The sequence below is a fragment of the Pleuronectes platessa genome, chromosome 1 (assembly GCF_947347685.1).
Source record: "Pleuronectes platessa chromosome 1, fPlePla1.1, whole genome shotgun sequence".
NCBI lineage: Eukaryota > Metazoa > Chordata > Actinopteri > Pleuronectiformes > Pleuronectidae > Pleuronectes > Pleuronectes platessa.
The window spans coordinates 28811754-28883842 of record NC_070626.1 but is presented as its reverse complement, the minus strand read 5'-3'; the positions used below and the strand labels follow the sequence as shown (position 1 = coordinate 28883842).

Here is a 72089-nt window from a genome sequence, read left to right as displayed (position 1 = left end):
TGACCTCATCACCTCGTGAAAGGATTACATGCCTTGACCTTTTGACCTTTTGACATTTGTATACATACAAATTAAATCTCCCTTTCTTTCTTAGTGCTTTCGCTTCCTGCCAAGAGGATCCATGTGATCACCTTGAGAAAAACTGGGCCACTGGTTTTTCAAAACTTGATTTGACTATTTTCATTGATATTTTTTAATTTGTCCAATTTAACCGGAATATACAGCTGCAGGGAAAATAGAGGAAGGGAAGCCATTTCATTGAAGTGTTTTAAGTACAGGTATAGGTCATGAACCCCACCTCCTCCGTGTTAATGAATGGGACACGAACCAAACTGAAAAACCCTGCAAATACCTCCATCTGTTATTATATGTAATTTTTTAGCCAATCTATATCTGCTCAAGTGTTTATTTCTCAGGTTATTAAAACGTGATGAAACATCATAAGTGATCTAACGTGTAGTTGAAGTATTTTAATGTTATGTATCATAAAATCCAACCTAATTTCTTTAAATTAAAATGACGCCCTATGTGGCACACACACGTACACACACACACACTTACACAGACACACACACAACGTTAATTGAGCTACAAATGTCTGTAATATTCTATCACTCAAGCAGCCATCTCAAATGAGTGCAGGTGTAATGAAAGACGGAGACTTTAACGGCAGGACGCGGTCATGATGCGGCTCAGAGGGAAGGTGAGAAGGTAAGTGGCCTGCAGAGACCATCTCCTGAGGAGAACTCTGAGAGCCTCCGTTCATCTCCTGCTCTTCCTGTCGAGTCATGAGAAGTAAGTGTGTGTGTGTGTGTGTGTGTGTGCGGGGGGTTAGGGTTAGGGGGGGGGGAGTATAATTGAAAGGCGTGCCTGGTTCAACTCCACTGGTCTGCACACACACACACACACACACACACAGGGATACACAATTGTAATTAATGGGACCTTTGCACTGTGTGTGTGTGTGTGTGTTTGTTGCTCGTTACCTGTTTGATATATGGAGCCGCAGCCATGATGGATGTTCGGTCGTTGGCCGGTTAATTATTTTGGGGGCGATGTGGAACCATAAGATAAACCTGAGAGACGCCATGTGCTCCTCGTTTCTGTGACGGCAGATGGAGCGACATCCGTCAGGATCCAGGATTTATAACGAGACAAGATCAGGTCATTTCAGATTGAAGCAGTTTACACAAACAGGAGACAGGATAATACCTTGATAGTGATTTCTATTGATAATGAAAAGATGATAAGTGTTAATGAAGCTGAACAGATGTGGATTGGACAGGGGGGGGGGGGGGGGGGGGGGACGATGTCGATACTGATATTTGAGAGTAAGACATTTCAGATACCGTTAGATGTAGATTCCCAAGATGTCATTATCGAACCCTAATGACAATGAGTATGAGGGAGGCTGGACATTTTACACTTCACCAAATTCAACATAATATTTAATAAATAGATATTCTACATAAATGCACATCTTTTCTGCATTGTTCATTTATTCTGTTGTATAGAAGTTTAATATCGCCAAACAGTATTAGGTCTGTGAAATGCTCATATGGGCCAATTATTGGTCGGTCGGGTTCTATAATGACTTATTAATTACTTGATGATCTAACATGAGCAGAAAAGGAGGAAATGTAGAGCAACAATGTTAAATAATGAGGGGAAAGAAATGCTGAATCACTTTCTGACAATGCTACGTTGGTTCTTAAGCTCCACTCGGCTGCTGCTGCTGCTGATCTTTGTGAACATTTTCATTTTCTCTCTAGGACGTGCACCAGCGCCTGTGAGAAGCCATTGTGGGTAGCATACAGAACTTTAAAGACAGAATTTAATCTATATATAATCCCTCTGTGGTTGGAGAGGTTGTTTCTAGTCGAAGCTCAAATCCACATCTGTATCAGCACAGACACAAAGCAGACAGAGTTTTTATTATTTTAGTAGTTTCTAGTTTTGCTCATTTTAACCCAAAAAAAGATGGTGGAAATCATTGTTGGATGAGATAATTATCTTTCACCAGTAGCTGAGTGTTTGTCATCGGGTGGTTTTCACTTCAGGGGGCACAAATAGAAACGCATCTAAAACAACCTGACGTGCTGTTTTTACTGCCGAGCGACGGGACGATAAACTGAGACAATAACTGTCCTGTTTGGACTCTTTTATATTTACATTTGCTGACAACGAGACGGGTAATCGTGCATTTACATCATATTTTAGTGCCTTGTTTAGTTTAATATCCATCAAGAAGTAATTACTGTATTCCTTGTCTTTTTCTTTTTTTTTTAAACGTATGCAACCAGTTAGTTTCCCGACACAATGGGGATTATTCATATCTCCTTCTCGTCTCGTGAGTGCATTAAAGTCTTGAAGATCAGGATGTGAGTGATGTCTCCATAGAACTGATTAAAAACCAGCCGGTTTGATCCGGTGAACAAACACTCGACCTGCTAACGAATCCACCGACTGATCCGTAACAGGTGCAACATCTGTGACACGAGGCTCCTCTTCATCAGTCTTCATCACCAACTCTCTGAACGGATCCAGGTCCACGTGGGTGTGTTGGCTCGGTATCATCTTTAGATTAGATTAGATAAGATTAGATAGAACTTTATCGATCCGCACATTGGGGGGGGGGGGGAAACTCACTTGTTACAGCAGCAGGCAGCTCAGAATGAGGAAGGCAAGAGAGTAAGGAAACATTAAAAGGAGACTAGAATAATAATAAAGAATTTTATGTTAAATAAAAATGTAAAATGTTGAGTATTTACATTTTGAACACACAGGATTGTACGCAGCAAGTGAAAATCTGTTTTGTACATGAGAATAAAACGGTTTATTTGACCACACTTTTAGAAAACGCCACTGGACACTAGTAATCGTCACAGATTGCTCAAATAACAACTTGTCCTCTAAGCATGTTGTATATTGTAAAATGCTCAGAAATTGATTATCCATGTTGCATTCTACAATGGTTACCGAGGCTTATGCCAGTTGTCTCCTTCTGGAAAAAGGGCGTCACGTGATAGGAGCCTTGAAGAATCCCCAAAATGTTACATCATGACCCAAAAGATCCAATCAGCAAGCGGTTGGGGGTGTGTACGTAGTTGTTTCCAAACCCTTTCTGTTACAGTTAAAACGCTACCTGGGAGTTTTCAGACTAAAACACAGCCAGCAACCTTTTTCTAATCTTCTCTGTGTTGTGTCTCTAAAATCTACAAATCAGTGTTGATGCCAAGCGTTGATGCATTTTCTAATGAAGACGTAGTTGTTTGGATTCAGCCTGAAAGTCCCATTACTTTCACTTGGAAGTTAAACAACTAACTATTTGTTAGTCTGGAGAGAGAACTTGATTTCAACGTGAAAAAGGTTCCGATAATGTTCCGCATGTGATAATTGAAAGGTTGCTTTTAGGTAGAATACATGCTAACTCTAGCACAGCAGCAATTAAAAGAGAAGAACACGAGGTGATGGTTTTGTACAGTGTGGACACTCCTGTTTGATCACAACCTGAACCACTCAAGTCACAAAACATCACACAGTCACACGTACACTTAGAGCACTTGTTCAGACGCCACATGAGCTGAACTTTAATTTTCTGTAATGCTGACTTTCAGAAGGTAAGATACAGGAAAACAATAAAAACCCTCCTCTGTGAAGAATTTCAGAATAAAGAAACGATTCTTTATCCCTTCCAAAGCTTAAGGAATATTAAAGTCCAGGCTGCTGCCTTGTGAGACAGAGAGGTCGAGTGTGAATGTCTGTTCAGAATCACACTGATCCAGGTCATGGTCCTTCAACAGGAATTAAACGGAGGTCGACAGGACTTTCCTTGAAGACGTTTCACTTCTCATCAAGAAGACTCCTTCAGCTGCGGCCGACCGGCGGTGACGTCCAGAGCTATTTGTCTTCCTCGGCATCGTAATGTAGGCCATCGCTGTCGTTTGTTTTATGAGTGGCACATGAGGCCAAGTGTGAGTGATGGTTAAATCCCCTGTGAAGGGATGAAGGGTCAGCAGAGTAGGTCGGGGAGAAGTCACATTGAAGACCTCTGCTTCTGTTAAGTGATGGTTTCTACACGACTAGAGAGACTCGTCACTCCTCTGTCCAACCACTGGTCCTTGTTATCCAAAGAATCTACCCTGTTGTCCTTGGAGGATACGTCCCCCCCCCATCCTGCAGTTCAATGCCCTTTTTTAAACTTGTTTTTGTTTTCAGCACCTCAACACCAGCGTTCACCCGCATCACTACATGATCCCCAAAGGTTTAGAATTTTTCAAGTTGACATCTTTCTGGGCATCTTCCACATTTACTTATTTTTACTCCCGAGATATTGGTGTTATTTGTGTTTCTTATTAAGTTTTGCATCTGATGCATATTAGAAATATCATTAAAACACCCACTTACTCACTTATTCACATTTCTGAATACTTCCTCTGCAGTAGTCTCACATGATCTGACTCAGGAGCAACTGTGCATATGTGTTGTCACGTACAGCCCCTCCTGAAAACCTCAGGGAAACATCCAGAGATCAGTGCAGGTCTGAGTCTATGCATCAATGCAGCCTGGATGTGCAGGCTTTTAGATGGACCAGTTTTGTCTTAACTGAAGAACACAGCTCCAACGCTACTGAAGACCCTCCTGAGTTTTTCCCAGATACTGCAGACGCACACATGTATGACAATGCTGTTGTGTTTATTCCTGCAGTATCGATGCTCTTCCTGGATCTTGTGGATCTTCTGGTTTCCCCATAAAGGTCCAGTCCGGGGGTTCACACCAGCTTCAAGTGCCTCCCTCTCGTCTCTGTGCTCCTTCTCTTAGGCCTGGGCACTTGCTGGCACGCCATCAACTCGGAGTTGCAGGGTTCTGAAAACTCCAAGCTGATGTTGCAGTGGGTGGTGAAGGTCAAAGAGCAAGCATTCGTCTGTATGTGTGGGCTTCCTCTGTACTCCAATGCGGAGGCTCCTGTCTTTCTGAGTTTGTACAGCACAGTCAAGAAAAACAACTCGATCTTGAAGTCCACTTAGCTGATGTGTTCTGCGAAGGCCTGGGTTTACATTTTGACCCATGTGGCGTCCATACATCTGCAGTTCCTCTGGAGGAGTTCAGGGCTCGGCTTTCAACTGCCTCTATGCAGAAGGTCGGCCATCACGGAAAACATACCGGTGAGTTCATGGCACCGGTTTTATGCTTTTGTTTGTGAAGCACCTCGTTGTACAGGAAATGTTGATGGTTTTGAGAAAAACACATGAAAGAATGTGAGGTCAACACAACAGAGAGGCTGCTTACAAACTGCTGATAGCGGAATTCCAGCAGAGGCTTTTCTGTTTGAGCTGCTCAGTGATGCAGTGTCCCGAGATAACCCAAAGGATAGCTTACTTCAACTTGTACTGTAGAAGATGGTCCAACTTTTACTGTTGTGGGTTTTTGAAGGTTATTTCTAAGCAAGGTTTGTCGTGGTTTCATGCACAAAACTGAAAATAATAGAAAATAATGAATAATATTTCCCAGTTAATGGTAAAATAGTTATTTTTTATTTTTTGCTGCTGCGTCAGTAAAAAATCAAGGCAGGTGTAGCAGTAGATTTCATATTTCTATTGATATTTTTGTTTCATAACAGTTTCACAATCTAACATTAAAAGTAAAAGTGCTACAGCTTCATCTCCATCATTTAATAGTCTCTTTCAAGTCTTTATATCCAGAGAATCAGGTAATGTGGTGAGAATCCTTCAGTCAGATCAAAATCACTTAAGGTCCCGAGGTCCTAATCTTGGGCGACAACTCCTCAAGGCCTTTGTCACCCAGATGAAAAAGTCTCACTCCGGAAATCCCTGTCTTATCTTTGATTCTGGTTTTAAAATTTCATGAACTAAAAATCAACTCGGCTGTCAGCACTGGCTTCTCCTGTCTTGGATCACTTGCAAAATTCAAAGCCGACCCTGTCCGTTAAACATCTGGAGACTGAGGTTCATGCTTGTGTTTCCTCTCAGCTCCACTGGTGCAGATCTCCCAGTGTAAGAACCAGTCAGTCAGACCCATCTCGCCCGCGGCTGGTTCAAAATGCCAGACTCCTCACTGGAACTAAGAGGATAGAAAACATCTCCGCTGCACTGGCCTCTCTTCACTGGTTACCAGTGGAGAACAGAATTGATTTTAAGATGCTTGTATTTGTTTTTTAAAAGCTCTGCATGAACCGGCACCTCATCCCTTATTCCACCTCCAGACTGCCGCTCTACATTCCACTCACGAACCTCAGAATCCACAGGTGACAGAGCAGTTTCTGTTGCTGGCCCGAGATTGTGTGATAATTTGCTGCCAACGATTAGATCTTCCACCTCCTCTGTTTTCTTTACCATGTTGATTGTCATCGCAAAAAACAGGCATCACACTTTTGCTTTCATTTGTTCGACTATGTGATATTTGTGCAGTGTGGTCTCTGCTATGATAGAAGCAAGATCTGTAATTCTTAATCTATGTATATCCCCATATTTATGCCTGTGTGATCAATTAAACAGATTCTACATGTGAATAAATAGAATCTGAAAGGCATCGGACAAGAGGTCTTTAAAACCCTCTGGCTTCTGTTTCCAGTTTGATGGATCACGTCGGCTCTGGCTGCCCGGAGGTAAACAGTCCGTGTGGGGAGCAAATGAGGTGGAACACATTGAACGAGACACATCGACTATCGGCTCTTTAATTCATCTGCTTCCATATGCAGACTTAGATCGTCGTTAAACTCTTAACTTGAACGTGCTAGTTGTACATATCGTCCCAACCCTAACTCCATTCTCACGTCTCACATTGCTAGTCGGACTATAAACTGTGTACAGAAGAGAAGACGGTCTTCTCTAGATAAACACATTTAGACCAGAGTCCCCAAAATATTGACGCTTGCCCCCAGAGACTGATTCCTCATCAGACAACAGCCGATGGGCTCCAAGATTGATGACTGTGTTTACATGTGATCATTTCTGTGTTTTTAATTGATTGTAAGCAGTTAACTCTATAATTCTAATTATTTCATACAATTATTTGTCTTGACCTGAAGTTTTCCGATGATACTGTGTTGATTACATGTCCTTTAAGAAGGAAAGGACAAGTGTAGATAGAAGTCAAAGAAGGTTGAATGGCGTTGTGGTACAACCGCAGAATTTAACCCCTTGTAGATGAATGTTGCGAATTCGCCTCAAACCCCATTCCGCTCTTATTGCCGCCGAGGTGACGATTGTGCCTGATGGTGCAAATACTACACATACCAAGGAAGGTATTGGAAGCACTCTGCCGCCATCTAGTGGTCGGAGAGGAAAATACATACTAGCCCCTTGGGACTGTGCAGCAAAGTTATTTTGAGGTATTAAGCTGTATTTGAAATACTGTGATGATGTAATTTGTTAAATTAAGGTTATGCCCCATTTTGCCTAATGTAGCTAATTTGCATCATACCTAAATTTATATCTATTGTATATGCTATATTGAAATTAACAATCTCCACTTTAGTTTAGTATCTGTCTGACACGGCAAAAACACCAATAATATTTGTTTTATATAATTGGAAATTAATTCAGGCAATAAGGGGTTAAAATGGAGCTTGCTGGAAGAGACTTCCTCCAGTAGTTTACTTCCCCGAGCAGATCAGATCCTGCAGTGGATAAATTGTACATTTCTCCCATTTAGAGGTCCGGCTCTCTTCAGGGATATTTAGGGATCGAGCTCCAGAAGGGATAGAACCCTATTGTTATTGCTGAGGTTTATGATACTGTGATGTAGGTCTACACGGACAATATAATACCATCCATCACCACCTCCGTCATAAGTGCCTGGTTCCCCCGCTGCTTCTGCCAAATCCGAGAGCGTAGTGCAGTGCATCATAATGAGGGCGGAAAACTGTGACTCCTACCTCCACGGGAAAATGTACAATACATCAGAAGATGCAGGGGAAGATCTTCACTGATCACAAGCAAGTAGGAATATGTTAGTATTGTAGTTGTGTTGCCAATATTGTAATGTTTTACGCAAATATTTGGTTGTTCTGTTTTTCTCGTTTTTGTGTGATCACAGGCTGCACCGTGCAAATGCAGATGGCACATGGATTTTTTATGCTTTTGTGTCTTTTACGTTTTTTCCTCTTTCTCCGAAGCAGAGACAGCGGCTGTGGATGTTGACATGTGCGTGGGAGGATGAGAACATTGAGCGTGGATGAGAAAAGTTTGTTGGAATGATTAAGAAGCTGTGAGAAGAAAGAAAATAAGAAAAATGCATGTTCGGAAAAAAAGGTAAGTCAAACAAAAAGGGGGGGGGGGGTGGGATTTTGAAGCAGATTGTTCATTAAAGATTCAAAAGTGCGCGGTGTATCTAATGTATGTTTAATGGGCACCTCGAAGAGAGATGAAAACAATTGGTGATCGGATGTGAACATCGTCCCCCTGAGTGGAGAGAGCGACTGAAGGTGAAGACTGAATCGAGGGCGAAGCTGCGAGTGGATTCACACACGTGTTGCTCTGGAGTGAGACTCTCTCAGCTGCTGTTCACCCCCGAGGGGTAACATGACCTCTGAGGATTTAAAACTAGAGTATCTGCAATTATTTCTCAGTGATATGGCTCAAAGGGTTAGTGAAAAAATACACTCTCAGATGGGTGAGTGTTCTTCTTTGTCCAGGATTTTACAAACTCCATTTTCATGTAAGAAGGTTTTGCACAAACAGAGTAAAAAAATTCAAATTAGTATATGTACACCATACATCAATGGATTAACTACCTAAAATGCAGTATTATACATACTACGTTTAAAGTATAATATAATATTTTACATGTAGTTTTTTTTTTCAGGTCCATGTCCCATACAATGAAATGGAGAAGGTGAGTTTATGAAGGTGAGGTTTATTGGCTTCACTTTTGGGGAAGCTGCAAAGCTGATGATGCAAATCTTGTCTTGTCCTTATCACTTCATATTTCTACTGTATATTATTTATATTTTCTCTCTCATGAAAGTGAAAAGCTGTTGATTATATCTGTGGTTGTTTATAGAGATGCATGTACTGGTCTACTGAATATGCATTTTATAATAATGGATGTTGGCTATTACAAAAAGAAGGTTGTTTGTCACAGGCGAGATGAAGACATACAACATAATGTAAAATCCATTTTTTTTACTAATGAAGGTCTATAAGAAGTCAGAACTAAAAAGACTAAACCAAACGATGGGTTATTCCATCTCTTAAGACCTAAATGACTTCACTGCACTCAGGATTCACTTCACTGTGAAGGGAAAAGTACATTTTTAAAATCTTAAATAATTTGGTTCAACAGCTGGATGCTGTAGCTTTTAGCAAATGTTGCTCAAATAGGAGTAAATACTGCATTTCTGCCGTCTTCTGCTTCCTTGGACTATTTTTAGCCACAGATAAACATACACATGTGGTGCACTTCTTAGTATTTTGGAGCAACAGGAAGGAACATGCAGCGTCGACTCAAAACAAACAACCGTGTTCATATTCATACTCATCATGGAGAACAGGGTCATCCAGTTCCAAGGTGCAGGTTATTTCTGAGTGTTTTTAAACCTTGTGGAAGATGGGAAAAGGTTAGATGAGGATATGGCTACACAGGAAACTCTCTTAAGTAACATTAATATATCGCTAGTTAATTATTATATAATTAATTAGCGATTTGTTGGCAACAAGAACATTTTGAAGTACAGCCCTTCAGACGCATGCCTCAAATCTAATCAGTTAATCTGTGAGCGTTTGTGCCAAATTTGAAAGGATTCTCTTCAAGTGTCCTGAAGAGAAATATCCCTGATGTATCACTTTGACCTTCGACCACCAACATCTTATCAGTCCACCTTTGACAAATTCATCCAAAGTCCTCTAGAGATATCCTGTTCACAACAACCTTCACTCCTCACCACCAAAATCCAATCAGTTCATTTTGTACCAAATTTGAAGAAATCCCCTCAAGACATTTTTGAGATATCATGTTCACAAGAACAGGAAGTGTGGAGAGATAACCCAAACACATATCACCTCCAGCCACTGACTGTCACCGGCACTGGGGCAGAAAAGGTTTATCCACCAGACTCGATCTCAACAGTGGCTAACGAGAAATGCACACTGGCTAAATACTGAAATTGGACCTCTGGAGTTCCCGTTGACAGATGCCTGTAATCGATTCTGTGGTGATGGGTTTGAAACCTCCAAACAGCAGCTTCAGCAGCTTTGCATGTAGTTTTCTCATTGTACAAATTCTGTTTATTAACAAACAGCTCCATACATTACTCCGTGTCTTTGCATTAATGTGCGTCTCAGGTGATCGGTTCACACCCGGCACTAGAATCTGTGGCCACATGCGGCTCCAGTGACCACTTGTGATCAGAGCTCGCCTCCCCGCTCTATATGCAAATGAACCCGGAGCCCACTACATGTAGAGACAGATGTTCATGTATGTATGTATGTATGTATACAGAGCGGCAAGGAGGTGTGCATGCATTTGAAATCATTACAAGAACTGGTGGTTGATTATAAAAGTACAGTGGGTCAAAGGTCGTCCGCTGAGTAGGTGGTTCTGTAATGTTACCCAGGATGCATTTGTGTTCACAAGGATCAGAGATCACACCTGCGCCTGAGACAGATGTTTGTCTGCAGATACAGTCACAGAGCATCATGGAAAAGGGAACATGTTAATCTCTCTGCAGGTCTTCAGTTCAATTTTAATTTGTATTATTCTGTTGTTTCTTATCTATTTATAAAGCACTTTGTAATCAACATGAAACGTGCTCCACAACGCTTATTATCATTTCTGTTATTTTCACCATTACCAACAACAACAATAATATTAAATTAAATTTGTATGTTGTTATTCGCTCCTGATGATGTGACCCACATCTCTTTCTTTATTCACTATAATGTGAATAAAGAGTGAAGGAAGGTTTTATGAATTCTGACAACACGCCTTTTTTAATTGAATTTCATGCTGCACAACAAACAGTAACTAGAACATGAGGACAAAAGACATATACCCTTTAAAATATAGTCCATAAAAACTCTAATAACATGTGCATGTTATCTAATTTCAAAGGTTAGAAGGTTAACGTCCTAATTAATGGCTACAGGAAAATGATTTCAATATTTCAAATGACAGATACGCAGATGTTCTTCAGGGATGAAGCAGATGCTTCCGCCTCTAAAGCAAAACAAATACGAGATATGAATGTGATGCGAAAGCAGAAACTTCCCTTTACACAGACGTCTCCTCGCGGTCGTTTAGTCAAATTCAGTATCTCTGCTCCTCTCATGTACTTCAGGGACACATACTGACACCATATTGGAACAGTTTATTACTGAACTTATAAGAGCTGAGGGAACAAAGCGCTGAAGGGACACGAGGCCCAAATTGGAAAGAAGAAAAAAAAGCATCTTGTATAACACCGCAAAATGAAATAAAATAAAAATGATTCAATAAACTTCGGGGAACGGAGAGATGTCGGAGAAGTTTACATCCGTCTGCTGAGGTCTCCGTGGCCTGGAAAAGCCCGTCTGAGCTTTTCCTGGTGGGCTCCGCTAACAAAGATAAGGATATAATGTTGAAAATGGCTGACTTCCAAGAGATGAGTGGAGTAAGCTCCGAGCAGGAAGATGTGATTTAACGGGTAAGTGTGAAACTCGGGCAGTCAGTCACTCCCGAGGCTGCTCAGAGGACGGCGAGGGGAACTGGACATAATGGCTTCTGTCATGCGACGGGGGTGCAGACGCACTTTGACAATTTTCATGGCATTTAAGGTTTTCGGTGGGAAAAGAGATTCGATTCTTATTCTCTCCATCGTTAAACGTAGCTGATGCTGTGGTGCAAAAGCTTCTCACGTTGCTTTTTCGTCTCCTTTCACTGAGAATCTTTGGCCATTTTTATTAATAGAAATTTACCCATGAGCAGCAGTTTTTCAGAAGAATACAGTTGGGACCCATAGGCGTGTTGCAGAAAGATTTAAAAAAGCCCCCTGGAGACTCACAGAGGGAAACTGCTCTCCGGCTCCAGGTACCAGGCCCCAAACCACAGTAAATGATGTTAAATTAGCTCGTCCTGCTGTGGCCGTGCATGACCGCTCTGTTCTTCATCTGAACCGCGAGTGCATGCCTCAGATCCCCTCCTCACAAAGTGGCTTCTCTGCCACTGCAGGATTTTTCACGTGGGCAGCGAAATGCAAATCAAATTTCCATTATCTACTAATCAAAATGTCTGTTTATTCCATGGTTGGCGTTTTTAGCCTTTGTTTGCAGCGGGCGCCCCTCGGTCTTTTTTCCGGCCCGGTGCTTCGCGGAGGAGTGAAGTGTTTTATCCACCAGGCTTCACAAATACTTCCTGCACTTGATCACAACATGAAAGACTGAGAGGTCTCCGGGCTAAGTGAGGTAAGGGAACTTGAGTGAGGGGGAAAACCTTGTCTTGTCAGCACGGGTAAAAGTCTGCAGCTTTCTGAGAGTGCAGTGTCAGTCACTGGGAGGCACAGCTGACAGGGTCAACTGGTCCGTTATGCAGTATGTGCACTTTTCAGGCAGACCCAAGAGATGTGCCAAGGGTAGCTTAGGAGCAGCCTCCCTGTTCGCAGGACTACCACTGACCTCCAAATCTCATTCGCTGTCCCCATTGAATTCCAGATATACTCTAAATACGTCAGGCTAGGTGGACGTCTTTCACCTGGAGTCAGCGAAACAAGAGGGTTGAGAAAGACCGAATAACAGCAATAATATTATATATTCTTTTTGTCGTGAAACAGCAGAACTTGACATTTGATATTTGTTTAACCTTTACTTCGAATTAATTGAATGGACCTTTGTGGAAATCCAACTTTTGTATTTCAAAACTGCATGGAAATCGTGAGCCCTCAGGATTTTCATGCAGCTTCAGCAGCTCAGGGCACGACTCAGGTGTGAAGACAGAGAGGAGCCAAGATGCTGCTTGTTAACAACGGAAGCATCTTCCAGAGGTGGAGCACAGATTCTGCTGTAGCATCGGTTACATCTGTCACTGGAAGAAGAAGAAGAAGAAGAAGAAGAAGAAGAAGAAGAAGAAGAAGAAGAAGAAGAAGAAGAAGAAGAAGAAGAAGAAGAAGAAGAAGAAGAAGAAGAAGAAGACGACAGAGGGATATTTTCAGTCTTCTCCTGAGAGCGAGGGATGGTTCCGTCCAATCACCTGCCAGCCTTCTCACGCTGTTAAAAAAAACATCTGGATCACAAGGTTATAATAACTCAGCTCCTGCAGCTGGAATCCATCCTTGTTTACAGACAAGAACAAATTCCAGTGGAGAACCGTCCCCTCTACTGTACCGCTCTGGGTTTACAGTCACATTTAAGTGGGTCAGAAAATAAAGTTTGGGAGCTGAAGTTACCAAAGGCTTAAAGCGACACACAGGCAGAGGAGGAGGAAGGCAAACAGCTTACTCCCCTATCTGTCTCCACTCTCTCCCACACTGGATTAAATGGAGATAGGGAAGTTGGGCATGGAAATGGAATGATTTATTTAAGACAGGTCGCTCCACCAGGAGTAAACACAGTCCCTGGGGGGAAACCCTGTTTTCTCCTGCACTGCTCTCTCTCTCTCTCTCCCTCTCTGTCCTTCACTCATTCCACATGCACACACGTTTTACATATTTCAGCAGGAGAGAGGTAATAGAGATGCAACCCAGCGCACCATGTGACGCGTCCTGATGAATGCGTCTCCGCTGCCGTTAGTCATCTCCGTCCGACTTATTTACCGTCACCGTGATTCATTTCCGTGCCGTCGTGTGCCGTTAAGGTTTCATCTCTTTGAGCGCGTGCAGCTTAATGTGCTTCTAATCAAAATGAAGCCTGTATAGATATATAGTGACACCTAATTTGGGCGGATGATTAAAAGACATTCTGCCTGGTCTCTAGGTTTTGCATGGGGAGGTATTTTTTTTACTCCAGCATGTTTATTTTCTTAATTACTGAGGTTTCCTCTGGAATGGAAAGAACCAGGTACCTGGTAACCAGCCTGAGAAGTGCAGGGGGGGGGGGGGGGTCGGCAGGGCAATTTCGACAATTTCCTGAAAACCCTAATTTCTCTGATCTTCTCTGTCCTGAAAACCATACCGTTTCTGAAATGTCCCGAGCAGCCCCATTCCACCAGATTTCTGCAAACAGCTTTTTAACCTTAAGACGTTTGGTAGATGACTAGAACGTGTGTGTAAGGTGTGTTTCTTATTCATGCATACGCACAGGAAACATTTGTTTATGATTTTGATGGTAAAATAATAATTTGAAGATTGGAATGATTCCTGTGGGAGGTTCGGCTGAAACGCTCCTGGAAGAAGTGGACGACTGACTCACGCTGGCAGTATCGTAGCTATATTTATATTTCATATTGAGCAAATGTCAAATTGATGTTTCAGTTTTTCTGGGCGCGCTGCAGTGAACCAAATTTCAGGCTTGGAAGTCCAGAAAACCTGTAATTTCAGTGTCACGCAGTGTTGTTGCATGATACAATGAATTACCCTCAGAAAACTGCTATTATCAAACTATCCAGAGGAGCAGTGTGATTCAAAGAGAAGTGGAAAAACCTCTTTAAAGTCAGATGTTACAAGTTGTTTTGGTCCAGACATCGATATAACAAGCAGGATGGAGACGTCACCTGTTTCTTCAGAGCTCAAAACACAACAAGAGTCATTCTTTAAATATCAAAGTCAGTCTAATTCACCGCCAGGTACCGGCTTTTGATCGTGACAACTTTAAACCTTCAGCCTTCAGCTCAACTTCCCCTCACAGCTCTGAGACTCTCCACCGCTTCACACTCAGGAGACTCCATTCTTCAGCTTTTACCTGTTAGCGGAGGATACTGGTGAGTATCTATCACGGCCCCCCCCCCTCAACAGAAGTGCTGCCTTTAGCGTCCTTATCACCAATTCTTAATTGTATTAGAGATTCGGAAGGAAGTTGCAGAGCGTTAATTGGTTTCGTATCTCGGAGATAGGTCGTCCTCCGTTTCCTCGGCCCTTCTATAATCTCTGTAGGACTGTTTAACTTTTACGTGCAAAGGTCTCATCCTCACATTTAGATCCTTGTCGGAATAATTCATATATAGCAGCGTGTTTACACTTTAACATTGCACTTTTTTTAGGGGCCAACTGGGGAAAGTAAAAACGAAAACACTGACATTGTGCTTATACGGCAAAAATTTTGAGCAAACATTGATTTATTAATGCATCCAGCGGCTGTATTAGCACTCACTCATGTCATGTTCCTCACCATCGACTGAAGCCTGATATCCACACACCTTTCAGCTCTGCAGTTTGGTGCAGGGCTGATAAAGCACAGTGGGTGTATCAGGGAGTTTTCACTGGAAACAGCTGCTGCTGCTGCTGCTGCTGCAGGAGAAGATGCTGATGAAAGCAGTGAGAGGGAACTGAAGCTGCAGCTGGAGGTGGGAGCTGTGGAAACTAAGACGTGAGACGCTGTTGAACTGCAGGGTCAGGTGATCATTATCTGTGTGCTCGTTACTGTGAGTGACCCGCTTCACATTCTACAGTGTTTCCTGATTCGAACAGTGAAAGGTGAAAACACCAGAAGACTGCATACCTCCATCGAAACTGAACAACTCCACATGTTATTGATCGGATCTGAGGTATAAAAATAAGGAAATGGTCTGAAACCCTAAAGATTTAACAGTCACATCCATTTTAACAGTTCTGTTGATTTCTCAGAGAATAATTCATGGATCTCGATGAGAAAGATCAGGCATCTTAAGGGGACTGACATTTACGAGTGTGTCATTTGGGTTCTTATCCAAAAAAATATATCTGGATCGTGTGAATTTAAATGTGCTTTAGTTTCCTCAGGGGACATCTGCAGCAGTTTGTGCTCTACTGAGTTTCACTACATTGCTAAAGAAGCTGAAAGAATAATTCCTGGATCTGCCCCTTGAATAACATCCGCAGCTAAATGTAAAGGTCCTCCATACAATTCAATCAGGTCTTATAGTTAAGTTAGTTAGTTAAGACAACAGAACAATGATCATCTAAATTGCAGAGGAATGATAAACAATGTTTTCATGCAAGGTCCATGAATTATTCCCTTGAAAACTCATCAAACTTAACAATATCCTCCATAATATGAAATAAATCGATAAAAAAATTACACCAAAATCCGATGATTTGTTTCTTGGCCTGCGACTCGTCCTCCTACCAAGTTTCATAGAAATCTGATTTCTAGTTTTTTGCAAAATCCTGACAAACAATCTAACTAACTATATAAACGTGTGAAATACTTGGAATAAATGGGAAGATTGTGCAGCAACCAGTAGTACAAATATTCTTTATAAGTCAAACATATACACATAATGACACATTAGAAGAAATAAACCGCGCTGGACATTTTGAATTATTAACCCTGCAGCAGCTGCTTGTGGCCACAGTCGCATTCCACTGTCTGGATCCAGATCGTTACTATCACTCGAGAGATGAGAGGATTTCCTGGAAGCATAAGCCACTCAACAGTCACACGCCACAACCACTACTGAAGCTGCCAAACTGCAAGACTTGACACAGAGGGATTTACCTCAGCCCTCTCTCCCATGCACAGCACTTCCTCGGTTATGAGGTTAAACCCGGAGCTTTGCAACGAGCAATTACCAAAGCACACGCCGCGTGCAGATGCCTCACGTAGGGTTTGGTAGATAATGTCCTTATGAAAGATGTCAAGGACAGCAGGGAGGTAAGAAACCCAGCAGACCAACAAATAAACTGACTGAGAGACAGAAGGAAGTTGCACTAAATAGAGGGAGAGACGTGGAAGTTAACAAATCAGGGAATAAACTGACAACATGCTGCAGAATGTACACACAAAGAAAACTGAACCTGCGATCATTATAGAGTCGAAAACGTCAGGTTTGATCCTAAACTCAAAAAAAGTGGCCAAACACGAACAGGTTTAAAACCTTGAGCAACTTTGAGTAACATAGAAATACTAAATCAAAAGAAGAGACAGATTTATTCATTAATAAATCGATGCTGTTTCTAATAAATAATCCCTATTTGCTGGTGAAACTCATTTGAAGCAGCTTTTACTCCAGTAAGCTGCTTCACTTCTGCAGTTTGGGAGTAAGAGCTGTTCCCAGAGCCTTTTTTTGTAGTATTGATTCACTTTTGCAACATTTTTCAGCCTCTCTACTTAACAAGCCTGTTTCTTTCTCTGTTCTTTCTTCTCACTGAGCTTTGGTTCTCAGCCTGATTGCAGCCTCACCTGACCCGGCAGGCTCGTGTCGGGTCAGGCTCGGACTTTTCTCAGGATTAATCACATATTATATTGATTGTGGTGTTTTGTTTTTTTCCTTAATCAGATTGTGAAGCTATGGGATGTGCACATTTGTCCTCTAGCTGCAGCTCTGCCTAACAGAACGATGCTCCACAGCTTTCACTTGTGCATCAATACTGGGAACATAAACGCAGATACAGTTGAGATGAAATGAACAACAGGAACGTTTACTTTGTTGATTGTATAAAGATGGACGACACGTCTCCACTCCCTCCCGCTATCCAGAGATTAAGCTCTAAAATATCCTGGGAGAACGCTGCCATCTTGCTAAAAACACGTCAAATTGAGCCAAAGTCTCTGGAGGAGCAGCCCGGGGTTGCATCTGCACCAACCTGCACACATTCACATGATATCTCATCGCTAAACACGTTTTCTTTTCATCAAGATCCATAAATTATTCGCTGAGGATTCCAATAAAATGTTGAAAAACACTCCATCTTTCAATGTTTCAGAATCACACCCTGTTCAAACATGTCATGGAAACCAATGCAGATGGAAACTTTCAAATAAAAACCAAACTTATTGGAAAAATAAACCCTTGAACAAACTTCAGAGTGAGTAACTAATGAGCGAGTCATTTGACTTGTTTTAGTTTAGCCCATGTCTCATCCACTAACATGGAGGAGGAAGGATTTATAACCTATTCTGCGACCTGCCACCAGGGGCTTTGGCTTCACTTTTGAGGAGCCGTCATGTTGACCCTCTTTATACAACGTCTATTTAACCCCTTACTGCCTGAATTAATTTCAAATTATATAAAAAAAAATATTATTGGTGTTTTTGGCCTGTCATACAGATGCTAAATTAAGTGGAGATTGTTAATTTCAATATAGCATATACAGTAGATATACATTTAGCAAATTAGCGACATTAGGCATAATGGGGCCTAACCTTAATTTAACACATTTTGGTATGTAGATTATTATATTGATGCTGATTTTGCTAGAAATTAAAAACAACATATGTTTTCTCTACAAGCATTGGTGTTCCATCATAACAGTATTTCAAATACAGCTTAATACCTCAAAATAACTGCACAGTCCCAAGGGGCTAGTATGTATTTTCCACTCCGACCACTAGATGGTGGCAGAGTGCTTCCAATACCTTCCTTGGTATGTGTAGTATTTGCACCATCAGGCACAATCGTCACCTCGGCGGCATCAAGACCAGAATGGGGTTTGAGGCAAATTTGCGACATTCGTCTACAAGGGGTTAATGTTTATAAATATGACAATGAAATGAATGAAGGCTCCACATCAGGATCTAATGGTAAATATAATATAATGTCAAGCTCTTCACGTGAAGAAACTGAGTCGGGACCCGAGTCGGGGGTTCAAACACAATCCACAACGGTAATTGTGAAGCCAGCGACGACTCTAACCGTCCACGTCCAATTACACCCCCGCAAAGTGTGAGTCAGCTGCAGCTCGGAACGCACAGCTGCTCTGTTAGATCTGCATTAAGAGCGGCAGCCACCACATCAGCACACGACCGAGTGAACCTGCTGAGTCACGGCTCCGGAGCCTGTAGAGCGGCAGCGGTGAGGAGCACGAGCTAACGCTAACAGCTTGCACTCGACAGACGACAGCTAACGACATAACTACCGGGTCCAGATATAGTTTGAAGCGATTTGGCGACAACGTTACCATCGCAACACCAGAGTCTCAATAACTACTGCGTGTTAACTTCAATACATTTGTAAATGTTTACCAGACCTACTTTTATTTGAAGTTCTCAAATGTCAAAATATTGTTCAGCTGTACAAAATTAAATAGATTGTATTTGTTTCATTTGAATAAATATTGCTCCTCACACGACTGAACTTTATTTTAAGTTGCCACTCGTTTCATGGAAGCAGAGACGCTGTTTACTTGATAAAGTTTCTTGTCTTGTGAACAAGCAGAAAGTTTGAAACACCCACACACTCACCTCAATGCTTCTTAGTACATTTATTTATTTAGAGATATATTTTAACAGCCTGTCGTCTAATCCGCTTCATATTCTGTCTTAAAATTAATTAGGTTTGCTTGTATTCACCTATTTAAGCTAATTGTTATTTTCAGTTTAGTACAAATCCAATTATATATATGTACTAAATATTTATTAGATCCTCTTGGTTGTTTTAAAGGAAACTCTTTTCAATAAATGATTGTTATTTTTCCATTGTCGACCACTTCACTGGCCCCAACTGACGGTAAAAGTAAATAAAGTAAAACTGAAATAGTATTTTCTTAAAAAAAAAAAAATGTTATAAGGTCCATAAATAAAACATTTTGAACTGTAAGGACTTTTTAGCGACACTTCCTTAGTCTCCTTTTTATTTACTGCAGCCTTTAACTGCATCACCTTCCGGAGGCAGTAATAAAAAAGTGAAACAAATTATTTTATTACGAAAAAAATTGAAAAGTTGTACCAACAGCTAAGATAATACAAATTAAAAAACAATAAAGTTAAACTCCACCAAGCAGCTCAGCCGTACTAATGAGTTACAGGTTTGTTAATGTCAAAAGGTGAAAAGAAAAGAGTTCATGTTGGGAACTGTGGGATCGTGAGACTCCTGAATTTAAGGCAGGTTTACGATTAAAAATAAATCAATCTGCTGCTGCAGGTTCCAGCAAATCATTCCACTTTAAATCAGGATTTATTTCCTTTTCCTTGACTAGAAAACACCACTGAAGATAATTCACGGGTTTTTGCACACTTGTTCAGTATCAGTGTTCTGTCTGGAAACAGAGGTTCTCCACCACCTCAGCCCTTTTAGATCTAAATGGAAATCAGTGAGGGAACTACAACAGGATTTAATGGAGTTAGATACTCGTCGTGGGTATCTCCTCACAAAGTGCAACTTTTGTTGGGAAACATTATAGTTTGTGTAAACAGAAATCTAAGCATATAAGTACACATACAGAGGCGGTGGACTAGCAGCAGAATAATTGGACTATGGTCATTGGACTGGAAGGTTGCTGGTTTGATTCCTAGCGGTGACAACACAACATACCTGCCAGGACAATGCCCGGATCTGTTCCAAAGTCCAAAGAGCACTCTCCCTACCCCCACTGTCTAAGTGCCCCTGAGCAAGGCACCTTACTCCCCCAACATCTGCTCCCTGGGCACTGTGCATTACTGCTCTGTGTGTCCTGTGATGTTCACCAGATGGGGCAAAAGCAGAAGACAAATTTCCCTACTCTGCATGTCGTGTGATTGTGCATGTGTTTGGGATCAATAAATGTATCTCTCTTATCTTATATTTATATGACACAACATGTAATGTGTGGTTATGCAGTTAACACTTCAAGTGTGTAAAATAAAAACAGAAAATTACAGGTTATGGTGCTAAAACTGAATCCACACTAGTTGCAGAGGTTAAGTGCAATCCAACATTCTTACCACACACACACACACAAACACACACTCTGGGTAAATACGATGTGGGAACCATCTATTTCCCCAAAATAGAATCTAATTTGATACAATCTCTCAAGTGCCAATCAGTCTTAGCAGCAGAGCCTGTACAGTGCAGCGTTCTGCGAGCACCAGACGTCCACCCATTCCACCAGCCTCCTACCACTTGCTGAGTTTCCAATCTTTGCACTCTGCTGCTACGCTAAGTGAGTGCTCCCTTGCCGGTAAAAGAAGCCTGTAGGGTGTGCGTGCTTGTGTGTGTGTTTATGTGTGTGTGTGTGTCCCAGTGCGTGCATCAAGGGGGCATTTGTTTGTGTTGCACTGGAGGGAGCGCGCCCTCTTTCTCCAAAGACCTCACAGTTTAATGGTATTGTGCGCGGTGAATGTGAGACAAGACCGAGAAATGAGCCTTGAGCAACCCCACAGGTATCACGTCTCCTTTTCCCTGAGCGGCAAATTCTGCTTTTGTGAAACGGCAGTGAAGCAGAAGCCTGAAAATATATATATATATATATATAGAAAGCACTATAGCATATGTGCACGGTAAATAGGGTACGGTTATTATCAAAGATGACATAAAAGTGCAACCATCCTTTTCACATAATGTGCAGGGGAATGGTTGAGTCATCCGGAAATATTGCACTTGCAAGAACTGTTATGGTTATTTCTGGATATGCTTGATTCTGACAAATGGCCACATTGCAGAAATCAAGTATAAAAACGAGGTGTGCGGGTCACATGGTGAGATTTGGGGCCACAGCTCGTCACCGACGCTCAATCACAACACGAGGCAGAGAGAGAGATTTTCTTTTTTTCCCAAAGAGAAAGATGCAAAGCAACCAGAGGACATTTTAGTAAAGGGGGCTCGGCCGCAATCACAGAGTCACCCCGCCTGCTCCAGAACGCCTCGGAGAGACATTCATATCCCCGCACGCCCACCTTTGATTGAAAGTAATAAGTTCGTGGCCCCGTCTCTCCGAGCTGCGCAGTCACTTTGGCTGACAAAGGAAATCACAAACTGAGGTGGAAGTATATCAGCCGAGTCGAGGGGAAGTGGGTGTAGCGGCAAAATTAAATTAGGAATTTAAATCAAACGTTTTTTCTCACAAAATAACTCCTGAACTCGCTGGAATATCTCAGAGCGCTCGATGTCTGGATTCTTCTTTTTTTTCCTACCGCAGGCAAAGAGCCGCACCGTAATTGCAGCTTTGCTAATGGATTGATCAGCGGCCCCTTTAGGGAGGCATTAATGTGAGAGATGATGGTCTGGTTGTGAAATTGCACAGTCAACAATAGATCTCATTCGCCTCAGAAAGCTACAGGGCGCTGCAGATGTAAGAGAGCAGCATTGTAATGTGCAGAGGAGTTTTCAAACAACACATTATTACCACCGCCATCTGTTATTATGACTAAATGACTCTCGCTCCACAGACGTCAGGGTGAAACTTACTCCTGGTGAGAAGTGAAATAAGATATAAGTATGTCAAGTTAATCGTGGGGGATTTGGTCTTTGTGACAAACACCAGCACAGGAAATATTGTTAGAGACGGGGAATGGAGTCGAAGAAATATATATATATGCAATTCATGGAAGCCAATGTTCCAGAGGCAGTTGGGGGGGGGGGGGGGGGGGGGGGATAGAGAAAGAGAAAGGAATGAGCACAGCCACCTTTACACAGTGTACTTTAAAAATAACCCAGGAAATATACCAAAAAACAGCTTGTTGAAGTTTTACACCGACTTTTTACCGTCTCCACAAATAAAACTGAGTTTGAAGTGAGGGCAGTGAGATCAAGATGCAGGTGTTTTTTTAAACTATGAGAAATAATAGAGCCACTGTTGCCGGGCATAAAGAAACATCTTCTGACGTCTCCCAAAGCGAAACGCTAATTAAGACGAGTTATTTTGGTATTTTTTCTCAATTTGGCAAATCAAGCTAATTGACATCAAAGTGTTGAAAATGAAAAAGTTTAAGATTACTTTCGAGTTTAACAGACCTTATTATTTCCATGGTTTGTTTTAACCTAACAAATCCACATTTCCTTCCTTTTTCCACTTTTAACCTCTCACACACATGCTTCTCAATCCATTCATCGATATGGAAAGTTGCGATAATTCATATATTTAGTTCTCGCAAGAAAGCCCGGACGATCACGCCCTGGGTGATGAAGAGCGGCGGAGCAATCACACAAGATTGCAGTCGTGGATATTGCTAAGTAGCGGCACACACTTCAACCGAGTCTCTTCCCCCTTCGGGCTTATGAAACATCCGTCCTCTGTGAAGTCGTTCTCTCTTTCCGTTCAAAGGCCTCCACGACGCATTTAATCATCTGTTGTGTTCCAATGCTTCTGCACTAATGTCTGCAAATAAAAAGCAACCCTGTTCCCGTGCCCAAGCGACTCCCGACGCTGTTTGTTTCTGCTCCGACGGAGGAAATTAAAGTGTACAATCTAATAAAGGGATCTGCTCAAATGAAGAGAGAGCGCTCCACGGTGCATCCGTCTCATTCTACCACCGGGCTGTCTGGTAAAGACAAGGAGCACTGGCTTGGGAGCGCAATTAATTACAACACCATACTTTTTTTTCCCAGAGGGAGAAGCTGAAAATAAAGTTTGTGTGTGTCTGTGTGTGTGTGTGTGTGTGTGTGTGTGTGTGTGTGTGTGTGAACGAGAGCACCTCTAATTCGTTATGACCTATGGGCGCAGAACATTTGGAGATTCAGGTTTCATGGCCACTGAACATTGTTATGAATCAATCTGGCTGATCTGTTCCACTCATGATGACTTTATAGACTTTGGTTTTTTTCTTCTCTTTATTATTCATGAGCTCAGATTTACAACTGTGTAATGAGGACGAGCGTGATGAAGATTTTTTTTTTCTAATGCTGCGTCGGATTTTTTCTCTCACATGCACCGAGGAGTTTCTGCTTAATTACAGATCTATCAACAACGAATGTTTCTGGATACAAAGACGGCTGTTGTGTGTTTTTATTGCTGCGGGTGAGACAAGCAGCAATATGTGTTACACCACAACGTTTGCCGGCTCTATGACTCCCTCTGCACTGACTCCATCCAACTGGCCTGCAAATGAAGAGCATCTATAAACGCTTCACGAGTTGTAATCTTGTTCACCGGCACCGTCTTGAGAGCGGTTACGTCGACTTCAGGATGGACGGGTCCCTCGGGTCCGGGTGCGAGCGGCTGGTGAGGCCTGTAGAAGCTCGTTTTGTTAAGCTGCCTTACGTGCAAAGAGACAAATGTGTGTTTCCAACGATGTGATCCTCAGGTTGGAAGAGTTGTTAAGCAATTTCTGGATCAACAAGAAACATCGATGAAGTTTACGACCGACTCACGAAGTCTCTCCTCATTTCCTCGAGTCTTATTTCCATCTTGCACGTCTTGAACTTTTGCCTCCATCATGACTTCCGATGGTACTTCTCTGTTTATTCGTCCGTTTTGTCTCTGTCATGTTCTGTCATTTTAGTGTGTTGATTTCAGTCCCTCTGTGTTATCTGTTTCCTGTTTTATTTTGTAGTCTCTGTTCCTTGTGTGTTTCCGTCTTCACTTCCTGTCGTTGATTGTCCTCCCCAATCCTCATGTGTTTCACCTGTGTTTAATTGGCCCTGCCTTCCCTCTGTGTATTTAAGCCTCTGTCCTTCCCTTTGTCCTTTGTCGGATCATTTGTTCTTCTACCTGCTGTCGTCCATGGTCCTGTCCTGTCCTGCCTCCCTGTCCTGTGTCCTGTGTCCCTGTCCTGCCTTGATCCCCTGAGCCTCCTCACTTTTGAAACCCTGTGTAAGCTTCGTTGTGTTTTTGTTTTTTCCCCTTTGCGTTCATGTTTGTTTTGTTAAAAGAACTAGTTTAATTAAAATCACCTTTTGTTTTAAAACTCTGCATTTGGGTCCATCACCATCATCTAATCTTAACAGTCTCCAACAATCAGAAATACAGACAAAATGAACGCACAATACCATTTCTGTATACGTATATCTAACATTGAGAATAAATGAGTCTTCCACTGTCTGAAGAGGAGGGCTGTGGTTGGGTATCGAGCTGTCTGGGTCGAGAACTCAAAGGGTTCAACGACTCAGAGATAAATCCTTCATCCAGTCGGGTGGAACTTGGTCGAGAGTTTAAACGTCTTGAAGAAACACAAACAAGTCCAGTTTCCAGTGTTCACATTTACTCCTGGAGACAACACAACTGATAATCTAAACAGTCCCATCTATGAAAGCCTCACTGGTCCCATGAGCTAAGACCAGTAAGGATTTTGTGTCTAGGACCTTCAAGTTTATGATGAATGTTCTTTCTTTGGCAGTTAAGATTTAATGTTGATCAGATTTGTAATCAAGACAGAGGGGGTTTATAGAACTACTGAATGCACTAATTGGCTAATACTCAAATGTCAACATATGTAATGTTTGTTGAATAAAGTCGCAGCTCCACATTTCACTTCATTAATAACAATATAAAATGTGAAAATGTGTTTTTTCTAATTTCCAGCCTTCAGCTCTGTATACACTGGTTGTGTTTATGCAGATTTTACTTTTGTGTCGCTACATTTCTGTAAACTCTTTCTTTTGTCAGGTGTCATTACACACGAACGGGGAAATAACTGTGTAGCATATTTGTTTCCATCAGAATGAAGTTAGTTTTTTGTGAACTTTTGCGAAATATTTTAAAGTTATCGACCAATCGCTGTTAGCTGATATAGAACTTATATCTCACACAGCACAGCCAGAAACTTCCTTTTAGACTTCAAACTATTTACAGAGTATATTGAATCTACATGTTGTTTATTCGTCTCGCTCCTGTTGCGTAAACAATATTAGATATTAATTTGAAAATGAATTGCAATGTTATTGTGTACAGATGACTTGCAGATTTATTTAAGAAAATATTGAAACATTGACACAGGATTTATTTGTTCTTGCTTTTTCCCCCTCACTTTTTAAAATTGGTTTTGAAAACAAAAAGACGGTGATATTACCTTCACCAGGGAGTTCATATTTGTGTTTGTTTGTTGTTTGTTTGATTTTCATCAAACTAGATGGAAGAAACTATTACATTTATGCTCAGATCTTGGGAGGATCCAGGAATTTTAACATTATGGGAATAATTCATATATTGATGGAAAAGAAATTAAAGTTTGGGAATTGTTTTTTACGTTTGTCCTTTTATAAACCCGTCGTTCTTTCATAATGAGGATTACGTTTTCATGATCTGCTTTGTTTTGTTGTCTTAGCTTCGAGGCTTGATTGAATTTAATTGGACGGGTGCACCTTGGTGGAGGTCCGTGCTCCACTCGGTGTCATTTCAGTTATTCTGACATGTCTTGTTGACATTATGGTGAAGTGGCAGCATCATGCTATGGGAGCTTCAGCGTCTCAGCAGCCAGAGGAAGAGAGCGACAGACAGGAATGGGCAGGAAACACATCGAGGACTTTGAAGAGAACCCGCTCCAGAACAGAACCTGAGGACACTGCAGCCGGGAGGAAACGCCCGGAGAGGCCTCGGGGTCAAGTCCCCGTCTGTGGCCGAGCCGCCCCCGGCCAAAGCCCGGACTTGAACCCCCGGAGAACATCTGTGAGGAGGCTTGAAGATGGCAGTTCGCAGACGCCTCACATCCAGTCTGACGGAGCTTAGAGAGGATCTGACTGGAAGAAAGGGATAAACTTCCCAAATCCGTGAGTGCTAAGCTCGTCGAGACGTATTCAAGGAGAATCGAAGCTGTGACTGCTGCCAACCGGGATTCCACAAAGTCGGCTCTGATTAATGTAATTTTCAGTTTAAAATTTTTAATAAATCCTCATGCATTTGTAAAAACGTTTTCACTTTGTCACTACGGGTTATTGAGTGAAGACTGATGGGCAGGAATTGCAGTTTTATTGGTTTAATATCTACAACTCGGTAAAGTGTGCAGAACGTGAAGAGGGCTGAATACTTACAGCAGCAGCGAGTTGGGTTTGCAGCGATTTGTGATATAAGTGATTTATTAGTCATTTCCTGAAATAACTGAATAAGAATCCACCTGCAATCCATCACGCTGCAAATTGTTTCTGTGCAACCAGCAACAGGAGAGATGTTCGGTTTGTGTTTTTCTAACTCACGATATCGCATATTAGAGTTCAAGCAATAATGGATTTTTGAGGGAGGGATTTTAAATGAGAATTTATCAGATGAGATACTAAGCTATTAACAAAAACACATAAACTATTCGGATCATTTAAACCTATTAGACACGACTGATAAAAGAATAATTCGAACACAGTTTTGAGAAAACCTCCTGTTCCTGAACACAACATTTCTGCTGGTACTTATGGGCCATTATATTTGACACCAGGGTAATTCAGGGTCAAATCCTCACACATCAGATCTTAATGAAATTCAGCTTCCTGCTCCCATGAGAAGATCATGAAGCCAAGCTCTCATGTGTCTCGAATCCTAATTGAGGGATATTAATGGATTAAGAACTTTTTGGGGGGTGAAACTTTGACTCGTCAAATCTTTCTTAATATGAGTCATTACCGATTATTACAAGAATTATTGACTAGACATTATCTTGCCACTTAAATCACTGCTGCTCGGCCGCAACTCAAAAATTAACAATAAAAATATACGATAAACAGCTGCCGGAGATATGAGGAATTTAAAGTAAGAGTCATTTGAGGGAGGTTGTTAAAAATGAGTGAGATAATGAACCACAGTCACAGTAGATTCATGGTCCGAGCGTTATTTCCACTTATCATGAATTTCTTGTATAATTTCCGGACTTCTGAAAGCGAGTTTAAATATCAGAGTCTCACCCGTGGAGAGAACGTCAGGTTACTCATCAAGTCATCGGAGAAATTAGCCTAAATTATTATTATTATTATTATTATAATATTCAGAATCACAAGAGTTAGGCCCAGAAAGGAATTGTTTAGCTTTTTCCACATTATAAAACACAAATTCATGAACAACACATTGGAGTTGCAGTGTGTGTGTTTGTGTGTTTCAGATATTTATCATGTTGTGGGGACCTACACCTGTTTACATCTTATTGGGACATCAGGCAAAACCCTAAGTAAATCCAGGTGAACACTTTTTAAGTTGAGGGTAAAGTTAGGATACTACTACTAGTAAGTCCAAAGGAAATTAATATAAGTCAATGTCATGTCCTCTGAGGTGGTTGAGACATGACTGTGTCTTTTTGATTCATGTAAATATCATAATTCTCTGAAGATTCAAAATGTGTTTTGGATATTGACGGTTTTGTCAATATCCAAATTCATGAATTGAATATTTAAACGGTGAAACTATAATTTTTTGGGTTGGGATCTCAAATCATCCAACTCACACCCTTAATAAGACTGATGCAGAAATCAAGCAAATGTCTGGTAATGAATCTTAAGACGCTTACAGACATGAACTCTGGAGAATATCCGAGAATATGACATTTTCTCTACTTTGACTTTCACATATGAAGAACTCAGCAGTAGATTTTCAGAGACAGATTTGTTTACCACAGGGAAAGTCTCTGGAGCTTTGTGGTGAGCGGTTGCTCCGTTTCTTATTACAGTATATCGACACCAGCCTTGGCAATTTGAATCTCGTGTATCCAAGTTGACTTCATCGTTTAGTGTCTTTTACGTCTGAGGCTCCTCTTCTCTGTCCGGAGATATTTGTGTTCTTCATCTTTAACCCCTTGTGGACGAATTTTGCGAATTCGCCTCAAACCCCCGCAAATACTACACATACCAAGGAAGGTATTGGAAGCACTATGCCGCCATCTAGTGGTCGGAGTGGAAAATACATACTAGCCCCTTGGGACTGTGCAGCAAAGTTATTTTGAGGTATTAAGCTGTATTTGAAATACTGTGATGATGGAACAGCAATGATTGTAAAGAAAACATATGTTGTTATTTAATTTCAAGCAAAAGCAGCATCAATATAATAATCTACATACCAGAGACTGGAAAATGTGTTAAATTAAGGTTATGCCTCATTATGCCTAATGTCGCTAATTTGCCTCATACCTAAATTTATTATCTATTGTATATGCAATATTGAAATTAACAATCTCCACTTAATTTAGCATCTGTATGACAGTCATAAACACAAATGATATTTTTGTATTTATTTAATTGGAAATCAATTCAGGCATTAAGGGGTTAAGTTTTGCTTTTATCGCGTGTTGGAAATGACATCAAGTGAAGCTCCAGTGAAAATCCTGTTATATCTTCACATGGGCTCACTCGGTCATTCTCTCACTCTGGTCGCGTAAGATAATTTTTCTCCAAATACGATAATTCGAAGCTTCTGGTACAAAGCTTCAACATATTCTCCAGCTCATCGTCACTCATGTAACTTTACTGCTTCACTCTCACCACTCACATTACATCAGATTTTTACGTCTGCTGCAGGAAGCTGTTTTAAAGCAGAACCATGTCTAGGAACTACCTGCTCAGCAGCAGCAGCAGACGCAGTTAGCAGAGGACTCTGTTGTGAGGCAGCTAAAGAGACATATATTTCCCTCAGGATAAAGTGTGAACCCAACACACAGCTTAAGGAGAGCGAATATTGGTCTGAACAACAATGACAGGTTGTGAGGTGAGCACAATCACACTGTTCCAGCTCTATTCCCCTGAAAGCAGATACATTACTGTACAGAAAAGTACCCGCTGCACCGGAATGCATCTGCTGCTGCTGCACAGTGTTATCATCCAGCCCATTGAATCTGTTTAAGCTGAAATAACTTCAAGCCGAGCACAGCTGCCCGTGCTGAAGAAGCAACCCACCAACTTAATACCCGTCTTAACCCGTCCACAGGCGTTATTTACTCTGAAAAAATAATAATAAAAACATCTGCATTTAAAAAAGAAACCGTCACAGAGAGTAAGCTCAGTTTATTTCTCTATCGTCATCAAAACTAAAGAAACGCTGGATTCCAAACAGCGCTCCTCTGCCTCCTCTCCTCTTATCGCTCTGTACTTTCAGTTTGACCTGTGGGTGGAAAGGCTGAGACTCTTGAAGCTTTAAACTCTGTAATTCCATTTTTCTATTTAGAGCAGCAGTTTCCTAAAGCACAGATAAGTCCGGCTACACCTTCCTATAGCATGCAATGATACTGGAGATTGTTAGAAGTTCACAGATTTGGTTTGAATTAGGTTGTGAGAACGATGCAGAGATTGAAACTATCCAACTTTTAAGCCTTTTATATATATATATCATATACAATTAACCGTCTGTATTTACTTTTCAGTCAACTAATAATAAATATTTAGCCTTTTGCTCCCTTACAGCCTCAATCGTTCACAAGTAAAAGTTTTGATTTAGATATAAAGTAACATCGTAGGTACTTTATTTTATCTTTAGAGAGATCTACGAGTTTACTTTTAGGTTTTGGCCAATTTATGAGATTTTGATTAAAGTCTCGATCTGTTTCCTTTGCCCAAATTGCGACTCTAAATTACAGCTCTCTTTCGTGCAGAGTCTTAGATTACAGTGATTTCTCTGAAACGGGTCTCGAGGTGCTCATGCGTAAAATTGTCGCTGCCCATCCGGCTCTTTGTGTTTCTCTCTCACCCGACCCACTCTCACTGAGATGTTACTCACGCTGTCCTCACAGGGGTTACAGGGGAGCGCCTGCTTCTTCTGTGTTGGGAATGGTTTCCTCTCCTGATTATTTTTGGAAGTGTTCAGTCGTCTCGGATGACTTTGTCGCAACAATTAAAGCAACACCATGTAACTGTCAGCGAGCGACAGCGCCCTCTGCAGGCACGTGGTGATGTAGTCTGATATTGACATGGTCCCACTGACTGAACTGGAACACGACTGAACGCTGGATATTACCCATGATCCTCTGCTTCCTGAACCAGATGTGCTGCAGCTGGATCGAATCCACCAAACTCTGTGTAGAGTTCTTCTGGTTTCATTAGTTTCCTGCTGAATACTGGAGATAAACTCTGGTTTTTAATGAGGTCTAACGACTTTTGAACTGATCCACAGTTCAGCTTTACTCTGCAACTTGCTGGAGCTGATTCTGATACAGGGAGGTTGTAACCAGGAGGAGAGGGAATCAAAGAGGAAACGTTGCGTTGTGTTTGTGTTGTCGTGTTTTAAAAGTTATGACGATTATGTGCTATTGCAATGTCAGGAGGTGATTGGATGAAACTGTTTCAGTGACACACCGATTTTTCGTTTCCCTGTCAAGAAGCTCAAACATCCCAGTCACCACTGTAAATTCTCTTTTTACCTTTTAACTCTGTCTCAAAGAAAAGTGCACACTACCCTTTGAACACGTCAATCAAAGGAAACCTCCAGCCTCCGTCTCCTGGGAGTGAATTTAAAATAACTGAACCGACCTGAAACACGACCTCAGAGCTTCTCCTTTAACCTCACGACTCATCACTTCATGCTGAAGGATGGAGGAAGAATTCCTTCATTACTCCTGAGAGAATGTGAAATTAGTGAATACAGTTTATGCAAGATCTTTCATTTTGCATTCTGGTGTTTCTCCCACACTCCAACCAGAGTCCTCGTAATAAGACGGAGACGATGCTGCTCCACAAACACGTTTCTGTTCACGACGGCTTCAGAGTCAACCATGACTTTGATCCTCTCAGACTCTGCTTCACGTGGCACTGAGCACTCGCATATTCCACCTAATCCATTAAGATGAATCAATGTTAATTGACTTGATACTTATATTCAATATTGATGCGTGTACATGGAATACTCTGGGTACTTCTTATGCCTCTCAAAAGTAAAGAATTCTCTTTAAAGAATCGCTTGTTGCTGAGCGAGATCTCCGGCTGATCTCATTTAAACACATGTTCAATTAAACTCAGGGATTCAGACCCAGCTTTTAGAATAACAAGTGGCTGTTGCACCCCCCCGACAGCCTGTCAGTCACTTATCTGCTGTAGACCCGTTTGCCTAATTAGGCATTAGCCTCGCTGGTCAGTTTGCACAAAGAAAATTTACATCGCTCTTACAAATACACTAATGAGGTGGGGAAACAAAAGCCTCCAGTTCTTTCGGTCATGAAGGAAAAAACGAGATCTGCTCAATACTGAGCTGCAGAGTTTCAGCCGTGCTCCTGAGCTGCTTTCAGACCTGAACTGAGCTCTGAGGATCCTATAGAGTTTCGGTTTTCACTAAAAACAGCAGAGTGGTGCAGCCAAATACTTAAATATGACACAATTATAACAGTAAGACTGAATCAGACAGGAAAAGGTCTGAAACTCTGTGCAACACTCAAAGCTGTGGGGAGTTGCAGATTCAGGTACGTTAATAACTGTGAGCGACGCCTTTCACATTGTCATTTGATACGTCATTATAAAAAATTGTTATTTAACACTTTGAGTAAAAGAATGGGAACAAAACAAGCAGGTAGCAAATACCTTCTCTGAGAATGAATTCATCTAGATGTTCATATCATATCGACGTTTAATCAAAGTCTTGTAAAATGTGCTTGAATACAGTTGCTTCACAAACTGCAGGATGTTTGCAGTGAAGCAGTTTAAAGGAAAATAAAACACTTGCTCTCATTATTACAAATCTAATTTTAATACTGTGAACAAGTGTCTCGACACGGGGTGAAAAAAAAGAAGGTCAATCCTCAACACAATACAGAATAATCACAAATAATTAAGATAGGAAACACACAATTAAACGGGATAATAGAATCCAAACGACTATGGAAAGCAGCACATTTAAGTTTGGTAACACAACAGATTGCATAAAGTGCCACGCAAGAGCAGCTCAACAGATTTGAAAACCCCTGATGCGGAAAATTAAATCACATGGCACGTGTGTTTGTGTGTGTGTGTGTGTTTGTGAGTGCGGGAGGCCGAGTGTGTTGATTATAATTCAATCTTCTATCGAATTCATTTGCATTTCGTGTTTATCGTGGAAGTCTGGTTTCTTTCTGCGTTCAACATGAGATGCTTTGACAATGAATATACATGCACACAGAGGAAATCACAGCCAGGAGCTCGTCTCCTCTGTAATCACCGTGATGTCAGTAGAAAAACAGACAAACGTGAAAAACAGCAACATGTAGAAGACCCCGATCGCCGAGAGAGGCTTCAAGATCTAAAAGGTGCTCAATCAAAAAGAAACCGGAACAAACAACAATCTCATCAAAACATGAAGTCTGTGTGGGAGACGGCTCCTGGTGGATGAATGTGGGCGTCGTCGGACGGCTCAGGCACTAACAAGTAATTACACGTCCACAAAAGACAGAGTAGCCGAGGGAACCACAACTCTTTCCTCCTGGAGGTCAATGAGGTCGATGCTCAGCAGCCTCCACAGCCGAGCATGAACCAGATGGAAAAAGGATCAGAGCAGGGGCAGATCTTTTCATGCAGTTCTCTGGAGGGGACACTGAGGGGACAACAGGACGTATTGTTTATTATATATATTCACACTGTATGTATATAGAGAGAGAGAGAGAGAGAGAGAGAGATGGGGACCAAACCACTGCAAGGAGAGGAGGGGGTGCAATCTCTAGTTTGTGTCTGTAATTAGGACAAATGCTTTCAGGGTAAATTGTGTTACTGTTTAAAATGATGTAGGCTCTGTCATAGCTTGTGTTTGCAGTGACATTGGGGGGGGGGGGGGGGGGGGGTCTACTCTCTGGACTCTTAGAAATACTTCAGTGTAAATGACCCACAGTCGTCATGGATTATTAGAAAAAAGATTTCATGTGTTATTCTCTTTGACAAAATGGCCGAGTCCTTGGTCAAGTGGGCTCCTCAGCATTAATGTTCTGCCCTCCACTTAACCAGGCTGCTGTTGGGTGCAGGTCAGCTGATCGTAGAATTTCACGGCGCGCTGCACACTGAGGTTTGGCAGGGCTCTTGTATCGTTCACCTGCTGGGGGCAATCTGCTGCTACCTGATGAGGTAACCGTAGCCTTCAGCCAGGGGTGGTACTTGAGTGTTTCGACCCTTAAAAGCAACACGCTCCAGTTGATAAGTCGGCAGCGGTGACAAATCACTGCCCATCGGCTCCCGGCTCCCACCGTCCCCTCCTCCAGCCTCCTCCACAACCAGCGTGGGCTCGGTCTGCCTCCGCCCCATGAGCTGCGGGATTCTAGTTCCTTTTGTCCTCAGAGAAACAGCCACCATGTGGACGTGGACAGGAGGCCTGAGGTCGGCCATCAGGTCGGCCATGGCTCGCACTCTACTAGCCGAGGCTGGTCGGGCCATCTTCTGATAAACTGTCCCCAAATGTCTTGCAGTGACTAAAGCTGCAGTCAAACAGCCTGAATGAGAATGAAAATGTCAGTCACTGCCTACACTTCCTGGAACTTTATCCAGCCAGGCCCTGAGTAGAATGAGTGAGTTCATGTGAGAAGCAGGAAGACGTCCAGAAAAATTCCAATGTGCTTGTTTGGAGACGTTTTTAACACAAGGAAGGAACCAACTCATAATAATACAAAAAAACCTGAAGATGGAAAAGAGGTGTCATACACATAGAGGACGCCAACGGAGACATCAAACTGGACAGGCAACAACATTTGAGAGTGTCCCCTGTTGGCTGATGACGTGAATTCCACAGTGAAGTTATGCGTCATGTCCGGCCTCCTGTGTTCTCTGCGTTTGAAAGCATCGGACCAAGAAAATCTCCGGAAAAAAGTTCATGTCTGAAAAAATCTCACCAGTGCAAGAACAAACGTTTTTTGCAAATAATTCATTTTAAATTCAACGACGAAAATCGGCAAATCCTGAGAAGCCGCAGCGAAGCGACTCGTCCAGATTCAGTTATCAAAACGATTGACAGGGAAGATTCTGTGCGGGATCACAAGTTCAAAAGTTCAATTTATTCATCCATAAAAAAATCATGCGTATTAGAGTGCTACCATTCAACAAACAGGGGAAGTGCAGGAGAGAGAGAGAGTGTCACTTAAACAGCAGAGGTGTATTCCATAACCAGGGAAACAGCATCAGCAGCAGTGAGGACACGGTTCCATCCCCGAGATTAACTGACTCATCATCTTAGCCATTAAATAACTAATCATTCCACAGCTATTAAAAAAGTCTGATGCATGTTCGGAGGCAGTGTCTCATCTGCTACTTCCTGATTGTAATCAACTGATTATTACTTATTACTCACAGAAGAAGTAATAACATGTCCTATTAAGATTACTCAGCTCCGGCGTGTTCACTAAAACACAAAGAGTAAATAAATATATCTGTCCTAATGTTCAGCTCCTGGCAAGAGGACAAAGAGACCACGTGGATTTATTCGAGGTATAAAGTATGGTGATGATCTAAAGGGGGAAATGACTCAGTAACAAGCAGTTTGTTACAACATATTGTTGTTTTTATATTGTTGTTTTATGTTCAGTGCACCAACGACAACACAAAGGCAATTTCCTGTATGTGCAATCATACTTGGCAAATAAAATAATTCTGATTCTGATTCTGATTGTGAACAGCTTCCTGTGTTCAGACGCGTTGTCTTGTAGTCGTGGATCTGACATCGAGAGGAAACATCAGCTCAGAGACACAAAACAATCCGACTGATCATTAAATATTTAGATACAAATCAAAGTTTAACCCCCGATGACTCAAGAAACAACTATATAAAAACTCATTGTAGGATTTCCTGATTGAAGATTGTGTGCAGCCCCCCCCTCCCCCCTCCACCTCCAACTGGTCGAGCTGGTGTATCGGCTCCAACCCAGAGAGCTTCTCACTCCAAATCTGCAAAGACTGCATGTACAGGATATTTTGCTTTCAATTCTGTATGGTGTTAGGAAAACGTGTCTTTATATACAGTCTGTGCTATGGACGGTTCCAAGTTGTTGTAGATGTAGAACTGAACTAGTAAGTTAAATTAAAGACTCTACAGGTCCTATGTGAAGTCGCTGCCACGTGAATAAACCCTTTTTATTATTAGCGTTGTGTTAACATAATATTCAGATTATCCAGACAGATGTCCTGCATTAAAAACACACACCACACTAATCGCTCTCATCACGGTAAATAATGATTTGACTCATTTATAATCAACTCTTAAGTCCGGTAAATATAAATTGAATCGCTCGGAGGAATCAGAACTAACTGAGGGAAACAATATTAGCGCCGTCACTTCCTCCGTCATAATCCGCTGCCCACATGTTTGAGGTTAAAGTGGATTTAAACTCGAATAACATTCACTGCCATTCTCTCCATGTGCATCACCATTAGGGTAATGGTGTTCAGCTCATATGGACAAAAAATGGATTTAGGATCCATTAGCTTATTAGGTGCAAAATGACATTATCTCGCCTCAATGTGAACTCTGCAGACGCCGTGTGGGGATAAATTATCCCGTCGAGCGGCGCCTGCTGATCTGTCAATCAATCCTCTTATCAGTCTGTCGTCCCCAGAGATAGAAATCAGCCGTTCAGTTAATGCTGTAAAAGGAATGGAGGGTTTCAGTCTGATCTGGGCACCGTGGTGGAGGAAGGCTTTGTATAAATGAGAAAGATATGCTCAAGTATTCTGGAATAAAGATAAAAACCTTGCAAGGACTGTAGATGTTATTTTTGGTCAAGTGGTTCGGAGGTCAGCCTCAGTTTGCAAAGACCAGACACTGAACTCAGAACTCTATGTTTTTTGAGTGTTATTGGGACTTCATCAAAGAAATTATTATTATTATTATCAAGTAAAATGTGATATTTATCTTAAGGACTTATCGATTAATCTGCACCTGTCATGAAGTATCTTCTCCAAACAGTCAAACTCAAATGTATTCCTTTTGAAATGATAAAACTACTGATTTAAAAAGTTTTTATCTTGTTTTTTACTATTTCACTTTAGTTTTAATCATTTACTCAGTTTTAATCTGTAAGTAATTTCATAATTTATTTTCACAAAGCCTCTTTAATGTGTCATGTTGTGTAGTTGTGATAGCTGCATTAGATGGACTCTCGTCTGCTGCAGAGCTTGTGGGACAGACAGAGTTTACTCGTCCACTTACAGTGTCCCTGTCCCCGCGCTGCACAGTAAACACCCCCCCGACTGTCCTCGGTTAATCCGCCTGTCGTGATAAACTGTGGCTGTTTGAACAGAACCTGCTGCTGTTGATGCTCACCCAGCATTACCACGGCCACCTGTTCTCCCCAGTGCAGAGCGGGGGAGTTACTCAGACGCAGGTTTCGCTCTCTGGTTCACGACACCACTGTTCAGTGTCTTGTTCACAGACTGTAAATAAAAGATGGATGACACGTCGACACTTCACCACCACCGTCCAGAAAGTGAAGTCCAAATATCCCGGGTGTACAAACGCTGCCATCTTGCACCGAAGACGTAATTTGGAGTCTTCGGTGTTCAGCAGATGGAGTCGCGGTAATGTCCCATCTGCTAACATGGAGGAGGCAGCGGTTATGATCTGTACTGCAGCCAGCCACCAGGGGGCAATCGAGACGGCAGTCTGTGGTTAAGCTTTTGAAGAAAGGCTAAAAAGTTACATTATGATAATAATATTTCCTGAGGGGAAGATCAAGATTGTTGATAAACTGTTTTTTTGGATTCTCAGAGCTCTTCTTGGTTTAAATTCTCGATTAAAAATACGAGTTTAGATTGTTTGAACGACGTGCTTTCATTATTCCATCCCACATTTAATGGGTTTTGTAAATTTGGTATTTTATGGCTGCAGATTTTCCCACTGAATCCAAGCATGTGAGGGATGGTTCGACTGCGTGGCCTTGAAAGGATGAATGAGGGAAGGGAACGTGAGTCTCTGAAGAGTCAGCTCCTCGCCAAATTGGAATCTCCTCTCTCCTTGCTTCATTATCACAACTTTCTCTTGGAGGTTAATTAAGGGGTGGGGGGGGGGGGGGGCAGAGGGAGAGAGAGGGAACAAGACCCCACTGATGGAAATCAAATGAGAAGGACAGGAGTGGGAGAATGGAGGAATAATCGGCTGTCTGATGAATGCTTACAGTGCCCTTGATGAATGGCGCCAGTGCCTTGGCAAAATGGATGAGGGGCGAGCGAGACTAGTGCCAGGGACAAACCAGTGGAGAAAGGGAGTAAGCCGAGTGTAGGAAGAACTAAGAGTAAGTAGAATGAGCTTAATTTACTGTCCTGAGTCGAGGCCCCCTACTCCTTCTCTGGAAAACCACACTGCACAAATCAGCCTGTGCAGGAATTGATTCTCTCTCTCTCTCTCTCTCTCTCTTTTCGCTCAGGCCCACTAAGTTTTGTTTGTCCACTGTACACGAGGAGTTCACTGAATCAAGCCCGGTAGAGGTCAATGCTTTATTTTCATCAATGATTAATCTGCTTATTAAGTTAATCAATTAATCTCCTTATCTGGGAAAAATACATTAATTTACTTACTGTGAACTAGGTGACGTGTTCAGAAGACAAATAAATACCCAAAGATTCTTAAATAACGATATTTACAAATCAAACAGGAGAATAAAAACATTTTCAAACATCTGAAAGAAAGAAAAATGATTATTTACAAATTAATCAATTAATACGATAATTTCTGGTAACTATTTTATCGAGTTAAATCATAAAAGACCAAAACAAACATTTAGTTTTTGATGGTAAAATAACATGAAGATGAAATAGCAAATGTAAATCATTGACAGAATACAAACTAGAGGAGCAATCAGTAAATCCTCCAAGGCCCGACTTTAACCTCCGACCCCCTTAGATTCAATCGAGCCGCACCCAATTGCACACGGTCATAAATATCAGTCCCCAAAACATGTCCGATATTTTTCATCTAGATACATGAATTATTTCCCTGGCAAAAATAGTGAGAATGTTGAAAAGTCCCACGTGTCAGAATGTGATATCATGCTAGCTAACACAACACAGAGGGAAACACAACATCACCGAAATTACAATTTAATCTTTGTTGATGAGCAAATATCAGTTAAATTATGAATGCTATAACCATATGGGATGTTTATAAATTACTCAAACCCCAAAAACCAAAAGGGACAACCCACTGTGACCTCACCCACTGGTTTGTGAGCTGCGTGTTGTGTAGCCTTGAGCTTTGTGTAGCGCCATCTTGTTTTTTTGTTAAACCAGAAGTAATCACATTTGGAGACGTGGGGGGTGGAGCCTGACTGAGAGCTGGACGACCTCCAACACCTGCCAGCTGCACCCATTGGACGATACTAGCTGTCAATCAAATGATATCCACACCAGAATGCTTTATCGCCTCTTTGACTCTAATTTAGATTATAGTTTACCAAATGAAAATCATGATGTACTGAGGAAGACTTGAAACTAGAGATTGAGACCAGAACCTCATTAGGAAAATGTTTACTGACGTCTGAGTCCTTGTCTCCTCGACTTTTATAGATGCTGGTCATTCAAGAAAATAAAGGAGACATTAAATCCTCACGACTGAGTGGGTAGAAATATTTACTGAGTAAGTAACTAAGTGTTTCGGTATTTTTAACTGGAAAATAATCATTAGTATTCATTAACTAACAGAAAATACACACGTAGAAAGTTTATCATCAACCCCTTCAGCTGCACGTTTTCCCAGTTAGTCAAACAGCAGGAGTAGAGAACAATGTTTGTCTCTCTCTCTCTCTCTCTCTCGCTCCACCCACTCTCGGAGGTCAATCAATCACTTTGAGTTTCCCTTTAAATCCTTTGTGACAGGTGACCTTGCAAAACGGCTTTTGTCAACATCTCTGCATTGTAATTCATGCTAAACGACACGGCCAGGACTGCCAGTGGAGCATCATTCAAATAAGCCATCTAATCTAATACAAAGGTCCACTTTATTAAATAAACCATGTCTCAGGGCTTTGTCTGAATGGAATAAATTCACTATAGCAAAGAAAGGGGGGGTGGGGGGGGGGGGGTTGTTTGAGGACACTTGTTTCAATGCAGCGGTTTTTAAGAGTCCGCTCAGGCCTCAGGGTGAAGCTACGCCGGGTTTACCTTCCTCCAGCAGGCTGTAAATATCAGAGCACCGCTAACGTGTAGACGGATGGGCTTGTTGTCTCTATTCTGCTGAGCGTTCGAGGACATGATAAAAAAGTCCATCATGGCACAAGTCCAGGAGGGACACCGGCAAAGTGTCAATGCCTCCTGGTCGGACATTCAGGGGAAGGAAACGAGGTTTATACAGCGGGGCTCGGTGGTGGCATTTACATTTCCTAGTGGAAACGTGGAAATCATAAAAGGGGTTGTTTGTCAACGAGAGGGAGGGAGGACGAGAGAATGAAAGAGAGGGAGGGAGCAAAGGAGGGATGAAACAAAGCAGTGGCTTTTGTCCATTATCACAAACGTCCCCCCCCCCGTTCGGAGACAAAGCAGACACAATACCGTTTCAATGGCATCACAGTTCTGTTTACTCGCACTTTTCCATAGATTTGATTTCGAGGTATTATTCTAATCTCCCCGCGGCGCAGATCTACAGAAACGCACAATCGCTGTTATCAAACACAGAGGCGTGTGCAAACCTGAGGAAACACAATGAGAAGAGAGAGAAAACACGCGGGAATTAAATGGGCGTAATGTTTACAACAGATGAAAGAGAGAGTGAATACAAAGAATTAAAGAAAAGGTAAAGATATAGTTGTATGTAAGAGGACGGTTTATTCAAAGACTGGAGAAATTACTTAATAAGCAACTGTGATGCCCAGGAAACGGCTTCTCTGTCCACGTTTAGTATTTTCCATCTGAAATAAATATACGTCCAAATTGTAAAGTATCTTTGTTAAAAAATAGCTATAACAATAAATCTGTTGTGCAATTTCTTGCCAAGTGTTCAGCCTGCGCTCTCATATCAGTTTTGGCAGGTGCATCATCTCTGCAGCATCTATACGGTATCACTGCAATCCTGGATAAATGTATATATCCCTGCAACATAATGCCAGATGTACTGTAATGTCTTCTTTATTTAGAAATTGAAAAACCCTGAGGGAGGCGTCGGTGCTTTTCAGCGCCCGACTCGTCCTCGCCAGCCGCGTCACCTGCTCCCGATTCCCTAATCAGCTCTCGGTTCACACATCATCATTTCCTCTCCGGCCCTGTTTCTATTGTGCTTCTCCCCCGGCTGCAGCTTTCCAGCTTCTCTTTGTCGTTTTGCTTTGCTTGTCCCTTTTTGGGGATTTGGTCTTTTGGCCGCCTCACGTGTCCAGGCCTTGACTTCACCTGTCATTTCTCTTAACCTGGCCCCGACCGAGCAGAAGGACTGTCAGTTTTTCCGAAGAAAAAATCAAGTTGGAACGGATTTGACTCGACACAAGAAGCTCCAGGGATTTGAACCCTTGACTTTGCTCTGCTCCTCGGCTGCTGCAGGTGAGCCAACAGATCTGTGATCAGGCGGTCGACTGGTGCAAAGACGACAAACAGCCCGATCGTTACTTCTACTCAACACTCATCACTTTCTCAATCAAGCTCCGGTGTCCTGATTGTCTGCTCGGGTCGGCTTTGCCTCCTAGCTTCCTCCATTCTCATAGAAAAACAACGTGGAATTACCGACTTTCTTTATTGATCGGTTAAGAGAGCGCGCAGGAGGGGTCAAGCTGACAGTGATCGCCCCCTGCTGGAGATCAGGAGACACACCACGATCAGACGGTTTGATTCGCTTCCAATTGTATATTCGAGCGTTTCATTTGAGGCCAAATATTTATTTTTATCCCCCAAGTTTGGATGAATGTTTCAATTTCAAAAGTGACGACCCCACTGCCTCAATGAATTATTAGTTTTGAACAATTTTGAGTTGTCTTAAGCAAACAAAAGACAAACAAACTGTAAATAAACACAACACAAATACAGAAACACACTGCAAGTAACTCGACATCCACAACTTCAGTAAATATTGAACTACATGTGTGTCCTTTACCAGGGTTCATTATTTGTTTGTGTCTTTTGTAAATGTCTTTGTTGTCATCCTGTTGCTGTTTATTTTTTTTGTGTTATTGTTCTTGTCTGTGTTTGCAGCACATGTTTCCTTATTGTGCTTCTTTTGTCTGTTTGTATTGTTTTGAGATCCGATGCACTGAGCTCTCGGGGCCAGCGTGGAGTTTTCATGATAGAAGTAAAACACACCAACAATATCAAGTATTTATGTCGATCAGTTGCAAACCTCCTCGATAGTGAGAAATTTATGAGGGAGAGAGTTTGTAACAAAACACAAAAACAAGTCAGATTAACGTTCCTCTGTCAACTTGTACTTCAGAGAACTAATGTCCAGAAACTTTCCCAGAAGTAAAAAACTCTTAGTAAAAAGTTTTGTGATTTGTGTTTCGTCCGCTGCGCCAAAGCCCCGGGAAGATTAGGCAAATAAGTGCACTGATAAATCAACAACACAACGCTGGTTCCTCCTGTTATTTGTACACACAACCCTCGAGTGTGATGACAACGGCACTACAGGGTTTTTCTTTTGGGCCGCTCCACCTCCATTATTGTCGGGCCCCCAGTCTGCGGAGCAAAACACGGCTGCTGCTGGTTGCAGATCACAAACACATCACAGGGGGATCGTATGAATATTTCTGTGTTGTTTTATGAGGCAGTAAAAAAAAAAGAACAACTATGTAGAATCTAATATTTTTCAGCAGGTCACACAGAACAGAGACGGGCCTCGAGTGTCCCATTTACAAATGTTGGAGAATTATTAAATGCCACTTTGTGAATCATCATTTGTCGGAGCTGAAAGGCACCTGAATGAGTCATGGGGGGGTGACTCATTCAGGTGCCTTTCAATAACAATGCTTTTCAGGTCACTATGCCCCTGCCCCCCCCTCCCACCCCCCCCCGCAGGATGAGATTGCAATTTGTTGCACCGCTGGTTTGAGTTGAACAAAGAAACGCTCAGATGCATAGATCAAAAAGAAAGACATCAAAGGGGAACATCTGAAGTTGGGCCTTTTAAAACATTTCATCAAAAATGTGAAGCTCACACACACACACACACTCACACACACACGCACACGCACACACACACACACACACACACACACAGATGCAGAAAGACACAATTGTAATAATGGAGACTTTTTAATGGTCTCACAGCCCATAATGATCATCATCCATCTGGGTGGGGGGGGGGGTGGCGCGACAGGGTTAATGAGTATAAATCACCCAGCTGTTAATTTGCCATGAGCCGAGACGTCTCCTTTAAAACGTCCATTTTCAACCGGTAGTTAAGATGAAACCACTGATCTCTGATGAGGACTATTAAAGTTAAAAATAACATGAATCAGTGAGAAGACGAGACTGATTCCAAAGTGTCCATCAAATCCTCAGGACTTAGGTTAGAGAGGCTGGATATCTCACAGCCAAAGCCCAACAGCCCCCTTGTGACACACACTCACAAGATCCAGATGTTTATTTTGGACCAAATTGGAGACTTTCAAATCAGTGTTGGACTTTTTTTTATCATGATCCAGGAATTGATCTAAAGGAAGATGTTGAAAAATTACCTGAAATTTTTAAGAAAGTGACAAACATTCTATGGGTTCTTCTTTTATTTGTGTAATTAAAATCCAGTAGTTTTTATGTAGTCCTGCTTACAAACACAAACATTGGTGAAAACATTACAAACTAAAAGAAAACACAAACACAAACAAATATATAGGACTTCAATTAAAAACTTTAAGACCTGAAATAAATACACGTCTTTTCTGAACTATTTATTCTGTAAAAGAGAAAATGTCATATGAGCAACATAAACGCAGATACCGATATGTGAAAGGCTGATTATGACCAATATCATCCATCAATCAATAATCTGTCTCGACTGATTAGGTTGGTATAGATTCAGGCAGCAAGTAGTGGGAAGTTTAACACTTATCCTATTTAAACACATGTAGTTTCAACATGATAAGAAATATCTCAGGATAAAACCAAATAATTAGAATCAACCGTATTGACAGTGGCAGTGAACAGGGAGGTTCTGTGGATGATGCGTCACTGGGGAACAGAGAGTTCAGAGACTTTCACTGTGTCGTCATGTTGGAGCCGTAAAGAAAAACACAAAGCTGCCTCTGCTGCTCAGATACAGGAATCTTCACCTTTCTCCAGAGATCCCAGTGGATGAGCCTCAACCCACTCAACGTGCACCAGTCACTTACATCCTTCACTGGGAACTATGGTAACAGCTAAAGCAAGTCACCTGCCCTTTGCTATGAGACCCTCCATTAAGGATAAAGAGCAGGAAGCAGCCTGGAATCATTATCATCATCATCATCATCATCATCATCATGGAATAGAAGCTGAGTCATTTCTCTGGAATCTTAACACGACAGCGTTTCTTGGTTTTTAGACAAATAAACCAAAAGCCCAGTTTTTATGTTTTATTTGAGGAAACTCTTCTCTGCTCGTTTGGAGACTGAGCTGCTGCCGGAGAGTCTTTATCTGAAAGTTCAGCTGATCCTCTGGGGACGGAGCCGGTGTCTCTTGGCTGCTGATGCCAGTGTGACCTTTAGCAGCAGGTTAACTGCAGCGTAGATTACTGCACTTTACTGGTGTTCTCTGACAAATGTGTAGAAAAACCCCCACATGCATTGTTTTAGATAATAAAACATGCATTTATCACTTTATATCAAATATTCCTATTAATTTGAAGACATCTCCTCCGGCTCTGGGAAGCTGTGCAGGGTCTTTTCACTATTTGTCCACGTTTTAATTCTATAAGAGCAGTGCTCATCGATCCAGCACACAATGAGACACAGTAAGTTGTATTGGTTCAACTCTCATCTGTTCCTCGAGTAGAGACTGATCAATATTTAACTAACAAAGGAATCCTGCAGATCTGTAAAGAAAACCTGGAACCAGCGGGTCCAGAAAACAGCCTGTTCCACCGAGCCGGGTTCAGAACAGGCACAGCACGAGGTTCATACAATCTGAATCCAATAGGAAATCCCCTTAAACACATGATGTCTTTATTGTATCTGTTAATTCTTTAAAATCTTGAAAGATGAGATGAGCAGAGAGAGAGAGAATGAACCAACAGACTCAAAGTTTCAGTGCAGCATCACAGAATTAACATTAATTAGCCACAGTCGATATCATCTACTCAATGAGGCGTGAGCAACAGTCAACTTCGGCTATAAATGACAAAGCTAACAATAAGGCGACCTGCAGGTTCTCAACACTGCTCTTTGCTCACAGACCAATAACCAGAAGATGCATCGGATCGGACCAGTTAACCGACCAGTAACAGGATCTGGAATAAAACCCAGTTAAATCGAGTTTGTTGTGTCTTTCTTCAGACTCTCCACTGAGCCTGAGGACGGCAGGCGGCGCACAACAGGCACACAACAGGCGCACAACAGGCACACAACAGGCGCATGACTCCGACAGAAGTAACAGTCAGGCCTCATCACCTCCTGAAATCTGCCACTTCTGGAGAGAACATGTGATATGACAGCTGCGTTGTTTGGAGCATAAGAATGAAATAATGAAATGGAAAAAGTACACGTCTTCATTTTTAATAGTTAATTTCCCTTCCAGTGATAATGGAGTCTTGTATTTCTTCTCTATAGAACTCTACCACCTGAGCAGATCCATTCAGATCTGTAATCTGCAGGTGAAGGCGGTGGTGAGAGCTTCTCCACCACATCGTTATGCTGGGAAGTTTTAATGTTGAGGTAAGGACCAGGACAAAAATCTGACTTGTCTGTTGTACTTTATTAGCATGACACATTTTCCATATGACCACACTCACAACCCTAAACGGACTAAGATGTGTTTTAAGTTGACTCCACGACAAAAAGGGGAATTTGCTTGTTGCTCTATACACAGCTGCTCTATACGCTCAAAGTGAAACCAGAAAGCTCACACTGGAACGCGGGGCCGTGGTTCTAGATCCAGCTAATGAGTGAGTCCACATGAGAGCAGCAGCAGGAGGTTTAAGTTAATCTCCACCGTTATCTGTCTGATCACAGTCGCTGATGCAAACAACACAGAGCTGCTGACAAACATCCAGTTGTGCAGAGTCCAACTTTAAACTCACCTGCAACTCAACACGCACTCTTATCACAGCAGCAGCAGGAAACAGGTGTGTGTGTGTGGGGGGGGGGGGTTCTCTCTTCAGCTCCACCTCCCTGTGACAGTTTGTCTCCACCTCTCACAGGCAAACTTCTTTCTGTTTGGTGCTGTGTCACCTGAACCAGACGTCAGCCTAATGCAGCTCATCCTATGATAGGTGAAGGTCTAAAATCTGTTCAGGCCCAATGTTTGACCTTCACTAAGGTCATGGATAGAAAATAAATCAAAATAAAATAGTGAATAAACAGTAAATAAAAACAATCATTGGGCAAAACAATATATATACAAGTCTGAGACCACTTTCCCATTCATGTGACCCTGCTAAATGTGCTAACACTGGAATGCCACTCAGTAGAGAACAGACCTCTGCACAGTCTCCTTCATTTCCAACATGCTGGACCAAATTACACTTTGACAGATGTCAGTCGCCCAAATATGTTTTCATGGGGAATCAGAGAAACTGTCGAAAACACTAAAAAGGGGGCGTAGATCCAAAGTTGAATAGGTTCTTTCTTGGGTGATGTCCCAGCCCTCCAAAAGATTTCATGTAAATCGGCTCAGTAGTCGGCCCCCCCCCCCCCCCCCCCCGGCGAAGTTAAAGGTACATTACAAAGAACCATCTGATACAGGAGCTGAGGAAAAAACACACAACCGGACCTCTGAGGAAAACATTTTTAAAAGACTTAACATCCTTTAAAAAATAAATTCCTTTTCAGTTTGTTTTTGTTCCTCACAGTCGTATTAGATTGCTCGCCGCCCTCCTCTCCTCCAACAGAAGAGAATGGCTGATTGCTTTGGGCCGGACCAAGTCCCACAGAGTAGCTCAATTATTGACTTTGCTAAGTCAACCTTTAACGTGCAGATCCAGCTCAGCCCCTTCGTCCTCGTTGGTGGCCGAGGCCCCGAGTGAAGACACGCGTCCGGCTCCCGGTCCAGCAGACATTAATTCCTCTCAATCTTCACACTCAATTCAGCCTTGAATGTTCCTGTCAATACGGCTGAGCCCTGGAATGAGAAGTGGTAAATTATACAAATAACCTCCCTTTAATAGCATGAAGTGAACCCGCATGGAGTGGACCCGCCAAGTGAGATGGAAGGGCAAGTCCAATCAAGTATACACGTGCTCAGTGAGCAGACTGCGGGGGGGGGTCAGCCTTTGTTTGTCACTATTACGAGTTCTTCATCCACAAAGGAACAATACAACAGAACTGTGTGAGAGAGAATAAACTCAAAATGTGTCTGCAGCGGGGGGAAAAAAAGAATATCCAGGGACTGTGTCAATACTCAATACCCTACATTTTATTTTTCATGTGAAATGAAAAATAAAATGTAGGTCAGGGTTAAACCACAAGCTGCTGTGACAAGAACATCCTGCGTGAATCACTTCCACCGTCCTTCAAACTCAAGAATCCTAAAAATCATTGTGTATATATTTTCAGTGGGCTTTTTGTCCCAGGCATCAAACTCCAGCTGAACAGATTCATTGCAGGAACACGAGGTTCAGAGATGATATTTGGTGTCAGACGCTGAGCTCGTCGGTCCCCACAAGCAAACTCCAACCTCGGCACAGCAGCGGCCATGGAGCCACAATCTGGGAGCTTAGACTCCAAACCACCGTGAGGCCATTCCCCAGCTGGGAACCTGAGACCACAGGGGGGGAATAAACTCTTCAGTGAACTGGGATGGAAACACAACAAACTAAAAACTAGCCCCAGCCATCCACCTGATCACACAGCAGCAGGCCGAGGCACCATCAGCTGCGGTGTGGATAATTAGGAACTTATACATATTAAAATCCCAGCACCTCGGGCTCGGTGCAGGCGATCTCCTCTGGTGAGATATGGTGACGAGCAACAGACGCCAGGCGGAGGAGACGAGGGCGACAGGGAGCCGAGCATCAGGAGCACGATGCTGGAGAACAGCAGCTCAGCAGCGAGGAGGTGATTACCACGTGAAGAATAGTCCACATTTGTCACACGGAGCCGTTCTGCTGAGTTTTTAATAGTTCTGCACTCGTGGCTGGATTGTGTGGAGAAAATAATGAATGTGACAAGCTAATTTGTGCGCGTGACAGAAGCGCGCTCAGTTTCCGAGATGAAGCAAATATTAATTATGTTAATGGGGCCAACACGGAGCGTCGTGTTTACATCCCTGAAGCCGAGTGAACGCTTCTGTGTGTGTAGGACCCGAGTGTCTGCAGGGGGGGGGGGGGGGGGGCAGCACGCTCCGAAAACAACAGCTACAATTCGCTCAAAACCAAAAAGCTAATTACAACATAAATGAAACGATAAATAGTGTTGACGATCATGAGGAAGTTAAGGGAAACACAAGTTATAATGTGTGTTTGAATCTTTGTGTAGAGTTTGTTGTCGTCTGGATTGTGGGGGTGAGCAGGTTTGAGGATAATAGAGGTTTCACAAACCGGACATTTTTGTTAAATTGGTTTTTTTAATCAAGTCTAAAAATAAAGATTGTATTTTTTTTATCTGGCTCTTGTGTGATGTGGTCTGAATGTGAAAAAAAAAAATCAATAAAATTCATTTAATACAGTAAAACAAGGTCAGATCTCTAAAGATGCAGGATTTTTTTCATCCAGATCCAAGAATTATTCTCTTGGAAATCACTTCATACTCAAACTACTGACCTCACATAGAAGAAGACATAATGAGTCCTATTAAATGATTCCATTCATATTGCTGTTCACATGTTTAAGAGCACGATCAGATGATGACTCACCATTACATCCTGCTGCTTGAAGACAGGAAGTGCATCAGGGAGCAGCTGGTCTGAGTCCAGAGAGAGAATCCAGAAGCTGTTGAGTGTTTCCAACTTGGTGCAGATCCCAAATAAAAATCTGGATCTAGTGAATTTAAATATGGTTTAGATAATAGACTGTTGGACCTTGGTGGAGAGTTGAGCTCCTCGGAGTGGGATCATAGTTTGATTATTACTGTTACCAAATGACCTTATTTGGGTTCCTAAGTGGTTTCTTATTCGGACTAATGAATTAATCTGGTTAAAATCTGATTAATGGTGTCCATCAAAGAGGGGAGAGGAGTGAGAACATCTGGGACCTGAACAGATTCGAGTTTCATTCGGTAAAGACCCTTAAATAAAGTTTACCGACTGTTTCATGTCAAAATGGCTGCCGTGACAAGGGTCCAACAGAAATGACTGTAACTCCAACAACATGATGAGTTTACAAACAGACTGGAGAGGAGTAGAGTGAATCTGTGTTTCTGAATCTTTCCATTTGAGCGGCTGTGATGTGGAAGCTCCTGTCTGATCTGGAGTTTCCTCTGATCATGTGAAGACCACGAGGAACAGGTGAGTGTGACCCGCACTCTGCACTGAAGTCGGGTTCAGGTTGGATGGGCTTGCACTTAGGGGCCGTTGATAAATCCCACTTCAAATAAATCAGACCGCTGCATCAACTGCTTCAATGTGTCGGGACCCACAGACTCCAGATCAGATATCATCGCTCCCCTGGACAAATAGCTCATATCTCGTTTATTGGATTTTTTTATAAGGATATGAATATTTTTTTTAATTATATTTTCTCATTAGCTCCTAAGTCACGCCTCAATGTCCACTGACTCCAAACAAAAGTTGATCTGTATCATTACCCTAGATGGGTCAAAGGTCAAAGGTCAGTCCATGGCTGCTACCTGTGCTGATTATCTTTTTGATTTGTCTATAAAACATCAAAACATAGTGAAAACACAAAGATGGGACCATTCAATATGTGACTGTTTTGCTTTAAAGTCAGCGGACATATGCATTTATCATTTTTCATCCTTTTGTAAATTCACTATTAATAAAAAAAAGTCCTTTTCGTCCAATCTTTGTAGAACTTTCAAAACTTTGGCTGATGAAACTAAGCTTCAATGAATGATTCATTCAAATTATTGATGAATGCGCCATTCACTTTTTCAAATGTTTCATAGAGAATACAACCTTTAGAAAATACACAATAACGTTTCCCACAGATGCAAATTATGCAGCTTAATTAAGACGTTGTATTTAGTTTTAAAACTCACTAAACTCACATGAGCGTCTAGTTTCTCTGGATGTTAACACAGAAGCAAAGGTCACATAGTTAAACTTATACAATTAGACATCAATCCATTGATACTTTTATTTATCCCTCAAAATATATATAAAATTCTGAATAATGTATTTTACTTACAGATTATTTAAACATTTATTCCACATGGATTTACAATTAAACATTTTCAGCAATTTTTATACAGTCTCCTAAATCCCCAAAATATATGGGTACAGAGATGAATATTAAAAATATGAATATAAATATCACAATAGAAAAATACAAGAGTTTCAAAAGTTTTATTTGAATTCAAATAGCTGTGTTTTAGATGTACTTACTTGTTTTGAATTATCTTTTACCTGTGATTATCCAAACTTATAATCCAAACTCTATCAGATAAAAAATAAACATGTTGAGAAAATATATTATGTCAAAAAAGTTTGTTTATTCATTGGTTAATAACATTTCGATTATATTTGTATAAATAATTAAACAAAAAAGTGTCGGACTGAATGAAAGAAAACTGAAGAGAAAGAAAGTTGTTCTCATGAATGCACATTTTTTTTAAAGCTCAGATAGAAGAACAGATATTTAAACAAACACAAGTCAAACCAGCTGCATCTGGTGCACAGTGTCTGGAAACCAGTTTATTTATGCAGCAGACATCTGCACGGCTTATTTCTGAGAAATCTGTTTTTGCTATTCTCTGAAAATGATCAAGAAATAGAGAAAACACATCAAAAACAGCTGTTCATTCATCCAGATTCATACAGATGACGACAGAAAGTGACTTGATGACAGAAAACAAGGTGAAGAAACTAGTCAAAAAGTCAAGGGGGGGGGGGGGGGGGGGGGGTTGTTCTCCCTGCAGGACCCAGGGAGGGAGCCACACAACAGGATGAATGTGTTATCATCGGCTGCTGCTCCGGCCTCATGATTCACGACTAAATCCGATTTTATTCACAGTTGAATTCTATCAGGGGTTAGTTCCAGGAGTGCAGGTGCTAATATGTGTGTGTGGGCTGCAGCAGGAGGGGGGGAGGCTGTTTTGTGTTGCACTGCACAGTTTGTGCTGTTTGTCTCACAAGTAAGTGTATCAATAGTGCCACCACATGGAAACTCAGTAAAGTCTGATGTGTTCCTGCAAACCAACATTTCCCAACCCCCCTGAACAAAACACGGATTCTACCATTGGACTTGAATTAAAATGAAAAGGAAACTTAACGTGTGAAGTTTGTTTGAGTTGCCAACATTATTTTCTTTAAGTAAAAGAGAAGACAGATCCAAAAAAGTGCTATAACATCAGATTTATGTCTCGTAGCAGCAGGCAAAGCAATCGATGCATCAAAACAATAACAAGTTGACAGAAAATCATCCTTTGCAGAAAATCTCTACAAATAAAAAGCAAATTCGCTTCGTAAACAGGAATAAAGCAGCGTTCCACTGCCAGCAGCTTTCCACTGTTAATCGCTCCATCACAGTTCTGAGGGTCCTGACTCAGCTCGGTCTCATCCATCGCCTCCCACAGAGGATTCCCAGTCAGCACAGTCTGCATCCGTGAAACCTCGGACACCTGCTGGTCTCTGAACTGGTTTTGCAGGGAAGCCAAAAGGGTCGGACGTGTCAGTGTGGTGCCAGAGCTTCATCTGGAGGAGCTCATCTGGTGCTCCTCCTCAGGCTCTCCACGGTCTGCAGGAAGGAGCGCTGGGCTTGGTCCTCCTCCAGGGTGGAGCAGTCCTCCTCCTCCTCCTCCTCGATGATGCCACACTGCACGCAGCGGAGGCGTGGCTCCCGCCGCCCGGCCCTGCACACGCACGCCGTGGCCAGAGACTGGGGGAACTCCTCCATGACCAAGGGCAGCAGATGGGCAGGAAGCGTGTCCATGCTGGTCGCCATGATGGACGGTGGAACCAAGTATCTGGATGATGAGCTGTCGACAGTGAAGCTCGGGAGTCGACGCAGGATTTAAAAACCTTATGTATGAAAGATCTGCTGTTTCCTGTCAGCTGCTCCTCTGCTGTGGGACAGATTATGCAAAAAAAAAGTTGAAAAATGTATAAAAGATTAAATCAGAGCTGTTAAATATTCAGTTCTGAGGGTTCTGCTCGATTTGAAAGATCCTGTTTTGCTCCTTTTATCCAATTTGCTCTTCACCCTGAATGCAGAGTGTGTGTGAGTCTGATGGAGCTGTGGACTCCAGCACCACTGAGCTCCTCTTTATATACATCTCTGCAACCCACTCCTTTCTTCCTTTGGGCATCCCTCCACACACAGAGCTCCTCTTCCCTCCCACAGCCTCGGCGATGACACATTTCCGCAGCTTCCAAAACCTGCATTCCGGAATGATCTCCCAGAAGCTGTTGGCATGGGAACTGGATGGAGATGCTGGGGAGGGAGGAGTAGGAGGAGGAGGAGAGACGAGGAGGAAGCAGGTTTGTGGGAGATGTGAAAAAGGACCGTAAGAATCCTTTTTACAGTTTATATATGACTCTAAATTCAGTTCCAAATTAAAACTAGCTCTGTTCTCTTACACGGTTCCTGCAGGTTTCAACAAGTTTAACTTTTAAAGACCAAGATATGAAGGTGTCCTATCCATAGATATATATATAAAGGCTAGATGTCTCGGCCAACGGAGGCGAACGTCCGCACATGGCGGCCATCTTGCCACAGTTCTCAACCGATTTTTAAACGGTTTGCTTTGTTATAAACGTCAGAGATGTAGTTATGACCAAAAAAATGAATGTTCTAAAATAGGTAAATTTCCCTTTACAAATATACATCAAGACATTTTTTATTATATTTTATATAAAAGTACATGTACCACTACCAACACAATGTTATGGGTGAGCGAGCCGCCTGTGGGAAGATGGCCGCCATGTGCAGACGTTCGACTCCATTGGTCGGCAACGCGGACGAGACATTTAGCCTTTATATATATATCAATGGTCCTATCATGGTCCCTGAATTACCTCCACTTACGAGGAAGTGTAGGTAAGTAGTCCGTAGTTTTTCCAACATCCAGATTAATTTTGCAGGTGGTTGTTTGTAGTTTTATTACAGCCTTGTAATACCTGCATGACTGAGAATAAACTACAACACACAGAAATGTTTCAAACTCTGCACAGAAGTAGCTTTAAATGAACATTAACCAGTCAGATGGACGACATGACAGCTCCTCAAACGTGAAGCCAAAGGCATCTAGATCACCACCTGGTGGCTGGCTGCAGGATGGCTCATAAATCCCGCCTCCTCCAGGTTATTGACAGCTAAGACTGACTCACTATTGGTCGAGCGTATATCAACGAGACGCAGTGATCACAGCGTCATAGCCCGATTGCAACTGAGCAAACTCCAAATACACAAGATGGTGGCGGCTGTATCTGGGGTATTTTAGCTTCATTTCTGGAAAAAGGGAGACACGTCGGCCATCTTTAGTCTTTGACAACAACATGATTAAGACTTGAAGATATTTAAGACCTAGAATCTAATGTTTTATCATATTTAAGACCTAAACTTCAGATGTTTGAAATGTAGACTTTTTACCTCCCCTTGGAAAACCCTATCTTATCAGGCCTCAGTGTCAAATAGCCTAAAAGTCGTCCCTTACAAACTGATTTAAAACACAATAGGTGACAGTAAGAAGGCAGATGACGACGTGAGGTTATTTGAAAAGCATATTTATTGTAGACTGGACGGACAAATGCAATTTTCCATCGTCAGGACATAACAAGTTCCTCCAGATATTCGGCTTTTCTGCTTCTCAGCTTTAAAGAATCAACTCTAATGTCACTGCTCCAAGAGAAAAACAATAATAATAGAACTGACATACCCAGCGGCTGCACTTTAACAGTAGTATTAGCAAACCGTTAGGTACAAAGTGTCCATTCGGATTAACACAGAATAACTTAAGAGTTGATATCTGAGCCCAGGCAAGTGAAGCAAGAGACTAAACTACTGACAAACTGCATGAACACCGACACACAACATATATGTAGATTTTAAAACACAAAGTCAAAAGGTTAAACATCATTTCATTGGTCTCATCTGCAGATTTGCTCGTTGGAATTTATTTGAAAATCGAGTTTGTAAACACATCACATCTTAGTAACCGTCTCACCCTCCTTTATAACACTTAGCTCAAGTCATTAAGAAAGAGTCGACAGTTCAAGCCTCCGTCCATCGTGCTACGAGTCTCAAACACACACACGAGCAAACACACAAATTCTCTACAACAATCTCCTGTAGATTTAATTGTCGATAACAATTTAGCGCCAGAGGATTAGTCTTTATTGTTGGTTTTAGTTTCCCTGTTAATGCGTCTTTTGGATCAATCGTTAAAAAAACTATTCATTATTTTACACACTGTTGACAACCGTTGCCAGATACTGCTTCACATCATCTGTGAATAGATGTTGGATTAGATGTTGTTCAGAAACATTCACATTCCCTCTTCCTGGTCCAAGATGAAGATGATGATGATGTTTGGACGAGTCGTTACCACGTGGTCCCCTCCGACTGCCGCTGCCGCTCGAAGCCGCTGCCGCTCGATCTAACCCTGCTTCTGTTTCTTGAGGTAACGAGCGCGCTGGGACAACCCCATCGACATCAAGTACATGTTGAGGATCTTGGCAGGCAGCAGAGCCGTGGTCACCCAGCCCTTCGGATTAGAAAACGACATGGTCAGCCGGTGGCATTTACAAATAACAGATGAGCATTAATTATTAATGTCCACACCCAGAGGAGCCACGACTGTCGAGAAAGGGGAGTTTGTGCTCTGTGTTAAAACCTGTGCTCTTCTCGAATTATGCATGAGTGAAGTTACACCCTCTGTTTTACAAATCTCTACAGCAGCTGCACCTCCTGAATACAAATCACATGAACATTTCCATTCCCGCACGTTTTCCCCCTTCGGGCGTTTTCGCAAAACAACTTTCTAGTTGTCAGCTGGAAAATGAGAAAAACTTATCTTCCTGAACTTATTCACCAGATTTACATTTGCTTTTTTTGTTTTTATGAAATACAGTATCGGTCAATAGTAAGCAGGTTAAACAGCAGCAATAAAATTGCTTTATTGTTTTAACTGTAGTGTCAATTCAGCAGCTTCCACAGTGTGGCAGTTAAAACAGCTGATTGTGTTCCGAGGAACCCCCCCCCCCACGGTCTTTATTCCTCTTCTTAAGTGAGGAGCGGTTTTATGGTTCATCCATTGACTTATTATTTCCACTTTAAATTCATTACAGATAGATTTCCTCTTAATTGTATTATCTCCATTCCTCATGCTAATTTATTTAAAAGCTTTTTTTTTTAAATTATGAAAATTGGTTGAATGTTGATAAAAACACTGAGGAAGTCTTCTACTGGGAGATGACGACAATGTTTTGCTTTCTGTATAAAAGTCGACAAAACAAGACACAATTTAAACTCTTGTCTGAACTTTTGTTGGAATTGTTTAGCACAGCCGAAACACAAGTGGCCCAACTTGTTTAAATGCAGCATCTTAAAGGAGTTTTAAGTGTTTCTCTTTTTATCTCTTTGACAATGGATTTATTGCACATTGTAATTGGCTCATTACTCTCAGGCATATTTCCAACATCACTAAAAAGTGTTAGTGAAGCTTTAGTCAAGCTTCTAAATGAAAAGGAGAAACCTAGAAGTTTCAACTTTTCACAATTACACAAGTCTCTTTAATCTTCCCTTCATGAGCAAGATTTTTGAGAAAGTTATTTTTAATCAAATCAATAAAGTTCTGGCAGATGAATTTATGATAGATTCCATTCGGGTTTCCATCCACATCATAATCCCAAAGGCTTTATATGACACTCTAAATAATGATTCCCACATTTGGAGTCCCACACAGATCCATTCTTGGCCCCCTCCTATTCAACCCTTTCCTGTTTCCTCTTGGTTAAATTCTCTATTCCATAAGGATGCCTTCCATGGCCACGCAGATGACACCCAGATCTATGCAGCACTTTCATTAAATGACTGGTTCCATCAACTCACTGTGTCGGTGCCTTCAGAAGGAAAAATAAAACAAATCACCCTCTATTAATAAAGATAAGACCAAAATAATGCTTGAAAAAAACCGAGGATCTTCTAGTATCAAGTAACACCCATGATTAAAATCTTGATGTTATCTTAGATTTGTAGTTATTTTTGAGTGCTCACATCAAAGCTGTGTCAAAATCATAACTCTGGGATCTTAAAAAGAACATTTTAATCGAGACACTTTGTACCCAGGCGAGATTTAGAAAAGCTAAAGTGTTTATCTCCTGAAGGCTGAAATACACCTATTACTGGCCTCCCCACTAAAACCATTAGAGGGTTGCAACTCGTTCCAAATGCTGCTACTGGCTTTGAATATCAACCAACATCAGAAGAGACACAATTCTCAGATTTATGCTCTGGCTCCAATTTAAACACAGACTTCTGTTTTATGGCTTTTACGTATTTTCTCTAAGTGACTCAGCGTTGTCAGATAGTGGTGACCAGTGTTCAAAGTTAGAAGTTTCCCTTGTAGCTAAGATACTGTAGTTATTTAAGAAAGAATTTTATGGTATCTTTATCTTAATCAATTTTGGGTTTAATCTCTTTTGCATCTTTTGCTTGCGAAACACCTCGATTAGACTCTGCCTCAATAAATGTGCCTTGATTTGATTTAATTCATTTTGAGTCGAGGCCTTTTTTAGTTCCTAACCTCTACATACATTTCATTTTATTACTACTTTAGGTCTAAGGTCTAAAAACAAATTATGTACAGTAAAGGTTACAGAATAAATATGCAGAAGGTTCCAGACTGCAGTTAGATATCTGTCTAAATTAGAGACCAGTGAGCGGTGGATTATTACCGGGGAACAGGCCGAGCTGCACAGTCTGAGGGGATTATCGGATCATGATGACGGACACAGCTCGTCTGCAGCCGCTGGTTCAGTGAAGCTCAGGGAGGTGATGACGGGAGAGATCTGTGCCGAGTTTACCTTATCGACACTGGACTGCACAGGAACAACGAAAGCTCTGTGTATGATTTATTGACCTCGTGAATATTGTAATCCATGCTGCTGCTGTTGATATGTATAATAAACACGATCATTGACATTCAGGTCGCACAGTTCAATGGCTTCAAACACAAGATGAAGACACTCGAGTGTGTGTGTGTGGGGGGGGGCGGTTCTGTGTGACCTCTACTAGAGAGAAGAAGCCTTCCTGAGAAAAGAGAACAAGGTTTTTACGTCTCACTTCGGACGCTCTGATGTCTCCACAGAGAAAGAACAGTGTGAGGATGCAGGCAGTGCTGCAAGCTGCTGAAACATCCCACTCCATTACTTCAGAGGATGTTTACCTTTTGACAGACGCGTGAGCAACTGTTGACACTAGATTAATTCAGTGAATGGAGATGAGCCGCTCCGAGGCTCTTTTGTATCAAGCGGAGTTGCAGCCTGATGAGGTTTTTCGGTGCCGTTGTCATTACAGACCTCCGCTGCCTTTGATTAGTGCGACGCTGCACCAGATCTACGACGGCAGAGACACCAGTTGTGTTTGATTAAATCACTCTATGATGCTTTACCTCAAACAGCCATTCAGGGTTGTTCAAGAGTTCAAGGTTAATTTCAGTTGTTTTAGGCCACAATAGACTTCAGTGTACAAATGGATAATCGTCCTGCAGCTGAGGCACCGTCAGCAGATCTCGAGTCAGTTTCCATCAGATGTCAACGCTCTTAACAACAGTCGTCACAAAGACATTTGATAAAAAGCCTAAAAAGGTCAGAACTACAATGAGGTTTTGTCGGAACTTTAAATGTTTTTTTTAAGAAACAACATGCAGCTTGAAGTACATCAAGGGAGTTGAATAATGGAACAACTGCAGTGACGAATGAAAACATGTCACATTTATCAGATTTAAATGTTCTTTTGAAAAAAAATTATTGAATATTTATGGCAGGGGTGTCCAAACTTTTTATCCCGAGGGCCACATACAGAAAAAAATTCGAAGGTCTGGGCCACTCACGCCGCCACGCCCCCCTGCCATGGAGCGGACCGTTAACAGTGCGCCTCAATTGCGTCGCTCAGGGCGTGGCGACATTCTGAGGGACAGCTGGCAGGTCAGGGGTGAGATGGGCGCCACCTAGTATCTAAACTGAGAAGTACAATACGGTGGGCCATAGTCCATTACATTACAATTCAATTAGCTGACGCTTTAATCCAAAGCAATTTACAATCAATGCATTCAAGGGTACCCGAGGGTACAAACCCCGAAAAACAAAAATCAAGAAAGTACAATTTCTCCAAAAATAGAGCAAAACTACAAAGTGCTATAAGTAAGTGCCATTTAAGTGATACTAAATTGCTGGTATAAAAAATAAAATAAAAGTATTTAAAAAAAAAAAGTAAAAAAAAAATATTTTACATTTTTTTTTTTTTTTTTAGGCGGGCCAATTTAAAATGGATGGTGGGCCGCAGATGGCCCGCGGGCCGTAGTTTGGACACCCCTGATTTATGGGATGTAGCTGTGATGGTTTTGTTTTCCCGTTCTTGTCGTGTTTAAACATGTTTTTCGAAAAGAATGAATATGAGTCCCTGTATTTAAAACAGACTGTGATAGACGACTAGTTCATTTGATATTTAAAAATGACTTTGATCCATTTTGTGACAATCAATATGAAGAAATCTGAAAAAGTCAAGATTTTTTTGTTCTTCTCGTTTTTTTCTGTACTCCCACCACTTCATATGCAGACTTACTAAGATGGCGTGGGGCAGGTATCCATTGGTCTGGGTCTGGAGCCCCACGGTGTTGAGCTCGGCTGCGACGTAGCGTTCTGGAGTCGGCTTGTCCAGCGTAGCCCGACGGATTTTACTCAGCTTGGTCGCAACGAAAAATGGCAAAACGCTCTGGAATAAAAAAAAAGGAAGGAATCAATGTGGTTGCATCAAATGTGTTTCGCGTCAACTGAGGGCTTTTTTCTTCAAATCACATTTTTATTCACAGTTATGAGCCACCAGACATGTGGGGGGTTTAAGAGGAGCTAAAGTTGGTTCATGATTTACCTGGATGATGATGCCTTTGCCCTTGTATTCAGCTTGCAGTCCTTGTGAGAAGAAGTCCACAAACGCCTGTTTAAGACACAGGCAGGTCATAAGTACAAAAGAAAGGGAAAGAGAGGAGAAGATATTCAACACAAAAACTGTCAAAAAGGAAATATGTGCAAACAGAGTTCATGTACATTTGTAAAGAACATTAAATTGAGCATTAAACCGGAGGTTCACCCTGGACGTACTTTAGATGCACTTTTCAACCAAACTGGGATTTAGTGGGTAAACATGACCCAGTATCAAGACACAAGCCCATTAAATCAGCTGAAAGTGTGAACAGCAGGTTGTTTTTTAAGATAACAAACACACATGAGACGCTTACAAAACATTATGATGCCACATTCCTCCTATAAACACTTTTAATAGGTTGTATTCCTCGGGACACAAGTTAGTCACCGACTTGTTTATATTCAATTCAGCAATTAAAGCAGCAGATATGAAAAGGAACCATCCCTCACTGTGTCCATACATCTAAATAAATGTTGAACTAACATCTGCCCACAACGGTAGTTCGGTTCTGCCTCGGTGCATGCTGGTGAATTACACGGTATAATTCACAACATAAGTACAAAGATAGATTTCCCCTCGTGGACCATATATATCTATGCTGTGATGTAAATCCCTAATGATGCAGGGAGGCATCTATATATCACAGTTGAAGAAAAGGTCATCAGCAATGTGTGGAAATTACCTTGGAGGCAGAGTACACAGAGAGAAAAGGAACAGGGTACATCCCACTGGCGGAGGAGATATTGAGGATGGCCCCCTTCTTCCTGCAAGACACAGGGATACAAGGCAAATGTTGTTTTATGCTGGCAAAAAAAAATCAAGTAAGAAAGACGAGGGGGACATGCAACAAACACTTCACTCTGAAATCAATCCCTGGATGAAAAGAGGAATCGGTGCTGTGTGCGCTGGCAAGCTGAGCCCAAACTGCCCGTGTTGCACATCAAAGAGGAGCTGGTAGATATTGATATGATAGAACACACAGGAACATCAACACTTAAATATTTACACTTTGATGATATTTTTTGCTTCGGCCCGTGGAGCCGTCAGACAATATTCCATCCAAACCCAAGGAGGAATATACTTTGAGAAATAAATCCTTTGGTAGGGGAACGGCGGCACAGAGAGGGAAGGCTACTGCTATCAGCTGCTAACGTTTAAAATCCATCAGACAAAAGGACGATATGCTGTAATGATATTTAATTCATACTTAATTACAATAAGTGCAGATGTTTTATTTCCCTAAAACTAATAATAAATCTCAAATTTGTAACCCCTCACTGCAAAAATAAACAATTTAGAAGCCATTTATAATATTAGATTTTCATGCAAGCATATTCAAGCATTAAACAATGTGTGGTGAGTAGCATGTGCACCTTCCTCAGCTTGGAAGTTCCATTCAAAAGGTTTATTATGGACAATCAATAGGTCTGGGCCATATAACTTTAAATTAATATCCTGATGCATCTGACAATAAACTTTGATTTGATTTCTTTACTAACTTTTACCTCGATTACAATTAGTCATGGTTAAATACATGTTTTTTAACAAACTCACCTCTCCACCATCTGAGGCAAAACGAGCCGAGTCATCTGGAAATGAGGAGGGAGGGAAGAAAGAGAGAGAGATAGTGTGAGAACCAGGGTAAAAGCATTAGAAGGACGGAAAATTCTATTAACGTGTGTGGGTTGTCGACAAGTGTGTCAAGGAGTGCGTGCACATTTGTAAACTTGTGTGTCTCTGTGTGTGTGTGTGTGTGGGGGGGTTGTGTGTGAAGAGGTGGTTGGGGATGGAAGACAAAGAGCGGCAGGGACCCATAATGATAGCAGAGGGAGCCGTTTAAAGAAATATTGAATGACATAAATTAAGTATTAAGAGAGTGGGTGGACTTTAGCGGTTTCTCTGGGAGCAGGCGAACATGGAGGAGGGAGAGAAGTGACTTACTACGCTTTTTGTCATCGTGTGTGTGTGTGTGTGTGTGCGTGTGTGTAACAGCGACAGTGGATTCTAAACATGAACAAGCATTACTCATGGGCAACCCAGAAATCACTGAGAGACACGACAAGGTACATGTTGTACAGACTGAATCACTCAAGATCATCTCCGCTCTACTTCCTTTTCACACCTTACACTCGACCACTTGCTAAATATTTCTGGACACGGACGAGACTTTGATCTCTGCCAAATTGTCTCTACTATGTATAAACGTGAAGGGGGAAGTTCTAATGTAGTTATTAAGTTTGATTTTCTCTAAAAAATCTAATATTTTGTGGCTCGGTCTCAAAAAACCATTCATTCTAAAAAATGAAATGACACTTACCTGGCAAACTGATGTTATGTTAATGTTGACCATGTTGTCGATGAACTGAAACAAGAAGAACAGGAGAATTAACACAATAAGAACAGGTGTGTTTATACCTTTACTAACAGGAGTCATAGCTCAGAACGTGGAGAATATATTCATTCCAACAGTAGATATTAGAGTTACCTTCTGGTTTGTTAAAGCACAACATGGTTATTGAATTATCGGCTGAAAATGTAAAGCATGTTCATAATATCACTTCTGAGAAGAAAATACATTCTAATAAAAAAGTAATGTTTAACATCTAAGAAGTAAAATGAACAATAACATCAGATTCTGCTCCATAGTCCAATATGACCAGTAGCTTATGGTGGCTAATGCAAACTGTAAGGTAGACATACAGTATATTGTTAGTTCAATGTATGAAATTTGATAATGTATTATTAAAGCAACACTATGCAACATTTACTGGGCGACAGCGCCCTCTGCAGCCACACATGATTAATTCTGTTAATTCTAATAGAGCAACACAAATCACTGAACCATCAAACTCATTTTTTAAGGTGAAAAAGTTGAATAGTGTTTCTTTAATCTGCCAATCAGCAGGCAAATCTTTTTCTGGAGATTGACTTTATCTATATTCTCTATAAGCCTGTGTGATATAATTATTTATACATTCATAGAAAAGGGAAAAAGCGATAAACCTTCAACTTACAGTGTCGAGATTGGGAACGTTCAGGAAGAATTCAGGGTAAGAGTAAGATATTCCAACATTGTTCACTGTTAACAGGAGAAAGCAAAACAGCTCTGTGTCATTTGAAATACAATATGATTTGACAAAGTGATGGATGAGAGTTAGATTACGTTGATTTAAATGAGAAACTCAGAGTGGAATACCTCTTTCCAATCTAAAGAGGGCAGCAGAGGGCTAAAGAAGTCAGTCCACCTTTATGATAATATGAAAAACTAAAGCATTCATGATGTCTAAGTGACCTTGGATCAAAATCAATTCTCTATTTCACATGACAGACTTCATATGACATAATGACAGGTGAGGTGGACCCAGCACCTGCTGCATTCTTACCCAGTACACCGATCTCCAGCCCAGCGAGTCCTTCTTCAATCTTAGGGTAGATGTCGACGGCACTGAAGTCTGCTGCGATCGTTTTAGTCTCCACGCCACATTTGCTTGCTGAGGGCACGAATGTAAATAAAGGTTTTTATTTAGTTTGTTTATATGAATATATGAGAAACAATAAAAGACACCAGAAACCTATTAGCGAGAAAGAGTCGCTTAGAGAAAGGTAAGAGCAGGGCGAAGGAAAACGATTACACCCTGAAATAATTCTTCATCATCAATTAGGAGAATCCGTCCCATAGGAGGAAGCGTTTATTTAATTGGACAGATTCAGCTGCAGCAGGAGGCTTTACTGCCTCATTGCCAAAAGCATAAGGGTCCTGCTGAAACTCCATTCAGTGAAGGATCACTTGTGCAAAACACGCAATTCAATGCAATATCATTTATTCGCCAGTCATTTAGCTCTGCCGGACTATTACACAGTGCAATATGGATGGGACGATTCAGGTTGAGGATAGATGAGGCTGTACGGCTGCATGCATCATTAAGACTGAACTCCAGTCAAGCTGCTGTCATACTTAACACACAAACTATATTAGTCTTGTGCCTCCGGACCACAGGTACTGTTGATTTCCCTTGACTGCAGGAGGTGGGATTACTTCAACTGATGGATTAAACTGAGTTATATTGAGGTACACACTGTATATCACAGTGATTTATATGAAACACTTCACCTTCCCTTCATTTCCCATGTCTGCCAACATGTTTGTCTGTTATTTACGCAGCACGTTTAAAAAACAAACAAAAAAAGAATAAATAAAACTAATAAAATCATGAAAAGCATGTGTAAAACTCACAGATAACCTTGGATACTTCATCCAGCTTCTCCTGAGAGCGGCTGATCAGCACGATTCCAAAGCCTCTGCGGGCGAGCTGCAAACACAAAGATCAGGTCAACGTGAGGTGAAGCATTGAACAGAGGGAGCAGAGCAACACGTGTCTTTAACTTGGCCTTTAGCCCTTCTTCCTTTTGTACTCAGAAGAATCAGAAGTCAGAAGAAATCAGAAGCACTTGTGCTGTTCTGCCAGTGCTCTGGTATCGGAGCAGGACTTGTCATCCGCTGACACAAAGTCCACTTATCGGAATCAGTGTCGAGTTGGAGAAACATTATATTGAAACATCCTCTATACTCAGAAAGACTAATAAGCAGCTGTGGCACTAAATGAAAGGGAGCATGCTTGACTGGAACAGAAAACTGCCCGACTCCCTCTTGTGTGGCTGCTGCAGGTGAAGACTCTCACCTCCTCTGCGTAAGCTTTCCCAATCCCATCTGTGGCTCCTGTCACAACTAGAGGGGGGGGGGGGGGACAGAGAGATAGAAACCGGATTAGTGTGATTTAAGTTTGTGAAGTTAACATAGGAGCTGATTAGGCTAAAAGAAAGTTATGTTGCCCTTGTATATTCTTAGAATTCTACATTATTTCACTTCTATCAGGACAGATTCAGACTATAGGAGGAGGAAGTTAACTCAGATATAAATTAGACAAAAGGGGACGTTATTTCCAATATCATATCCTCAAATTAATGTTTGTACTGGATCAATATACTGAAAGCAAAAGACGTCTATACACAGTGAATACTGAGAGTCTGCCACAAGAATATAAAAGTCCTCTGGTGCATGGTCAAAAGTATGTGGACACAAAGACATTACACCTGTATGCAGCTGCAGGACCAAACCATAAAGTATTTATCTGTTGCTACAACAGGCTTTGCTTTCCAGTAACGTTTTCCCACTAAATATCATGGACTTGGCTGCAGGGTTTTGCTCGACGTAGCCTTTCCGAAAACATAAAGAGCGCAGGATATTATTTACAATATGAAATAAATGGCCACACTTTTAATGAATGTCTGTATTTGTCCTTGATATTGGCTGCAAACACAGAATATGTTTGAACAGTGTGTTTATGACCACACCTTCCTAATTAGAGCTGATTTCAGAGTCCAAGCTTCAGCTGATTTCCACAGGAGAGAATATTAAAAACTATGAGGCCAGGGATGTTTTTCATTTCCTGCTCTAGGCGCATAAAAATAGATTTTATTAATAAGGTTTATTTTTTATTTTCCTCGGTGTGAAGTCAAAACAAAAGACCAGGGGACATTTTCAACACTTCAAAAGCTGCAGGAAAACAAAGCAGTGCAAGCCACCGAGGAGGAATAGATAAACAGCGCCACCTACAGGAACATTGTCACCAGAGAAACCCGGTGATAAAGATGTCAGGGTTGTTGAAAATTCTACTCTCGAGCGATACCGGTGGAATGCGGCATAAAAAAAAACCCTGCCCACAATCTGTGAGCACAAAAGGGTTCAGACGAATAAAACACATCGAGTGTCAAGGGAAGAAACACCGCAAGACGAGGCACAGAGAGCAGCTGAGGTGAAGGGGGAGGACAAACAGAGCAGGAGGGAGGGAGGAGAGAGGAGAGAGGAGAGGAGAGGAGCGAGGAGAGGAGAGGAGGAGAGGGGAAGTGAGGTCCTCTCTGTCATCGGCGGCAGTCGAGCGAACGGATGCCCTGGAACTGCATGGCACAGAAAGCAGCAGCGGCAGCAGAGGTCTATTTATAGCAATTCCCATCTTTCAGAAGCAACTATTCATCACATCTCGGGCTAAAGATAACACAAAACGTGGATGGGGAATGGGATGGAGAGACAGAACAATATGTCCCAGTGTAACCTGCTCTGATTGGCTACGCTGTGCTCTGTCCTCTTTTACCCCTGCAGTGTTTAGATGTGTTTCTGCGTGTTGTTGCTAGATGTAAATTTCAATTCTTGCTAGAATCTGGAAATTTTAACATGTAGTGTTTTTATACCGATGTTCATTAACAAGCTCTGTCCCTTTCAAATAAATAAAGAAATGAGTAAAGCTTGTTTTAACTCATGTGTTGTTCTGCCCTGTTTCTTTTAAGGCATCAGTTATGTGTAATTATTACTCAGCTCCCATTTTATGTTGTCTGATTGTGTATAGCATTGTGGTTTAGGTTGACTTCTGAGAGTGAAGTGCACTTAAGATGGGAATACTGTTGGGTCGGTTGGGTCAAACCCCATCAGCCTGAGTGGCGGCGCTAAACAGTGGCACCTGAAAGGTTTGCTCGTGGAGCTTTTAGGCTCTTGGCTTTATTAAGTAGTGTTTGAAAAGTCAGAGCAATCGAGTTCCAATCTGACACTAAATGCTCTATGAGATCACTGCTGATGTAATTGTGAAAACACCAGTTAAAAGCCATATTACATACGGTACTGCTGGTACCTCTATTGGAACATCTCTGTGTAATATCATGTTTGCAATGTGTTCTTTTTTTAAAAAACCTTTTCCAACTCTTGTTTAACTCTGACGCACCAACCAGGAGGATCACTCATCATTTTGTTCTATTTTTGTACAATGACAATTAAGGTTTTGTGTATTTTATTTTATTCCAGAGATTACGAAGAGTTCTGCTAAGAGGCTCAGTAGAGAGACCGTTTTTAATGTGAACTACTCACATCAAGGCAAACATCTGATCTGCTTAAAAGGGTCAGAATCAGCCACAATGTGTCAATCAATACCGACGATTTAGTGCATCCATAAATAAGTTAAATGCCGTATTCGAAATTTTAGAATTAAAATCATTGAAGAGACAGAGTATAAGATGTAGGTTTATATATCGTGGATTATAAATTTGTCATTGCTGAGTGTTACACGTGACTGTTATAAAATCTGCTGCATCTACCACAATCAACACGGCAGAAATAACTGCTTATTTTAAGCAAATATTAGATTTTTCAACAATACTATTCATTCCTCCTCTTACTCATCCGCCTCTACCCTTTGCTGTACCCATCTCCCTTTCATGTGATCTTCCTGCGTACAGATGATGCCGAGGTGCCAGGCTTCCTCTGGGGCTGCAGCAGAGCCAAACAGAAGGGAGCAGGGAGGGCGGTGGGGGGGGAGAAAATGACAAACACGAACATGGGGGATCCTGGGGGCAACTATAAATAGCACAGAGAAGAGGAGGGTGGGGAGTGAGGGAGAGTCTGCAGGCACAATGATGAAGAGAACATGGGCCGGGTTATTTTTAGTCGTTTTAAGAATGAACTCTTTTTGCAGTCAGAGCAGGGAGGGGGGAGGGGGGGGAGAAAAAGCTTCTACAGCTGAGTGCATGATCCCTTCACTCAAATAAAACAAGGTCTATTTTAGGATCTGCCATCTTTTGCAAATGTAGGTTAGGTTGGCTAGGCGCTCTGACGACGCCGCTAATTCACGCAGTTGGGGAATGGAGTTGATATCAAACGTCCACATCGTTTAATTGTTAAACAAGATTGAAGGATGAGGTCACGTGATGACGTTTTGCCAGGTTGCAGATTCTTCCCTGTATAAGCAGTTATATAATAAACCCTGTCTACCATATAGTGTTGCTTTAATAAGTGGTCAAAAAAAAACCACTGCAGGAGAATTGAAGAGACGGCTCAGCAAACAGTCTAAACAAATACACAACAACATCCTGCAACTGTCCTACTTACTTTACTCTCTGTTAACGGTTGAGTAAACACTCCCATGCTAAAATGACTGGCTATGGACATTGCACCAATAACTGCAAATCGACTGATATAGATGTTTGGGAGCTGATATTAGGATGTAAAAATAAAATCATGTTACAGATACATTTATTCTGAGAATTTTTGGTTTATTCTTAAAATAAATAATTTCTCTTTGAGGCGAACCTCTTTGAAGATCTTTCAAGAATAAAGTTGTTATCCTCATTCAGAAGGAGAACTACAGGGACTTTGGGGAAGACCTAAAGTAAACTAAACTAATCAATAAGTTACCGACAGAATATTAGGTAGCAACTAGTTTGATAATTGATTTGATAATTTTTCAAGCATAGAATGTCAAAACCCATCTGGTGCAAACATGGAAAATGTGTTGACTTTGCTGCTTTTCCCATCTGGCTTCAGGGAAGATCAGCAGGAAATTCAAAGACATATTATTATTATTAACTTGATTCATTATAAACTAACTGCATTATTATTTCTAAAGACTCCAGCAGCTATGGTATTACCTGATGGATAAAAAGGCGCCATTTAAGTATGATACTACCGCAAAGGCTCTCTGCAATTCTACCACACACTCACTCTTTCTAACACACACACACACACACACACACACGAGTTGTGGGCGTCAGTGAACCAGAATCCTGAGGATCCTGTGTCTCATGTGAAACTCCTTCATGAATGGCTCCGGTCCTGTTACATAATCAGGCTGGCCACCCAATCCAGTCCACTTCAGCGACACAAAGTTTGTGAATGAAAATAGCAGCCGGGGCGAACCAGCTCCTCCGGCTCGCTGCTTATTCTGATTCAATTTTCACGGGTAATCCAAAAATACCACCCCCCCCCCCCCCCTCCCCGAGGCCTTTCCACTTTGGGCTGCGTACATAAAAAGATCAGAGACAACTTCAGTTCGCAATATTCAAAATATTTGGATTTTTCTCTCAGACTGATGAGACGACAAAGGCTGAAACACACTGCACAGAACTTATCATTATGATTCAAACCCTCTCATTTCAGTGGTGAATCTTGATAAAACATAAAAATCAAATATTGAGGAGCCAGGTCTAGTAAACAAAGATTCTCTCACACACACAGACACACGATTCAGGACTGGGAAATATACACTGCAGTATAACCCCCAAAATTACACTTATTTTACAGAATAAACAATGCACAAATGATGTGCATTTATATTTTACTTTAAAAATAATCATGTTCATTTTCTTGATTCAAGTTCTATGTATTTGTTGAATGTGTATGTTTAAAGCACACATCAGTAGTAAATGTGTACAAAGGCAAATGAACTTGCTTGTATTCAAACACAGTTATCTCACTTCCCAATATTCACTTCAGCCTAAAACAAATCCACATCTGCCTGACTCTACTAATCACAAGTATTTTGTTCTGAACCCTTTTGATTTCCACTCTATATGATTCTCTTAAAGTAGCTACGGCCCAAAACACTAAATCTAAACTCTAGTACAGGGGTCACCAACTGGCGGACCCCGGGCCAAATCAGGACCGCGTGAGGTTTCCATCCGGACCGCGACTCTCCATTGAAAAGAAAAAAGTATAAATACATTTTAAATCAGGCATAGTGACGCCAGCCCAGTGGAGCCGCTTGGGTCCTATGTGTTGCTATCATATCCTGTGTAGCCGGGTTGCTAGGTAGAGAGAAGCACGCAGAGGGAGACACACGGACGAAGGCGAAATATGGCGTTATCAAAAGTTATTAAAGTTGACGTTGAAAAGCAAGTCCTCTGAGCAGAGTGGACAGAAAAGTCTGTGTCTGTTCCTCCAGCAGTCAACTCAATGAGACCGGTGAGAATACAGTGGATTTTGGGATCCATAAAAAGGCCTTCACAGATGGGAGCATCGATAAAGAGTGCATGAATGCTGTGTCCCAAACACTTCCGGATGCAACAGAGAGACGTGAACTGACAGAAGAAAGTCAACAAATCTTCCTCTCAGCCACAAGACGCACAGAAATATTAGGAGAGGACGTTCAATCACATCTCACTGCTGCTAAGAGTGAACCGTGCAAAGCCTTAGCAGTTCATGAATCAACTGATAATAATGATAACTTTTGGTGTATGTCAGATTTTACCACGCAGAGAGGAACTACTTCTGTGAGGACATTTTAGGCATCACAGCTCTTCCAACGTACACCAGAGGGGAAGACATATACTTCTCTATAAAATAAATGTTAACACGGAGAGGTATCAGTATGAAGGATTTGTCCAGCACCACCGATGGAACTCTCTCTATGATGGGTAAAGAAAAAAGAGCATTAACTCCAATGAGAGAGGACAATCCAGACCTCTCCTCATATCACTGCATGATCCACCAGTCTGCTCTGTGCTCTGCTCTTTCAGAACAGTATGCAGAGGTTATGAATACTGTGATGAAACTTATCAACTTTCTCAGGACATCACATAAGAAAACGCCTCCTTCTAGAATTTTTATTTTTTTTATGGCCTTCTTAGTTCACATAACCTCAAACCTAAATTACCTCAACTTAAAACTGCAGGGCAAGATCGACTCTGTGTGTGATTGGGTGGCAGCTGTCCCGTCTCTCCAGCGGAAGTTGGAGATTTTCAAAGTGGATCTCCGAGAGAACTTTACACATTTTCCACCAATGAAGCAAATTCAGGGTGAGAGAGAGAGAGAGAGATATTTCTTCTCATGTTGAGTTCATACACGTTCTGATGACTTCAGCCTGGAAGAACAGGTCCTCCTTGGCTCAGCATAAGTTGCGAATCTGCATTCTCAACACTTAACATCATAAAGACCAAATACCGTTCAAGAAAGACATTCTCTTACTTCTACATTCCTGTTTGAGAACGACAGAGAATCATCCAGTTCAACCTGAAGCAGTTTACGTTTGTCTCTGAGTAAGTTTCATCTTTAATGGTTAAAAGGAATGTAGGCCTATATGCAAATTCCAAGAGAGAATGTTTATTGCACTTTGTTTCATGTTTGACGAGAATAGGCATTGTATTTTTGCTGGTTTTTCTTTGCTTTGTATTGTTACAAAAGCAACCTTGTGCAATAAAAATGTTAATTCAGATGATTTACTCAGAGCCCATACTTGTATGTCTCTAATTATCCGGACCCCAGAAGGGGAGGAGGATTGATGTCTGGACCTCTTGCAGTTTTAGTTGAAGACCCCTGCTCTAGTATGATAAGTTTCTGCTCTTTTCTGATATGACTTGAATGTTGAACGTCACACCGGCCGACATCAAATCCATCGCGGGGGTTTGTTCAAAACCTCAAGGTTCAGTGGGCGAGCAGGAAGGACAGATGGATGCTATTACGTCTGATTTGATAATCCCCTCCAGCCATAATCCACCGACTAGGTTTCCCTACAGTTGGCATACAACGACAAGGCTCTGACCATTCTTTACGTCTTGCCACACAAACCCAACGACCTTTGCAGGGACAAAGAAGACGTGGGGTGTTGAAACAAGTGCTGCAGACTGCAGGGCATTGCTGTTATCAGTTTGAACTATGAAATAGTTCCTCTCAAACAGTCAGAACAAACTTATTATGCAACAGCACAGCTACTGCACAAGTTACTGCTGATTTGTTGGCTCAGATTATACTTGCGATTACACAAACTCTGTCATATTTTCACATTGTATAGAACTATAAATTCTATGAGTTCCAACAAAAAAAAACAAAAAAAATCTACATCTACAGAGATGTTATGAGTAATAGAAGTGTTATGGTTTTACAGTCTTTCCTAATCTCAGTCCATCAGGCATGTTGGTCCAAACCCTCAGACCTTCATTGCTCAATGGTCCGTTATCTCTGGCCAATAAAAAAAGAGATTTGTATTAAATGTTTTTTGGACCATGAAATTGAAATACTAAAAGTTACATTATGTATCTGACAGATTTTGGATAGGAACTCAATGCTGTTGGACACTAAGTATAAACAGTAGAATACCTGTTGGGGAATGTTAGATCCGATACTACACGTTATTCTGAGTTATGTGAAATAGAGATTTTTTTTTTATGATAAGATAAAACTGTTGTCGTTCATCGGTACAGGAAGCATCCCAAAATAAATCCTTAACACTACCCATTTTAAAAGAAAGTGATTTATTGAGTAATAACGGAATTCATTACAGCTCATAAACAAACACTCGTGAGACTTGAGATATTACTTAACCTGCAATGGACTGTTTAAACCCAGCCTTTGGAAAACAGCTTATTAACATGTTTTAATATTAACATTATTTGAAAATTTAAACTAATGGATAACGTAGAGCCATTTATTACAGATTTATAAACATTTACAAGAGACTTGACTAATTATGCCGATGGTTAATTACAAATTGAGGTATCCATTAGCTTATTTCTATCAACAGCTTACTAAAACTTATTATATTGTGTGGTTGTAAAACCCTTTATAAGAAATTAAGTAACATTTTTAGGAGAATGACCAGCTTTTGCTTACTGTTCATTACTACCTCCAAAGCAAAAACTATTGTTATTAATCTTTTATAATAATCCTTTAATATAATGTTTTGAGAATATGAATCCGAGGCGCTCCAGTGTCTCACCTGCCCACTTCCCCAGCAGGGTGGGGGACACCAGGCGCCCGTTGCCCAGGACCCAGAGCCTGAAGCCGGTCAGCAGCCGACACACGGTGCACACAGAGAACCAGGCCGCGGTCACGGCTCCGAGGCAGAGCAGCGGCGTCTCGAGGGCCCGGAACACGACTTCTCCGCTGGACGACATGTCTGCGAGCTGCGGAGCTAAAGAGCCGAGAAGAAGTCAAAGTGCACAAATGTGGGAGAATTAGCTCAGTGATGGGAGGATCCCGGATATCCGCATCGGCGCTGGGGGCTGCTCCTGATTGGCCGCTTTTTCTTCTTCGCTCTGCTGCATTGAGCAGAATTGTGTCAAATCGAAGCGTCACTGCCACCTGGTGTTGGAGCACGGTCACTGTTTCAGCTGTCATCTGTCATATTTTGAAGAAATGAGATATAAAAATATAAAATGTACTTAATGTGGCCTCAGCTGAGTTGTTATTTTGTTTTAGACTTGATTAATATTTACCACATTTCTCTTTTTTTCATTATTTGCCACTAATTTAATTTAATGTGTGTCAGGGAATGTGCGCCTAATGAAAGAAAAAGTAATGGCTGAGAGTGGTGGTCTGTCCCAAAGTCCATTACACATCCAATGTAAAATTAAGAGAAGAACATGTAGATATTTGTTATATTTGTTGATAAAGTCCCCAAAAGGTAACTACTACCAATACATGAAAAACATGCTGAAGTACAGTGAC

General features: G+C 41.6%; 2 protein-coding genes across 2 annotated transcripts in view; one reads left to right on the top strand and one right to left on the bottom strand.

The window, feature by feature from the left end:
• Positions 1 to 6085, top strand: part of LOC128453565 (leucine-rich repeat-containing protein 4C-like) — an 18203-nt gene extending 12118 nt beyond the window's left edge. The window contains exons 3-5 of the mRNA XM_053436918.1: positions 4822 to 4926; positions 5091 to 5165; positions 5991 to 6085. Coding sequence (XP_053292893.1) covers positions 4822 to 4926; positions 5091 to 5165; positions 5991 to 6085 — 275 coding nt within the window. The remainder of the gene's footprint in view (positions 1 to 4821; positions 4927 to 5090; positions 5166 to 5990) is intronic.
• A 47308-nt stretch (positions 6086 to 53393) lies between these two features.
• hsd17b12b (hydroxysteroid (17-beta) dehydrogenase 12b) lies at positions 53394 to 71615 on the bottom strand. Its single transcript, XM_053423730.1, has 11 exons — positions 71359 to 71615; positions 63508 to 63554; positions 63063 to 63138; positions 62212 to 62319; positions 61843 to 61907; positions 61146 to 61190; positions 60383 to 60417; positions 59511 to 59592; positions 58775 to 58840; positions 58469 to 58618; positions 53394 to 54389 (listed from the first exon to the last, which is right to left on the bottom strand). Exons 1-11 carry the CDS (start codon positions 71534 to 71536, stop codon positions 54282 to 54284), a joined length of 960 nt encoding a protein of 319 aa, XP_053279705.1. The 5' UTR covers positions 71537 to 71615; the 3' UTR covers positions 53394 to 54281.
• Between the last annotated feature and the right edge of the window lie 474 nt (positions 71616 to 72089).

What these genes read in the sequence shown, in the direction of transcription:
- hsd17b12b (XM_053423730.1), bottom strand. Translation starts at nt 71,536, where the DNA reads ATGTCGTCCAGCGGAGAAGTCGTGTTCCGGGCCCTCGAGACGCCGCTG. An exon ending in GCTGGAGATCGGTGTACTGG is followed by an intron (nt 61,908 to 62,211) that starts GTAAGAATGCAG and finishes TCCTGTTAACAG; the next exon opens with TGAACAATGTTGGAATATCT. An exon ending in CTGTGTACTCTGCCTCCAAG is followed by an intron (nt 58,841 to 59,510) that starts GTAATTTCCACA and finishes TGTCTTAAACAG; the next exon opens with GCGTTTGTGGACTTCTTCTC.